This window comes from Apodemus sylvaticus, chromosome 5 (assembly GCF_947179515.1).
Source record: "Apodemus sylvaticus chromosome 5, mApoSyl1.1, whole genome shotgun sequence".
NCBI lineage: Eukaryota > Metazoa > Chordata > Mammalia > Rodentia > Muridae > Apodemus > Apodemus sylvaticus.
In genome coordinates, this window is record NC_067476.1 from 72404724 (window position 1) to 72461024 (window position 56301).

The following is a 56301-nucleotide window of genomic DNA, read 5'->3' on the forward strand; positions in this document are numbered from 1 at the left end:
TCTTGGAACTGAGTATAGGAAGTTCCTCCAGAGGAACCAGGAAGCTGCAGTATTCGCCCCCAGCTCCTGCCCCTCATCAGTCGAGGGTTGCTAGAGGGTACTAGCTCTCCATCATTCTGACTGGCCTTAGCTGCACAGCCAAGAATGCTCCAGGAGAGAGATGCAAATGGGAATTAGGGTCAAAAGCTGTAGCATCCTAGCCTGCAGGTGACATCCAGGCTAAGGCTGTAACACCCTAGCCTGCAGGTGACATCCAGGCTAAGGCTGTAACATCCTAGCCTGCAGGTGACATCCAGGCTAAGGCTGTAACATCCTAGCCTGCAGGTGACATCCAGGCTAAAGCTGTAACACCTAGCCTGCAGGTGACATCCAGGCTAAGGCTGTAACACCCTAGCCTGCAGGTGACATCCAGGCAAGGGACTCATTTGGATGAGAGCAGACAGCACTGCCAGCACCTGAACCAGATAGGAGCCTAGTCTGGGCCCTTTTCTCTGCATTCTATCGATCCCTACCTTCCTATCTGGTATCTCTGTGGATCTCCCACTCCTGACTGCCCATACCAGCTCCCCACCATGCCTTTCCTGGCCTCTCCCTTCCCAGGACCTTACTGCCATGTTGTCCACCCATTTCCACTCCACCCTGGTTTCTTTGTTGAGAGCTCTTCCATATTAAGCATCAAATGTCTTCCAGCCCCAGCTGGGGTTCAAATGTCCTGCCTCCCTCCTTCCCACACCTTCCTGCCCTGATTAAGGGGTCCAGTGCCTAAGGAGGGCTACAGGTGTCAGAGGATGGCTCCTGGTCTTTCCCATGCCTGTGTGACTCATCCCACCCTCAATGCCCTCCCCTTTGGAATGCCCCCTCCCCAACTTTCTAGGAGAAGGAGACATTTGTGATCTGACAAGGGCTAGGCAGGCACTTCGCTTTGTGTCACCTGGTACCCAACAGCCTGGAGCCCAAGCTCATCACTTCTCCATGGGTACTGGATTTACACTCCAGTAGCTGGGGCCAGGGATGGGGAGAATTCCAGAAGGAGGGCTCCCGTGGACCTGGGAGGGGGTTGGGGGTGGGGAGGGGGAGATGCTGATCTCTCCCTGAGGTGTTGTTGGACTCCTGCTACTCTGCATATAGCTCCCCAGAAAGTCCTTGTCCCACACAGGGACCTTCCATCGCCCTTCTCAACCCTTTCCAGAAAAAAAACAATTCACTCTGTCCCAAGGATGCTGCTCCTTCTTTGTTCTTCTCAGAGGGTCTCAAGCTGATGTGCTGATGTCTGCAGCTTTCTCCTTCCTCCAGCCTTGCTAGCACACGCATGCACACAGTGCAGGGGGAGGGGTATTTGCAGATTTAGAAGTGAGGAAGGAAAAGTGGGGCATTTTCACCTCTTACTTTACTAAGGACATTGACCCATTTATCTTTCTCTTCCCTCAGACCTTCCCCAAGGCCACTCAGCCTGGACATCTGTCCCATGCAAAACCTCACCTCCTACTGTCCTTGCGTGCAGCCCAGTCCGTGCCTTCCCTGAGTCTTCTCTCCCTACACAAGCTAGAAAGCTGGTCTGTAGGATGCCTTGGTCCACCCTAGGGTGGCCTCTCTAGCGGCCTCGGTTTCCCTACCTATTAACTTGGATCAATGACGCCTGCGCTCGGCACCCAGAGGATAAAGCTTAGGGTCCAGGAATGAGGAAGGGTCCCGCTGCACTCAGCGCAGGCTCGCTGCGGTGCCCCAGGCCCGGCTGCTCCGCGCCCCTCCCTCGTCCTCCGCTCTCCCCTCCGCCTCCCCTGCTCCCCGCCCTTGCGCTTCTCCGCTTCAGCTTCTGCTGTCCTTCCCACTCGCTCACGCCTCCCTTGCCCGGGTCCCCACTCGTCGCCGGCTAAGCCCCCCCCCCCCCGCACCCCCGGAGGCCCGGTCAAGCCGCAGCGCGGGCGACCAGTGCGCAGCCCGGCGTCCTCGCCTAGCCGGATCGCCGACTGGGACCGAAGCCGACCGCCCGCCGCCAGCCAGGTGAGGGCAGCCCGGAGGAGGCGGGGGCGCAGGCTTCTCTTCTGTGCGAGCGGGGGCGGCGGGAGGCACGAGGGACCCGGTCCCTTTTCCTGGAAAGGAGGACCTGGGCGCTTTTTCATGAAAGAGGCTCAGGGGCTTTTACTCCAAAGAGAGGGGTGGAGGGCAGGGCTCATGGAAAAAGGGCTTGCTGGGACTCCTTAGTGGGCATTTCCCCCCCCCCCCCACGAGAAGGGATTTATTGGCTGCTTCTGTGAAAGTGGGGTTCACATTCTTGGAAGGATGCTGACTTTCAAGGAAGATACAAGGGGGTTCTGGCATGGCTTGAAAGCAGTGTTAACTGGGGTATGGGAACAAGGCGCTGGGGGCTTGAAGACACCCTTAGTCTGACATCGCTGCACCTTCTCCATTGGTTCCGTGGCTCTGGGTCTACCCAGCACTGTCCCAGTTTTTCTCTTTGAAGATGACTATTTTTGAGCTTCACCTGGACAGAGCTTTGTGCAGCCATTTCCTTTCCTGGAGCTCTGAGACCCACCTGACGCTTACCATCCTCCTCTGACCTGCTGGGGAAAGGGATTGTTGGAGCAAAGGATGCAGGGTTCAGGGCCATGTGCAGTGCAGTACGGAAGGTGGGAAGGGTATTGGACACACAAGAACCTTTGGCACTAATGGTGCATCTGACTTGGTGGGCAGGAGCCTCGAGAGCAGACCTGGCAGGAAAGCGGCAGGGCAGAGGGAGAGCTCCCACCTCTCAGGAGACGACAGAGGCTTTGCTTGTCTTTGTTGCTAGCTTCCGCAGTCACTGTAGATTCCCACACTCATTCCCCTTGTCTCTTCTGTTTTTGCAAAAGGGGTCACTGAGGCGGGAAACACATTGACTTTTGTGTAAGAGGGAAAGCTGATAGAAAAGCACACTGAATTTGAAATGAAAAATAAAAAATCAAAAACCCCTCTGTTTAAGGCTTAGAGTTCAGTGGATGACCTTGAGCCAAAACGTGTACTCCTTGTTTAGACACTAGATTTCTCATCCATAAAATGGGAGAGGGCTTATCTATATGTCCAAAAGAGCTTTGTATGAAGAAACCGATGGACTGGACACTTGCCAGGTGTAGTTTTCACCACTACAAATGGACCCCTTCCCCCTCCCTACCTTCACCAGGTAAGCCATAGGACAGCTTTGTGAGAATCAGAAAAGTATCCTCTGGAAGGAGTCCGTGTTCAGCTGGACTTGAGGTCTTTCTTGTGAGAATTACAGGGCAGTGCGGTTTACTCTAACCGCTGGGCAGCGGACTGCATGGGAACATCCAGGAGTGGGCCATGGCTGCACAGCTGGACCTGGCAGCTCTTACAGCCCCTGGAATCGCTAAGAGACACAAGGCTACACACATTTTCAGGTACTTCCCAGAAAAGCTCACATCCTGACTTCTCTCTAGCTTCCTGCCCGCCTGCCGCCATTTTGGAGCCTTTGGGTGTTCAAACTTCAAAGGCTCTGCCCCACTTCAAAGCCTGATCAAATGCCACCATTAGAGACTCCAGGGACTGGACAGTGCTTCGCCAAGCTCTCCACTTACTGACGCTCTAACCTCTTTTTGTTAAGAACTTGGCCACATCTCTTTTCCCAGGGGGGAAGAACAGTACAAACCATGTTCACAACTGCTATCTGGGTGTGCTGGCCACCAGTTTGTGTGGCTATCCATCATGCCATTTACACTGATGAAGCCTTACTCAGAGAGTTTAAAAAACAAATCGCCTAAGGTGACTGGGGCATGACTCAGTGTCAGAATGCTGGCAGATCTGTGTCTGCCACTCCATTCTACCACCACCACCAAAGGAAGCTGGTGATTTCACCATCCCGCCAAAGCACTACCAGAGTTTTATTTTGTCCTCCGAGCCTCAGCAGCCATGGCTTTCTCCTTCCCACAGGAGCCAGCCTCCGAGCACAGACACAAAGCAAGTTATCCATATCTCCCTGAATAATTAAAACACGTTTTTAAAAAAAAGATTTCATGTATGTGGGTACACTGTGGCTGTCTTCAGACACACCAGAAGAGGGCGTCGGATCCCATCACAGATGGTTGTGAGCCACCATGTGGTTGTTGGGAATTGAACCCAGGACCTCTGGAAGAGCAGTCAGTGCTCTTAACCACTGAGCCATCTCTCCAGCCCTAGTTAAAAGAAATTTATGTGTATGGGTGTTTTGCTTGTATGTATGTCTGTGTACCACATGTGTGCCTACTGCCAATGGAGGTCAGAAGAGGGCGTCAATTCTAGAGTTATAGATGGTTGTGTACTTCCATGTGGTGCTGGGAAATCAAACTTGGGTCTTTTGGAATGGTAGCTAAACTCTTAACTGCTGAGCCATCTCTCCAGTCGCTTTTCCTCATTCTGTTTTCAGAGGGAAGGCGCTAACTTAAACCCCAGGGAATCCAAAGATCCTGTGGGACCCTTGAGTGGAGCAGAGTGCAGCTCTCTCCGTTCATCCCAAGAGAAGACTTAAAACACTGTCCTGGTGGAAACGGACACAAGAGCCAGTGTGTCTGTCGTGAAGGGCAGGCCAAGGAGTAGAGAAAAGCCCCAGCAAAGTGCAGAGGAAGGCCTGGCTGGCTGTTAGAAATTTAACGCCCAGAGGGAAGAGGGATGGGGAGAGAGGACAGGACTGTAGGCTCAGTAAACAGGACATTTCAACATGTCTGTGGCACATGCACCAGGTCTTATTTGCAAATAGATTCTCTCATACTTAAAAACACAAGTTTGGAGAATTACTGGTCTAATCCAGTGGTTCTGCTAAAAATCTCTGGACCAGCTAATCGGACCACTAAGAACCCAAATTCTCAGGCCCCATTCCAGACTCAACAAATTCGAGGGTGGGGGACAAATATGGGTGCTGTGATAAGCCCTCCTGGTGACACTGAGACCCTAAGTCCTGGCTTAGTCTAAGTGTGAAGGAAAACGGAGAGAAAGTCATGGGTCAAGAGCAAGGCTAGGAAGAGAAATTACAGGTGGAGGCTGCTACTGTCCAACCCTCTCCGCTGCCCGGGTCTTCTCTCCCCTCCTAGGTGCCATGTTGCTGCTCCTGCTGGGCTTTCTAGGCCCGGCGGCCTGCTGGGCACTGGGTCCGGCTGGCCCTGGCTCGTCGGAGCTGCGGTCAGCCTTCTCGGCAGCTCGCACCACCCCGCTGGAGGGCACGTCGGAGATGGCGGTGACCTTCGACAAGGTGTACGTGAACATCGGGGGTGACTTCGACGCAGCCACCGGGCGGTTCCGCTGTCGCGTGCCCGGCGCCTACTTCTTCTCCTTCACGGCCGGCAAGGCCCCGCATAAGAGCCTGTCGGTGATGCTGGTGCGCAACCGCGACGAGGTGCAGGCGCTTGCCTTCGACGAGCAGCGGCGGCCAGGCGCGCGGCGCGCCGCCAGCCAGAGCGCCATGCTGCAGCTCGACTACGGAGACACGGTGTGGCTGCGGCTGCACGGCGCCCCGCAGTACGCGCTCGGCGCGCCGGGCGCCACCTTCAGCGGCTACCTGGTGTACGCGGACGCCGATGCCGACGCCGACGCGCCTGCGCGCGGAGCCGCGCCCCCGGAGCCGCGCTCGGCCTTCTCCGCGGCGCGCACGCGCAGCCTGGTGGGCTCGGACGCGGGCCCCGGGCCGCGCCACCGGCCGCTGGCCTTCGATACCGAGCTGGTTAACATAGGTGGCGACTTCGACGCGGCGGCCGGCGTGTTCCGCTGCCGCCTCCCGGGAGCTTATTTCTTCTCCTTCACGTTGGGCAAGCTGCCGCGCAAGACGCTGTCGGTGAAGCTGATGAAGAACCGCGACGAGGTGCAGGCCATGATTTACGACGACGGGGCTTCGAGGCGCCGAGAGATGCAGAGTCAGAGCGTGATGCTGCCGCTGCGGCGTGGCGACGCCGTCTGGCTGCTTAGCCACGACCACGATGGCTACGGCGCCTACAGCAACCACGGCAAGTACATCACTTTCTCCGGCTTCCTGGTGTACCCTGACCTCGCCGCCGCCGCCGCCGCCGGCGTCCCGCCGGCCCTCAAACCCCCGGAGCTCTGAGCTGTGCTTGGAGGAGCCCGGGAGAGCCGTGGGGCATGCATGCCGAGCCGGGACCGCGGCCCGATCGCCCCACCGGTCCGAGCATGATTGCCTGCCCAGCAGGCCTGGACTCTGCCAATAAAGTGGGGCTGCCTGTCAGCCTTATGGCCCTGCCCTGTGTCATGACTGTGATGCATTTTCCTCCTCTCCTCCCTGGGACTGGACCTGCCCGCACTGCACTGAGTAGGACAGCCCATAGGACCTAAGTGGGGGTCAGGGCTTGTGAGAGTGAGAAGGTTGGAATTTGAAGCATAGTCTTCTATATTCACCTAGGCTTCTTCTTCTTCTTGTCTGTGTCCAGTGCGCCCGCCCCTCAGTCTGACTTCTCTTCAGTGGCCAATGGCATTCTTCTTTGGTCCCAAATGATGCCTTTCTGTGAGGGGGAATAGCATCCTACAACTCTAACACACTAGAAACATGTTCCCTCTTACAGTAGGGCATTGGACAGAGATGTAGGGCTGATACCTGGTTGTCCTGCCTCCTGCTCTCCCAAAACGAGGACATTCCTCAGAACACAAGCTAGAGTAATTGGTCTTCAACACAAAAATGAGATGGACTCTGGGAGGCCAAAACAGAGCTACACAGAGTGGGGGCAACACATATCCTACACTGTCTGAGCCAGTCTCTCTGGGAGGGTCTTCTACCAACTTTATTCCTAACTCTGAGATGTACGTGTGAGGCTTGTTTGAGATGAAACAAAGAATTTTTTTCTTTCCTCTCCATAAACAGGTAGTGTTTCTCCACCTTTCCCCTTTACTACTCCTGTAAGTAGAGCTATTGAAGACTAATCTATATTCCCAGTCTACAAGGGAACTTCGCAGTCTAATGAGAATGTTACGGCTGGGTGACAAGCACACAGGGCTCCTTTATTTCACAGCACTGCCAAGACAGGAGTTAGAGGACACAAATTTACTCTGGGGGTAGCTTTTCTTTTGGCATGTATTAAGCAGACTTTTCGTCCTTGATTTCTGGACATAACATGCATGTAACCACTGCACTGTGCCTAGACCCAGGCCTTAGCTAGGTGTAGGAAACAAGATCAGAGAGAAAGAAGCCTGGGGTGTCAGGAGCCAGGGGCCCAGCCAGGCCCAGAGATCTGAAGAGGAAGGACCAGGAGCCAGATAGAGCACTTGCCCAGGATGGGGAAAGGGAGAAGAACACGGCAAGTGAAAGGGAAGGGTCGGGCTAGGTCAGGGATGGAGGCCCAGGGCCCCAGAGAGGGGTGCTGGCCCTGGGGCAGAAATCCTTGCACAGAAGTCCAGAGTGTTTCCTGTGTCAGGAAGACAGAAGACCTAGGCCCAGCAACTGCTTTCCTCAGCTTTAGTAGCCCTGTGGAGTCAGGAGACAGGGCAAGGCCTGTAAGGAACAAATGCTTGGGAACCCAAGGGCTAAGGGGAGGCCCTTTCTGAGGGTCGAGTTGCCACAGCCATTGCTGAGCACACTTGTAATCCCTGGGCACATGGTCCTGCAGGAGGATCCTGAGTTGAGGCCTGCGAGTGTGGTCCAGTTCCAGCCCAGCCTAGAGCGGCTGCAGGGGAGCTATTCTAGGGTCCAGGTATGGGAGGAAGAGCAGGCACGGAGCTGAGGAGGCTCTAAGCCGGTAGTGGGGCACATATCGGCTATTCCCCACCCTCAACAGGCTATCCTTTTTTTTTTGTTGGTTTGTTTTGGTTTTTTTGAGACAGGTTTCTGGGTCTTGGAACTCACTCTGGAGACCAGGCTGGCCTCGAACTCAGAAATCCACCTGCCTCTGCCTCCCGAGTGCTGGGATTAAAGGCGTGCACCACCACTGTCCAGCCAGGCTATCCTTCTTAGCCCCCTTCCAAACCCTAAACTTGGGATGCCTGGACCTTCCAACCCCATGGTACAGGCTAGGAAAAATGACTTGAAGCGTCACTTCCAGGTCGGTCCTCCGCTTCTGCAGGGCACCTCCCTCAATGGGCAGTAGAGAGGAATCAGATCCCTGCTGTCCTCCACTCTGAGTACCCAGCCTCCCAGAAACGCCCTTCTGCTGCAGTCCAGCAGACACCTTCAGCAGAAAAGTGCATGGATGCCATGGATACTGCACAGGATCTCCCCTCTTCCAAATGCACACATATGCAAGCTGATATTCACCCTTCAGGCACGCTCTTTCCCCAGCGCATACCAAGCCTCAGTCCCCTCTTGGCAAATACCTAATATGACTCCTGTAACTTGCACACTGCCCTGGTAGAGTTCCAGGGCAACAGCAGGCACCAGACACCAACCTCCACAGGCTTCCCACACCCACCAGGCCCACAGTTCCTCCTTTGCCATGTGAGGCTCAAAGAGCCAACTGTACCTGCCTTCAGCCATCATTCAGCCTTTTCTTGGCTTCTAGCCACCCATCACAAAGGCCCTGTACCTCCATCATCCTGGCCAGAAGTCACTCAAGGGAAGAGACCAATGGCTACCACTAGACAAAGCAGGAACCACAGTGTTCCAGCCCTGTTATCTGACTCCCTCCCCCACCTCCAGCTCTGCTCCTTCTGCCTGCCACAGCTCCAGCTTTCCTGCTGCAGGCTATGCCTGCATTACTTTATGTGTCAGTCTCAGTGGCTGACTGAGGGGCTGACTACGGCCTCATTCTCCTCTTCGGGGCTATTCACCCCCAAGAGTTGGGGACTCTTTCGAGACAGGGTTTCTCTGTGTAGCCCTGGCTGTCCTGGAACTCATTCTGTAGACCAGGCTGGCCTCGAACTCAGAAATCCGCCTGCCTCTGCCTCCCAGAGTGCTGGGATTACAGGCGTGCGTCACCACCGCCCAGCTAGCATGTTTGTTCTTGCTCAATGTTTAATAAGAAAACATCTCAACTTGACCCTCCCAAGGCCTACATCTCAGGCAGCAATGCTGTCCAGGGCTCCTCTGCTGCCAAAAGCATCAGCTGCACGTCCCGTTCTCCAGCTGCATGGTGGGAGACTAGGAGTACCTGTGCGATGCATGCCATAAACAGGGAAGCGAGCATTGTCTAGAAGGCAGACATGGGCCTGGAGCTCCTGAGTGGTGTCCCACAGCTCTGGTAAATCTACTTGTTAACAACTTTTTAGATTTAGACCAGAAGCTGGGAAGATTCCTTTAGCCTAAGAGTAAGTGGCTCTTACACTTGGCTTATAGAACCCTATGGACGTTTAGGCGGGAGGACAATAAATTGGGGTTTTCCTGGCTCCACTCAGGCCCCTGGATCTATCAGCTGCCTCCACACAGTCTGCTGAGATAAGGGCTTTCTTCAGCAGTTTCAAGGCCCTCCAGTTGTCACTAGAGTCTGTGCCATACCCATTCTTAAGGATTATGAAAACCGAAGAGATCCAGAGCCTTCAAGAAACATATTCAGGCCCACAGATCCGCAACATCTCTAACTGTGACGTCTCATACAGTCCCATTAAGTAGACGGCTTTGGCAGGGACCATCACCGCCACCACCATCCCGCACCTGTCCTCTCCTGAGTCAGTATCATTATCTGCCCATGAGTGACTGCTGCAGGGAGTGGCCGGCAGATATGAGCACTAGCTGCCAAGCCTGACGGCCTGAGTTGGATTCTTAGAACTCAAATGGTAGGAGAGAAGCACTCCTGAATATCCTCCTCCTACCTCCACATGTGCTGCCACCCCCACTAAATAAGTAAATGTTTTAAAAACACACAAAGGCAGCCCAGTGGTGAGCCATGACTAATCCCAGCACTCAGGAGGCAGAGAGAGGCATATCTCTTTGAGGCCAGCCTGGTCTACAGATGGAGTTCCAGGACAGCCAGTGCTACAGAGAAGCCCTGTCTTGGAAAAAACCTAAAAAGGAAAACAAACCACCACAGAGGAAGGAGTGAATGTCCACTGGAGTTTATTTACAGACAGCCTTAGGTAAAGACATTCTCCTCTAGGATCTACACACTTTTAAGGTTACTTGGCTTCAGGCTTCTTCTCTCCAGCTTCAAGCCTGAGACTCTCAGGAGGCTGACGATAGGCAGGGAAAGCCTCCCAGGGGCTGTTGAGGTCAAACTTGCGGAATTCTTGTGCCAACTCCACTGGTTCAGCCACGACCCGCTTCACCTCATCGTCATACCGCAGCTGCAGAAGCATAGGGCTGCTGACTGAGCGCAGTGGCCCACTCTGTGCTCCCCGGTGACCCCTCCAGGCCCTCCCGCTCCCTGGCTGCTGTTTGTTTAGTACTCCTTATACTCTATATGCAGACATACTACCAATTTGGTCACACAGTAAACTAAAACGTACAGGATTCCACAATGGCCTTCACCTTTTACATGCTGCCAACCTTGTTGACGGCCCTGACACACCACACCTTGTGCTCCTAACATTGCTAGCAGACTTACTGCACACCCAATCACACACTTTTGAAGGTAACAGCAAAAACTGATCTCAATTACAGTCACTGGCTGTGGAAAGTAAATTTAGACCAAGTATGGGAGTGCTCGCCTTTAGTCCCAGCAATCAGGATGTGATCAGCCTAGTCTACAGAGTTCCAGGACAGCCATGGCTACATACAGAAGCCCTATCTCAAAAAACAAAACAAACATTAAAAGAAAAAAAAAAAAGACTAAACTGGCCATATGGTGGTGGCATACATATTTAATCCCAGCACTCTTGAGGCAGAGGCAGGCAGATCTCTGAGTTCCAGGATAGCCAGGACTACACAGAAAAATCCTGTCTGGAAAACCAACCAAGCAAGCAACCAACCAAGCAACCAAACAAAAACAAACCTAAGCTTCAGACCGTGGCCTTAGCATTATCACTGTAAAGAACTAAGGCTGCAGGAGCTGGAAACTTAACAGTTACTTGCTACTCTTGAGTTCCCAGTCCACATGCAACTGACAATTGCCTGTAACTCTAGCTCCAAGGGCATGAATCTTTTCTGCCTTAGAGATCCTGCGGGTGTTGGGGGGGGGGGTCTCCCCATGCACTGTTATTACTATAATGGAAGAACTTGAAAACCTTAGGCAGAATCTGTGACTGTGAGACCAGCCCAGGATAGACCTTGAGTCACAGATCCCCACCCCCAAAAAAGATCTAAAGCGAGAGGGCTGCTGCAGATGCAGCTTAGTTACAGACAGAGCGCAGCACTTGCCTTAGTATGCCCAAGGCCCTGGGTTCAGTGTCCAGCTATGCAAAAGAAAAAAGCCTAGAACGAGACACAGCATGGCTTTTCCTGATACTGCACAAGCAGCTGAATAAGGAAAGAAAATGATGAGGTAATGGGATGAAGAGGCACCATGTAGGGAGACAGTGGGGAAGCAAGACACAGAGGAAGGGAGGAGCCTCAGCAGAAGTAGCTCAGAGGGACAGGAGACACACAGCACTGAGGAAAAGTGTGAGCTCTGGAAAGAACCAGGGCTAGCTGGATGTGGATCCCAGCACTGGAGGCAGAGGTAGGCAGGGCTCTGGGTGTGCTAATAATGTGCCAGGCCACTGAAATTATGATCCCTCCTCGGTGGCCACCCTTTGTGTATGTGTGTGTGTGTGTGTGTAATATATGTACATGTTCATGTAACTGTGTGCACACAGGGAGACCAGAGGTCTTCTTGGCCATTTTCCACGTTATTTAATGTGTATGATTCATGTGCATAAAATGTGTATGTATGCCGTTGTTTGTTGCTATGTACAGGCTGGACAGCCCATGAACTTCCTGGGATTCTCCTGTGTCCACTGCCCATCTCGCTGCAGGAGCACTGGGATTACAGACATGAGGTGCTGTGCATCACTTTACACGGGTTCTGGGGATTCAAACTCGAGTCTTTCAGGTGTGTGACCCACTGAGCCATCTCTTTGGCCCTTGGTTTTTTTGTTTGTTTGTTTGTATTTGGTTTTTTTTTGAGACAGGGTTTCTCTGTATAGGATGGACTCAAACTCAGAAATCTGCCTGCCTCTGCCTCTGCCTCCCAGAGTGCTGGGATTATAGGTGTGCGCCGCCACCACCACCCGGCTCGGCTTTTTTTTTTTTTAAGAAAGGGCCTCCCACTAAGCTTAGAGCTCACTGACTAGACTAGGCTGGCTGACCAATGAGCTCCAGGGCCTACTTGGTTATAAATATACCCAGCTTCTTTATTTTAAGTCAGGGTTTCGCTGGGTAGGCCTGGAACTCACTCTGTAGATCAGGGTGGCCTTGAACTCACATCAGTCTCTCTGCCTCTACCTCTGAGTGCTGGGATTAAAGGTGTGAACCTCTGCATAGTTTTGTTTTTTTGACAAAGTCTCACTGTGTGGCCTTTGGAGCTCACTATGTACACTCGGGGGTCTGAACCCGAGAGAGCTGCCTGCCTTTGCTTCCTGAGCCCGATCACAGCGCTCTCCGCTGGGCTCGGTGTACAGCTGTCTTTTTACATGGATGCTCAGGATCCAAACTCAGGTGCTCATGCTTGTGCAGCAGGTGCTTTATGACTGAGCCAGCATCCAGGTCTCCACTTCCTAAAAGGCTCTTGCTATGCCCAGGATGGCCTTAAATAACATCCTCCTGCCTCAGCTTCCCTAATGTTGAGAGTATAAAAATGCTCCAAGGGATGGAGAGATGGCTGCTCTTCCAGAGGATCCCGCACCACATGGCAGCTCACAACAGTCTGTAACTCAGTTCCAGAGGCTAGGACACCCTCACACTGATATGCATACAGGCAAAATACCAATGCACACAAACCAATAAAACCCATTCTTTATGCTATTGTTGTTTTGTTTTGTTTTTCAAGACAAGGTTTCTCTGTGTAGCTTTTACTGTCCTAGAACTCGCTCTGCAGACCAGGTAGCCTCAAGTCACAGAGATCTGCCTGCCTCTGTCTCCTGAGTGCTGGGATTAAAGGCTTTTCTTTTCTAACTTTTTTTTTTTTTTTTTTTTTTTGGTTTTTCGAGACAGGATTTCTCTGTGTAGCCCTGGCTGTCCTGGAACTCACTCTGTACAAATCCGCCTGCCTCTGCCTCCCAAGTGTTGAGACTAAAGGCATACGCCACCACCGCCCGGCTTTGTTTTGTTTTTCAAGACAGGGTTTCTCTGTGTAGCTCTGGCTGACCTGGAACTCACTCTGTAGACCAGGCTGGCCTCGAACTCGGAAATCCACCTGCCTCTGCCTCCAAAGTACGGGATTAAATGCATGTTTTACCACTGCCCAGTTTTCAATAGCCATTTTGAGGGTTTCTTTTCTGTCCAATCCCTTCAGTGATAATTCTTTACTTTTCAAAAGAGATTGGGGTAAGCCAGGCGCTGGTGGCACATGCCTGTAATCCCAGCACTCTGGGAGACAGAGGCAGGCGGATTTCTGAGTTCGAGGCCAGCCTGGTCTACAGAGTGAGTTCCAGAGCATACTGCATCTTTAAGGGTGCCTTGATCATAAAATTATCATTACATGGCAACCCATTTTGAGGAACATCCCTCCCTGCGTCAGAAATTTATTCTAATCAATCAATAAAACCTTGTTTACAAGCCAGTGGTGGCACAGACCTTTAATTCCACCATTTAGGAGGCAGAGGCAGGCAGATCTCTATGAGTCTGAAGCCAGCCTGGTCTTCAGAGGAAGTTCCAGGACAGCCAAGCCTACACAGAGAAACCTTGTCTCTATGTGAAAAATATACATACATACATACATACATACATACATACATACATAGCTTTTTTTTACAGCCAGGCCAAAGGAAAAAAAATAAACTAAAAATAAGCTAAAAAAAAAAAAAGCAAAATAAAAATAAAATAATCTTGTTTGCTTTCTACAAGGGGCTAGAGAGATGCTCTAGTCATTAAGAGAACTGGCTATTCTCCTGAAGATCCAGGTTCAATTCCCAGCACCAACACAGTGCATTATAACTCCTGTAACTCTGGTTTCAGGGGATCTGGCATCCACAGGTACCAGACACACACATAACAGATATACAGGCAAAGCACTCAGACACATAAAAATAAATCTTAAGAAATAAGATACAGGAGCTGGTGAGATGGCTCTTCTGTGCTGGGCAATGGTGGCACACACCTTTAATCCCAGCACTTGGGAGGCAGAGGCAGGTGGATTTCTGAGTTCGAGGCCAGCCTGGTCTACAGAGTGAGTTCCAGGACAGCCAGGGCTACACAGAGAAACCCTGTCTGGGGTGGGGGGGGGGGGGGGGAGAGAGATGGCTCTTCTGAAGGTCCTGAGTTCAAATCCCAGCAACCACATGGTATCTCACAACCATCCATAATGAGATCTAATGCCCTCTTCTGGTGTGTCTGAAGACAGCTACAGTGTACTTACAGATAATAATAAATAAATCTTAAAAAAAAGATACAATAATTATTACAATATTGCTAATTTTAACTAACATTTACAACATGCCAGGCTTTACACATCACTTAATACCATAACATATTTGAGTGCTTATTGTTTCCATTATATAGATAAGAAAACTATCCTTAGCTAAATCAAACAACTTGCCCCATTACCAAAATGCAACTAGGATTACAGCTCAGGCTCTTAAACCACCATAATCTACAGATACATTCCCATCATGCTCATGCTCTCCTAGGCTCCATAACTGTACCCCAGTTTTAAGGTTTCTACCTCAACATAGCCAGTGAGGGGAAAGTCTTTCCGGAAAGGATGTCCCTCGAAGCCATAATCTGTCAGGATCCTTCTTAAATCAGGGTGGTTAAAAAAGAAAACTCCAAACATGTCCCAGACCTAGAAAAGAGTGGCTCTCAGAAAACGCATCCATCGGGCCAATAGCAGAGGAGCTGTACTGTGGCATACCCCATAGTTACAACGCTGTACTTCTGGCCCAGAAAGGCAGGGCCCGCCACATCCTGTGACTCACCTCCCTCTCATACCAATTGGCAGCGATGTGCACAGACACTATGGAGTCAATGGGTGTCAGCTCATCTGCATAGGTCTTCACACGAATCCTAGAGTTGAACCGCAGAGACAGCAGGTTGTAGACAATCTACGGAGAGAAGAAAGAGCAGGAAGAACAAGATGGCTATAGGTAATAGGTCTGAACGAGGGCATCAGTTACTACTGATACAGCAAGGCAGCCGTCCTGTCTTTGGCTGTGTCACCCGCTGTGGAGGATCTCCCTGCCCACCTGTCCTAATCCTCACTAGGTTAATTTCTGCTATTCCGTTCATCTCTTAAGATCCAACACAATAAAGTACTGAGAAGGCTGAGGCAGGAGGACTGTGGGGCTCAAGGTCTGCATGGCAAGCCATGGACTACATAGAGTGACCCTACCAAGACTTGGCACAACTGCTCTCTGTATCTAAGAAGCCTCTCGGGCTACAAGTCCTTCTGCGTATGCTTGACCTTCTTTATATGTGGTGATGTGAGTGTGTGCACAGCTTCTGGAAATCAGTTCTCTTCTTCTTTGGGTTCTGGGTTGAAATAAAGTTTGTCAGGCTTGCAAGCATGTCTACCTGCTGAACCATCTTGTTGGCTCCTGTTTAACTTTTTGCCAAGAGTTATTATAGTATAGCTTATTTCATCTAACAGGTACTTTTTAAAAAAAATAGTTTTTGTTTTTGAGATGGGTATAACTATATACACCCTTGTCTGTCCTGGAACTTGCTATATAGAACAGGCTAGCCTCAAAATGTGTATGTCACTATTCCTGGTTTTTTGTTGTTGTTGTTTTTTTGGTATTTTTTGTTTTTTGGAGACAGAGTTTCTCTGTATAGCCCTGGCTATCCTGGAACTCACTCTGTAGACCAGGCTGGTCTTGAACTCAGAAATCTGCCTGCCTCTGCCTCCCAGAGTGCTGGGATTACAGGCGTGTGCCACCACTGCCCAGCTTTAACTATTCCTATTTTAATAGGTATTTTATTTGGCTACTGTACCAATGCTCATGTTTTAAACAAAACTGTCACATGATTTGGGGGGAGGGTTGGATTAGTTTTTTTTTTTTTTAAGACAGGGTTTCTCTGTATAGCCCTGGCTGTCCTGGAACTCACTCTGTAGACCAGGCTGGCCTTGATCTCAGAAATCCGCCTGCCTCTGCCTCCTAGAGTGCTGGGATTTCAGGCATGCGCCATCACCTCCCCGCCAATTTTACCCCCCCCCCCCCCACCCCATAGGGTTTCTCTGTGTAGCCCTGGCTGTCTTAGAACTCTGTAGACCAGGCTGGCCTTGAACTCAGAAATCTGCCTGCCTCTGCTTCCCAAGTGCTGGGATTAAAGGCATGCGCCACCACCGCCCAGCCATAATTTTTAAAGTAAAACATACTTATTACCTTAAAATTAGACTATAATTTGTAGTTTACTGATGGCTTTTTTACATCAAAAGTTTCATGTGGTAGGTCTCACTCAGCCTTGTTCATGCTGACTGCAGAGATGTTCTGATTCCCCGAGGCCATGTGTGGTTAGTTGTTGCTGCTGCTATTGTGTTCTATACTAATACATATGTTACAAGGTACAGGACCACACCAGAAACCTGGAGATTGTGTTATTTACTGGAAAGACCTGTTTCTAGATATGGTGTGGCTCAACCTTAGCACACACCTTTAATTCAAGAATTTTCTGCTTGAATATTTTAGACAGGATTAAAGTCAACCATAGGTTATGAGGCAGAACAAGCAACCAATTGATAGAAATGGATTATTAAGGAAAAAAATCATAGAGAGTAAAGGGAGTCGGGAGGATAGAGAGACACACAGGAAATAGGAAGGAGGGATATTAAATCGGAGGGTTTTGAGGTGTGGGAGAAGGCATTCCTTCTGGGACACTGGCTGAGGAGGAAGGCCAGCTGGGTGCTTTCTCTGCCTCTCTAAGGTAGCAGGCTTCCACCACAGCATCTGGCTCCCGAGTCTTTATTGGTAAAGTTAAATGATTGAGATTTTGTTAAAAACAAAGATAACAACAGTGTCTTCTTGTTGTTGGTAGTGGGGGGGGGGGGGTAGTGCTGAGATTTAACCCAAGCCTTTGTACATGTTTTTGCTTGTACATGTTTCTACCACTGAGCCATACTGCCAGCCTCCCAAAGTTATTTTCAATTGTTTCTCTAACAATTCTTTCCTGGGTTCTTTGCTTTGAGCAATTATACCTGCAATGATATAAGCATTCTAAAGTCACCAAGCTAAATTCTATATTTTAATATTATATGATCTTCTAACTGTGCTAGTTAGCAGAAAAAAAATACAAGGCCGACCACAAATATCCTCTTGAGCCACATAATATCAAATCTCCAACTGTGGATATAGCTCAGTGGGGGCGTGGAGCGCTTGACTAGCAAGTGTAGGGCTCCAGGGTCAAGGCCCAGTGTACGCACATACACACGTGTATAACATTATTCATTTATTTTTTTGAGACCAGGTCTGGCTGTCCTGGAACTTGCTGTGTACACTAGACTGGCTTCAGACTCACAGGGATCTGCCTACCTCTACCTCCCAAGTGCTGTGTGCATGTGCCAATTACACCCAGCATAAATTTACTTTCAGGAAAATCAAGCAGATCAAACCATTGTGACATGGACCTATAGTTCCAACTATTCAGTAAGCTAAGTAGTTCCAGGCCAACACAGTGGGATCCTGTCTCAAAACAAGAGAAAAAGAAGGAAAAAAAGAAAAGAAGGAAGCCAACAAACAAAACTAGGCAAAAATTCTGCTTGTTCTGTGTGACCTGGGCTGAAGCTACACCTTGGAAGGCTCTGGTCCATAGCTGTCACTCAGGAAGTCATCTATGCCCTTTCTCACCTTAGTCCTCAAATGCCACCTATCTTTTTTTTTTAAGTTAGCATCTCCTCTCATATTGCCATAGTTACATACTCTCTATGTAGCAGTAGGTGACCTTGAACTCATGATCCCCCCCTACCCACACTCCAAAGAACTAGACTTGGGTGTACCAAGGACTAGAAGTATACCAGTACACCTAGTTTTATGTAGTGCTCAGATCAACCTAGGGCACTGTGTGGGGTAGACAAATACTCTACCAAATCTCACATTTAACTGACCTCAAAACGGTTCTGCCGAGTGGGGACATCCACTGCTGTCAAGTCAGCCAAGGATTTGAATTGGGCATTGGTGTGATCCCTGAGAAAAGTCAGCGTTGGGATGACTCCATCGGGATGGATACAGATTTCTAACTCATTACAGCTGGTCACCTGCAGACACAGAAAGATGGTGTGGAGAGAAGAATAGCTACTGAGGGAGTAGCGTACTTCAGGAAGAGTCACTTGGTTTAAGTCAGTGGTTTACAACATTCCTAATGCTGTGACCCTGTAATAACGGTTCCTCATGTGGTGGTGACACCCAATCACAGTATTTTCATTGCTACTTCACGATTGTAACTTTGCTAGTTATGAATCATAACATAAACATACATCTGTGTTTTCTGATGGTTGTAGTCAACCCCAGAGGGGTCACGGCCCACAGGTTGAGAACCACTGACGTAAGGTGACATGGTGGATTCCTGGCCCAGCCCCAAGGACAATGAATATTACCTGAACGTGCTGGACATACTTGGGTAAGATTTCAGCCACATACTCTCCAAATGCCGAGAGCTGTTTGTGGGTCACCTCATTCCGGGGTCTGACAGTGGCTGGAAAGAAAAAAGCATGAAGGGGAGGCGGCAACCAGCCCCGCCTCTAGTTCTCCCACTGCAGGGAGAACCCTCTCAGGACTGCCTGAAGAACTCTCATTTTAAAAACGTTTACTCTTATTATTTATTTTGGTGTTGTGCCTCCATACATGTTTTATGCACACATGACTGCCTGATGCTCACAGAAGCCAGAAGACTGGAATTACAGATGGTTGTGAACTGACATGTCAGTGTTGGGAATTGAATCTGGGTCCTCTAGATCAATGTCCAGTGCTCTTAAACACAAGGCCACCTCTCCAAACCCTCCCTGAAGAATCTTAAGAGGCATAGGCGTAAAGTACCTTCCAGGAATTAGGAAGTGATTAAAACTCAGGGAGAGGGGGCTGGAGAGATGGCTCAGTGGCTAAGAGTACTAACTGCTCTTCCAGAGGTCCTGAGTTCAATTCCCAGCAACCACATGGTGGCTCACAACCATCTGAAATGGGATTTGACGCTCTTCTTCTGGTGTGTCTGAATACAGCTACAGTGTACTCACATACTTAAAAATAAAAATATCTTTAAAAAAAAGAAAGAAAGAAAGAAAAACTATGAGGAAACACCACTTCTCAGTCCACACTCTCTTGTTACTGCATGGCGATCTCTGCTTCTTTTCTCCACTGTGTCCTCCACAGCCCTTCCTCACTTCCTGTACTCACGAAAACAATGCAAGTGTCAGCTCTCCTATCAGACTCAGAGCTCTTTAAGGATGGAAACCAGAGTTCTGTTTCTATTTCTCTTTCTTGGTATTTGTAAGTTGTTAATCAGAGAACTTCAGGGCTGAAGAACCCAGAAAGATTATCTCATTGCCCACACTCCATTCCCAGTCACTTTGTGTAATAGATGTCCAGAAATGATAAAAAGTCAGGCTTTCCATTTCCCAGTGTGATTCCGCTGACTGAACATAAAATCACCACATGGTCATTCAAGTACGTTAGCACCCACACATCATAGAATCAAGGATTAAGTATTTTCTGCACTTAGAAACAGGCAGACCTGTTTTGTCATTCACTGGAACTGTGATTGAATAATTATCGGAATGGTTTCATGATCTATAAATCTATACGGACAGTAAAATACTATGCTCTCATTAGCTCTTATGAAGTCCAATGGAGACCATTCACTATACAGCCTAAAGCTTTAAGGTTCCTAGTAAATACTAAATTAATATGAGCTACAATTATTCTGGACTTTTCGTCTCAAACGTTTTTATTAACTGCTCTCAAAGACAATTTAATCGGAGGACAAAAAAAAAACAAAACAAACAAAAAACAAAGGGCGAACAAGATCAGAAGGGAACAAATATCTAGGGCACAGGAAGTACTCAATTCTAACAGCAAGGTGGAGACCTTAGTAATCTCCAAGGACAAGCAGAGATTTGCCAGGAGGGAAGGACTTTCCAAGGCAAGGACAAACATCTGACAGAAACAATGAAAGGCCCCTGCTAACGTTGGAGAGAAGACCGCTATCCGCACATACTCACGGCGCTTGTCAGCCGCCGCGCTCTCCCTTCTCACACGCTGCAACAGCACTGAGGGTCGCCCAGCCCCTGCACAGGGAGATAAGAGGCACAAAGGCGCGGGTGAGACCCAAGGAGGTCTCCGTGCTAGACGTGCCTCTGCCGCTGCCCGTGGTCTCAGCCTGCTGTTCCTTGCTCACCCCTGGCTACGGAAGCGGCCCCCAAGAGCCCACGCCACCAGACCCTGGCTGCAGCAGCCGCCATATTCTTTAGGGTGCCGACTAAGTAGCCGGAGAACACACAGGCCACGGAGCCCCAAGGGCACGGACCGGAAGTGGAAATGTGCAATGAATCTTCTTCCGGGCGGACGCGGGGCGGGAAGCAGAGGTTCCGGATCTGAGCCCTGGCATGAAAGGAGGTAACGCAGGTAAGAAAGACCCGCAGGTGGGGAAACCGTGAGGTGTACGTAGCCCTATCTCGGTACAGCGGAGGCCGAAGAGAAGACGACGCAAGGACTCGGACGGGTGAGAGAAAGGGGAAGGGTGGGCGTTCTGGGTTCTAAGTTCTACACCGCTCTCCAGCTCCTGAGCTAAGCTTTTAATGGGGGGCGGGGGTGGGGGAGACGATGGACGGTTTCCTTGGAGACCGTTTCCTAGGCGACTCTAGGTGGCGCGGTCCGATTGCACAGGGTTATGGACTTCCTTGTGCCCCCGGCCGGGGACTGCTGGGCTCTCTCGGGCTTCTTTAAGAACTCATTGGGGCGAGCAGGTAAGTATGAAACAGCAGCTTAGAAAAGAGTAAAAGTGGAAGTAATGGATGTCCAGGCCCAGGCCTCAATATCGGAGGGTCTGCACTTTTTGTTGTTGTTGTTTTGTTTGTTTGTTTTTTCGAGACAGGGTTTCTCTGTGTAGCCCTGGCTCTCCTGAAACTCACTCTATAGACCAGGCTGGCCTTGAACTCAGAAATCCGCCTGCTTCTGCTTCCCAAGTGCTGGGATTAAAGGTGTGCACCACCACCACCCAGCGGGTCTGCACTCTTATGTCCAGGCAAAGAGGGGATGGAACCACAATACCTGGATGTCTTATTTTATTTACTTTCTCCTTTTTTTCCCTCGGTCTAATTATGCTTCTCCTGAATCTCCTTAGTTGTATATCCAAATTATTGGTTTTAAGATCATAGGCTTCCTCCTTCCAAGTCTTTTGTTACATCATCATCAGGAATATCCGAGTTTACCTCAAGGAAAAACAACAATGTTGGAACTTTAATTGAATTCATTGGAGGAGAGGACCCACTGCAGGAAAACTGCAGGAATGTCATAGGCCATATTGGCAGGGCCAGGAATAGGGCCAGTCTGGACCCACGTTGCTCCAGTGTCTCCCTTCCCCCTTTCTTGAGTTGGACAGTTGGATTCATGGACTGTGTCTGAATTACCCAAATACTTAGGGTGGTATTGCTTTGCAGATAGTTGGCCCAGAGAGAAGTTGACTACCATGGAATCACCAGAGGAGCCTGGAGCATCCATGGATGAAAACTACTTTGTGAACTATACTTTCAAAGACCGGTCTCACTCAGGCCGAGTGGCACAGGGAATTATGAAACTGTGCTTAGAGGAGGAGCTCTTTGCTGATGTCACCATTTCAGTGGAAGGCCGAGAGTTTCAGCTCCACCGGCTGGTCCTGTCAGCTCAGAGCTGCTTCTTCCGATCCATGTTCACATCTAATCTGAAGGAGGCTCACAACCGGGTGATTGTGCTGCAAGATGTCAGTGAGTCTGTTTTCCAGCTCCTGGTTGATTATATATACCACGGGACTGTGAAACTTCGAGCTGATGAGCTGCAGGAAATTTATGAGGTGTCAGACATGTATCAGCTGACATCTCTCTTTGAGGAATGTTCTCGGTTTTTGGCACGCACAGTACAAGTGGGAAACTGTCTTCAGGTGATGTGGCTTGCAGATAGACACAGTGATCCCGAGCTCTACACGGCTGCCAAGCACTGTGCCAAGACCCACCTGGCCCAGCTGCAGAGCACAGAGGAGTTCCTCCACTTGCCCCACCATCTCCTCACTGATATCATCTCAGGTGAGTTCACTGGGGCTTATCACACCCAGCTAGGCAAGAGTGATGTTCAGCAGACCTTCTGGCTCAGGAGAGCCCCAACTTTATGTAACTGACAGTTGTTAGTTTATATTATCCCCTTCCTGCTAGAGATTTTAGATTGAGGTTGAGGCTCAGTGTTGAGAATCGGTGTAGCTACTGCCAGAGACAGGTGCTGTTCAGTACAAAGAGCTCCAGTGAAGAATAAAGAGCAGCACCGCTTTCCCACAGAAGGAAGCAGTGCCTGATGTCTCATCTGCCCTGTGCCTTGAAGGCCTATAGGACTTCAATAAACGGATGAAGAGGTGATGAAACAATATATCTAAAATAGCCAGGTGTGGTGGCCCATGCCTTTAATCTCAGCATGCGGAAGGCAGAGGCAAACAGAGCTCTGTGAGTTCCAGTATAGCCTGGTCTCTGTGATCTCTGTGAGTTCAGTATAGCCTGGTCTACAGAGGGAGTTCTAGGACAGCTGGAGCTACAAAGAAAATCCTGTCTCTGAAAAAAACAAAAAACAAAAAAACCTCAGATAGGAAACTTTTGGGTGCTAACCTTAGGTAACAAGTGAGGTGAAACTGTACTTCAAATGTGCACTCTATCATCTGATTGTGACTACGGTGGCTTATTGTGTGACCTACTCTTTTTTTTTTTTTTTTTTTTTGGTTTTTTTTGGATTTGGTTTTTTTGAGACAGGGTTTCTCTGTGTAGCCCTGGCTGTCCTGGAACTCACTCTGTAGACCAGGCTGGCCTTGAACTCAGAAATCTGCCTGCCTCTGCCTCCCAGAGTGCTGGGATTACAGGTGTGCGCCACCACCGCCCGGCTCACTCTTCTTCTTCTTCTTTTTTTTTTAAAGATTTATTTATTTATTATATGTAAGTACACTGTAGCTGTCTACAGACACACTAGAAGAGGGCATCAGATCTTATTAAGGATGGTTGTGAGCCACCATGTGGTTGCTGGGATTTGAACTCAGGACCTTTGAAAGAACAGTTGGTACTCTTAACCACTGAGCCATCTCTCCAGCCCCCACTCTTCTTTTAAAAAGCAAGGCAGGACTAGTGTGCCTCAGTGACATAGTGTTTCACTGGTGTATGTGAAACTCTTGGTTGGGTCCCAGTGCTGCAAAATGTCAGTGCTGGAGCAGTTTCAAGTTAACGTCATCTTTATGTATGTATGAACAGATATGTATAATGGCGATCTAATAAAATGGCTCAACTCTTTTTTTTTTGTTTTTTTTTTTTTGTTTGGTTTTTTGTTTGAAGCAGTGTCTCTTTATATGTAACTCATGTAACTCACTATGTAGACCAGGGTGGCCTTAAGCTCACAGAGATATACTTGCCTCTGCCTCTGCCCTTCTCTCCCTTTGCCTCCCTGCCTTCCTTCCCCTCTGCCTCTGCCCTTCTCTCCCCCTCTGCCTCCCTGCCCTCCTTCTCCTCTGCCTCTGCCTCTACTTTCCAAATGCTAGGATTAAAGGCATGCTCTACTACAGACAGCTGTGGGTCAAGTCTTAAGAGCCCCTTTAGGATTGCCATTGGTGAGACTGGATAGATGGCTTAGTGGTTAAACCACTCGTCTCTCTTATATTTACAGAGGACCGTGGTTCAATTCCCATTAGGAACGCCAATTCCAGGGCATCTGATACCATGGCATACATGTGGTACACAGATATATGCAAACAAAACACAGCACACACACACACACACGCACACAATTTAAAAAAAAAAAAATCAATGAAACAAAACCCAGTACTATGCCATTGACTGTGTTCCTCCTTTGGCTCTCATAGATGGGGTTCCATGTTCCCAGAACCCGACAGAGGCAATAGAGGCTTGGATCAGTTTCAATAAAGAAGAAAGAGAGGCGTTTGCAGAGTCACTCAGGACTAGCTTGAAGGTGGGCACTTTTTATTCTTAAGGATTGGGTGGCACAATCTCTCTGCATTCCAGCCCTCAGTGGCCTTCTCTCTGTCTTGGCAGGGGGAAATGTGTATCTTTTGGTATATGTGTGGAGGTCAGAAGACAGCATGCAGGAGTCAGTTCTCCTTCCACTATGTGGGTCCCAAGGATCAACTCAGGTCCTCAGGCTTGGGGCAAGGAGCTTTACTACTGAACCATCTCATTGGCCTGGCCTGGCCTGACTGGTGTGTGTGTGTGTGTGTGTGTGTGTGTGTGTGTGTGTGTGTGTGTGTGTGTAAGTGTGAATATGCAGACAGTAAGCTATCAGAGGTCTTCCTCTGCCACTCTTTTCCTTAATGCCTTGAGTGTCTCCAACTGAAGGCTGGCTCTTCAGACAGCAAATTCCCAGGACCCATTTGTCTCTGCTCCCTCAAAGCTGGGGTCACAGGCATGTCCAGCCATGTCCAACCTATTACATAGATATTAGAGATTTTGTGGGGATGCTCATGTCATCACGCTTGTATAGCAAATCCTTCAGCCCCCCTGAGCCACCTCCCAAGCCTCTGGCCTGCCTCTTTTGATAGCCACTGATTACTAGCTTGAAGTTACTAAGAATTGGGGAGTTGGATGTGTTTTCTGGTCCCACAAGCCATCTCTCTATGACCTTCAAAGTTCATAGTTTTTGCTCTCTTCTTTGACGCTATCTTTTGAAAGAACTGCTTTCATTATGGAGTTTACCACTTCTAGCCAGATGAGGTGACTCAACACTTGGAGAGATGTACATGAAAGTGGGAGGACCGACTCAGCTACCTAGGTCAAGGCCAGCATAGGCTGTATAAGATCCTGTCTCAAAATAAAAACAAAGCAGAGACGACTTGGGACGTAGTTCGTTGCTAGGAAGCTTGCTTTGGGTCATGAAGTTCTGGGTTTAATTTCTAACACTGCAAAACAAAAGCAGTAAGAAGCAGATGTGCATCCCATCATCCCCCTTGGTAACTGATGCAGGGCAATCTAAGTATGAACAGTTTGTGCTACACAGCAAGATCTTGTTTGAATAAATATGTAAATAAATTAAATTGCAAGGATGAACAAAACAGTTCTCTGCCCCTGCATATCAAGGGAAAGTCAGAACCTGAAGCCTGGACCTTTAAGGGTACCTGTCTTAGTAGAGTCTTCACATGAGCTGATGTCAGAATTTCAATTTTGCCAACAGGAAATTGGGGAGAATGTGCACATTTACCTGATCGGGAAAGAGTCATCTCGCACCCACTCATTGGCTGTGTCCTTGCACTGTGCAGAAGATGACTCCATCAGTGTAAGTGGCCAAAACAGCTTATGCCACCAAATCACTGCAGCCTGCAAGCATGGTGGTGACCTGTATGTAGTAGGAGGGTCCATCCCTCGACGCATGTGGAAATGTAACAATGCCACTGTTGACTGGGAGTGGTGTGCTCCTTTGCCCCGGGACCGCCTCCAGCACACCCTAGTATCTGTGCCTGGGAAAGATGCCATATATTCACTGGGTGGCAAGACACTACAGGATACCCTCTCGAATGCAGTCATCTACTATCGGGTAGGTGATAATGTGTGGACAGAGACAACTCAGTTAGAGGTGGCTGTATCTGGGGCTGCTGGGGCCAACCTCAATGGAATCATCTACTTACTAGGGGGTGAGGAGAATGATCTAGACTTCTTTACCAAACCTTCCCGACTTATCCAGTGCTTTGACACAGAAACTGACAAGTGCCATGTGAAGCCCTATGTGCTGCCCTTTGCAGGCCGCATGCACGCAGCGGTGCATAAGGATCTGGTGTTTATTGTGGCTGAGGGGGACTCTCTAGTATGCTATAACCCCCTTCTAGACAGCTTCACCCGGCTATGTCTTCCTGAGGCCTGGAGCTCTGCCCCATCCCTCTGGAAGATTGCCAGCTGTAACGGAAGCATCTACGTCTTCAGGGATCGATATAAGAAGGGAGATGCCAACACCTATAAGCTCGACCCTGCCACTTCAGCTGTAACTGTCACAAGAGGCATTAAGGTGCTGCTTACCAACTTGCAGTTTGTGCTGGCCTGAAACAGTGATGAGAAGAACAGCTGACTCCTTTGCCCTCCCCTTGTCGTGTATCCTCGGTCAAATCTGAAATCCCCCAGTTCAGAGAAATGTGTTAGTTTGGGCATACATGAGGAAGGCAGCACCCCAAGGCTCATGGGGTGCTCTGTGTAGGGCTCTTCATATTACTGCTGCTTCAACTCTGCCGTTATCCCCTGTGATCCTGTGCCTCACTGCAGACTGCTTAGAGCCAGCCTCTTCTCAGACTTAGGCACAGCCTCCCTTACCAGATCAGTGTTAAAAAGAAGCTCCTTGACTCCCATGCAGAAGACAGAGGCCATTCCTTTTGTCTATAGCCAGCAAAGTGGCTAGTTGTCACTTTTCCACAAAGAATTAAGTATTAGAGTTTTCCTTCAGGATTTGGATGGGACAGTGGACTAAGCTAAAAATGTATTCACCAGCAAGAATCAACTGTAGAATTCAGGCTATTCCTTCAAATGTTTTCTCATCTATCTGTCAGGAAAAGAAACTTTGGTTGGGTTTTTGGCTTATACAAACAGATAAGCCAGAAAGTAGAAACAATTGTTTCTGATTCATAGCAGAAACTGTTTTCCAGACTCACATACAACAGTCTCTGGTCTTTTAAAGGCTCTAAGCTACATAAAGAGTTAGGAACTGTTCATACAAATAAATGTTTTTGAAATGATTATGTGTGTTGACTCCTGAATGGGTGATTACTGAAGGGAAACTAATTGTAGACTTCTTCCTTTCTGACTCAGCAATCCTGCCTGCACCCCATACACTCTTTAACATTTGATCACTTCCCCAGAAGTGTGAGGCGAGCCCCACAGGGCCAGGGGAAAAGTTTATTTTTATTTTTATTTTTGGAAGTGCTAGGGACCAGATTCGGGCTTTCTACATGCTGGGCAAGCATTTTTGCCAAGTCATACAATTAAAGTTTGATTCTGACACTAACAAAGAACAGACCTACATACTTCTCTCCTCTTCTAGCATTAAATGTCTTTGATTTACAGTGCAATTACACATATCAGAAACACAATAGATTCCTGTTAAAATTAATATTTCCTTATCCCTGTCGAAGAAAATAAGATTTAGCCAGACAATCTTGTTCTCTGTAGCCATCCAAGTGTTATTTCAGGAAGGAAGGGAGAGGAGCACATTATCTACCACTCCGCACATCTGCAGTGTGGCCGGCTTAAGCTGCTCTGTCCTGTAAACTTGTTACTGTATCTCAGGGACATCCAAGTTCTTTGTCATCCACAGACTTCATACTCTTGAGTCAGCATGAGACAATCAGGAGTTAATTCTTTGCCGCCCTTGCAGCAATCTCCTTGTGGAACTCTTTGAGAACTTCCAACTGGCTGGGCCTGATGGAGATGTGTGACCGGATTTTGGCGATGGCTTCTATAGCCTCCTCTGGGCTCCAGTTGTGCACCTGAAGCACAAGGTTAGAAAATCAGGCAAGAAAAGAAGGAGCAGGTGTAACAATGCCCTTGGCCTATGTTAATTGTAAAACGATTGGGGCTGGCAAGGCAGCTCCATGGGTACGGGTACTTGCTGACAAGTCTGAACCAGAACTGAGAGTTTGGTTCCAGGAATTCCCGTGGTAATATGAGAACTAACGCCTGCAAGTTGTCTTCTGATCTCCACATGAGTGCAGAGGTATCAACATGCTCACTCTATCTACCTGGTTGACTCATGGAATGCAGAGCGGTTGGCTTTAAACTCAAAGAGATCCTTTGTTTCCACGTCCAAAATGCCAGGGGTTACAGATGCACACCACTACACCTAGCTCCCAGCTGAATCTATTATAATAGCATTGGCATAGCTCAGTCACACACAGTCCATATTAACAGGGCTAGGCTGGTTCTTCTAGTTTCTTAAATTACCTACTTAACTGAAAATACTATGCAAGAACCACACTAAAGCCAGGCAATGGTGGCACACGCCTGTAATCCCAGCACTCTGGGAAGCAGTAGCAGGCAGATTTCTGAGTTCGAGGCCAGCCTGGTTTACAGAGTGAGTTCCAGGACAGCCAGGGCTATATAGAGAAACCTTGTCTCGAAAAAAACAAATCCAAAAAAAACCAAAAAAAAAAAAAAAACCAGACTAATGGCCAAAACTGAGTCACCTGGAAAGGGGAAGCCAGCAGGTAATGATAATGGGCTATAAGACATTTGCTTCTAAATACTTTTAAAGCATCCAGCTTGTCAATAATTCTTTTTCCCCCAATCAGGGAATAAGGTTGGGGCTTCATACATTCGAGGCAGGCACTCTACCACTGAGCAAAGTTCCCAGCTGTGTACACATAAAATAAGAAAATATGGTAAAACAACAAAAACTCCTGTCGGAGCTTTATCCTGATCCTGAAATGCCACAAAGCCAGAAGTGACCAGCACTCTATCTACAACACTGAGTGTTCTGACCTGGTATTCTGGGCTGTGGGCTCGATAGCCCGGGATCTGAGGATACCTTCCTTCCCCCTCCCTCCCGTGTACATGTCCTCACACTCAGCTTGTGTCTCGTGCACTCTAGCCAAACACTCTACACTGAATTAGCCCCTGCCATGCTATTTAAACCGGGCCAGGTGTGGTGGTGTACTCTGTGATCCCAGCACTCAGGAGACAGAAGCAGGACGATTGCTGCAAAACTCACTTACATAGCCCAGCCTCCATAATGAATTCCTGGCCAGTCAGGGCTCTATAACAATAGACTATCTCAAGCAAACGGTCAGGCTCTTCCAGTCTTCTGCTGGGCTGAACACTCTTGAAAACTTTTGGTTTGGTTTGGTTTTTTGGAATTTGTTTTTTTCGAGTCAGGGTTTCTCTGTGTAGCCCTGGCTGTCCTGGAACTCACTCTGTAGACCAGGCTGGCCTCAAACTCAGAAATCCGCCTGCCTCTGCTTCCCAGAGTACTGGGATTACAGGCGTGCGCCACCACCGCCCGACTTATTTAAAACTTTTTTTAAAGGCCTGTGTAGGCAAGCACTTTGACATACCTTCTCATTTAAGTTTCCTGTCACATTTAAGCTAAGGAAACAACATCAGAGAGGAGAATTTCATTCATTCATCCTGACTAGTGAAGGCAGGGCCAGACAAGCTGGCTGGCCTGTGCACAAAGCACAGCTGCTTGGCATGACGCCATACTACCTCTGACAGCCTAGAGTGAGTCCCGGCTTTCTCCAGCCAGGCCTGCCAGTAAACAATGCTACTGAATATCTGCAAAGCTATACCAAGACCGCTCAAGTGGTGCTCTTCCTACCTGAATCAGATAGGCTGCCACCATTGTGGCACTTCTGGATCGACCAGCCTTGCAATGCACGTAGACACACTGGCCCAGTGACTGGTACTTGAGAGCAAACTGGACTCCTTTGTGGAGGTTGGCCAAGGTGGGGACCCCAGTCATGTCGACTGTGCTGAGCCGTAGCTGCTCAACTCCTGCTTTCTTCCATTCCTAGAAACAGAACAAAAAGGAAAGGAAAATCAAAGAAGCTTGAGGTGATGCTTGCAGCAAAGCAGCAAGCAAGTTCCAGGGCATACTACAAGGTGACTCTTTCCGAAAACAGAAAGCTGTTGAAGCAGCTCACCGTCCACTAAGCAGACATGCTGTTATTCCAACTACGGTCAAATAGTCTTTAGCTGCTTGGATCTTTAGTTCTTTTATTAGCTCCATAAAATCTGCTGTGGGTCTGGAGAGATAGTTAGTAGCTAAGAGCACTTGCTGCTCATGGAAGAATTCAGCTTCTAGCACCCCCATTGGGAGGCTTAGAACCATCTCTAAGCATCTACCCACATAGTCAGGTGTAATGGCGGAACACTAACCCCAGCATTTGGGAGGCAAAGGTACAGGATCTCTATGAATTTGAGTCCACATAAGTTCCAGACCAGCCAGAGCTACATAGTGAGACTCTGTCTCAACAAACCAAAACACAACAACAAAATAAGTTTTAAAAAATTCAGCTGCAGAAGTTATGGGGCCTGAGGATGTAGGTCAGTGGTGTAGTCCTGCCAAGTGAACCTGAGATCCCGCCACTTAAAACAATGCTGGGAAGCTGTGTTTCTGTCTTTGTTAGGACCTGTACTGTGACCCAGCTGTACACAAGGATCGCTGGGAAAAATAGGTTTTACCATTAGTGCATAAATATTTTTGCCACTTTTTGAGGGGTACATACTAAAAGAAATAGGGTTATTTTTAAGTTAAAACAACATACTTTAGACAAGAGTGGGGGCTCATGCGAAAATCCCAAGGCTAGGATACTGTGAGTGGAATTCAAGGATAGTCTAAGCTATAGAATAAGACTTCCTTCACCCCTTAAAAAACAAAACAAAACAAAACGAAAAACCTGTTTTTGTGTAACTTTACGAAACTAGAGAAACGAAATAGAGCCTTTTGCTATATTAGACAACAGTCTTTTTGCTTTAAGACTTCCAATACATTCTTGCTCCTTTTACTCTCTTCTTTGTGGTTGTTGGTTTTTAAATACGGTTTCATATAAGCCAGGATGACCTCAGTTTTCACTGTGTACCTAAGGGTGCCTGTGAGCTTATGCTCCTGCCTCCACTTCCCAAGTGCAGAAATTACAGGTGTGAGCCTCGCGTTCCCTGCTATTTTTAGCAAGTCCCTGCAACTTAATGACTGCATGAAAGCCAGGTTAATCCCACCAATCAAATTAACAGAACCTGAAGGCACATTTTTGCTTGTATATCGATTGAACCAGAACCACTTTCAGAGTAGTTAAGTATGCAGATAAATCCTGGGTCAGAATATCAGGGTTGAGGGAGTAGAATTGGGGATGGCTGGAGGTAAGGAGTGTGCTACGTTAGCAAGGCGGCCGGAAGCTCCTTAGGCAGCTCTGGATGAAAAAGCTCCATCTTACAAAGGCATGCCTCACATGCCAAGCATCGTCTGTGTGGCGTTAGCGACCTCAGTTTATACAGTTGATCACATTAGTGAATATTAACTCTGACAGCTAATGATCCCTTGAGACCTGTGACAATATTTTGGGAAATCCCAGGAACAGTTATGTTCTTTTTTTCTTTTTCTATAAGCGTTATACACGATGCCCCAGGTTAGCCTCAAAGTCCTACGTGGCCCAGGATGAGCTTGACTATCTGATCCTCTTGCTTCCTGGGTGTTGGGAGATAGCCTGAGCCACCATCACACTTTAGCACTGTGCTTCATGGATACCAGGCAAGCAGTTTGTCAACTGAAATCCATCCTCGGCCCACACTGCGGTTGTTCAATGATAACTATTAACAGCATATACAATAAGGTGTGTTGTTCTTTTCCACTTTCCCTTGAGGCAGGGGTTTCAAGATAGGATTTCATTATGTAGCGCTGGCTAACCTTGAACTCACTATGTAGATCAAGCTGGCCTCAAGCTCACAGAGATCTGCCTGCCTGTCTCCAGAGTGCTGGGTTAAAAGTGTGCACCACTATGCCTGGCAGGAAGGGGGTACACTTTTCTTATCTGTGATTTTGTTTTTAGACACAGGCTCATGTAGCCCAGGCTGGCCTCCACCTCACTACACACTGTGGCTGGTCTCAAGTTCTTGATCTTCCCACCTTCCCTCACGAAGTGCTAACATTACAGGTCTGAGCCACATTCTCTCTTCAATGCTTTTCTCACAATTGGCCTTCATCTCCAAAGCTAACAAACACATTGCCCAATTCAAACTTGACGCTAACACGTGTTGAATGAAATCAGCAAGGCACATTGTATTAGTAAGGGTTCTCTAGGTGCACTCCCTGAGCCAAGCACATTCAAACCACCACACACATAAATCACGATTTTAGTTACTGAGGTTAGTGACCAAAATCACAAATACAAAATGGGTGTATTAGCACATGCCTGTAATCTCAGTACTTGGAAAGTGGAGGCAGGAGAATCAGATCAGGACTTAAGACCCCTGTCTCGAAATAAAGGAAAAGTAGGATATACAAGTACAGTTTTGTGCACGAAGAACTGTACCCCCGTCCCGATTTTGAAGCAGGACTTCATTGTGTCCTGACTGACACAGAGCTCACTACATACATCAAGCTGGCCTGGAGCTTACCCTTCTTCTCGCCTAAGGGTGCTAAAATTACAGGAGTGAGCCACCCACAGCGGGCGAGCTCGCTCTTTTCAGACAGTGGCCAGGACACATCGAACTCCTGGGCTCAAACGATCCTGCCTCTGCCCCCTGAGTCGCCCGCCCGGGCTCCTGACTCGCAGGACTTCTTTCTGGCTAATGAGCGTCAGCGTCTTTCCACCTGCAGCCATTTGAGCTCGACGCGGATACACAGTGCTCGGAAGCAAGGTCACCCACAGCGGCCCTCCTCCCCCTAGCTTTTCCAGCTTTCCCAGGCCCGAGGACTAAGCTAGGCCAGAGGGCCCGGGTCCTTACCTTCGAGTTGTTGCACAGGAATCTGGTCTCGTACTCCTCGTTCATAGTGATCACTCCGCGCACGTTCTCGTCCAGTACCAGCTGCCGAGGCAAAGAGGGGGCTCAGCGAGGGCCGCGGGGCGCCCGCCGAGGCCCGGGGCCCGCTCCCGGCCCGGCCCGGCGGCCTCTCTCACCCGGCGCGTCATGCTCCTCAGCGGCAGCGCGCCCAGCAGCACCGTGTGGTCGATGCGGTGGTACCAGTCGCGGTGCGCCGGGCCGCGCACCCTGCCCCGGAACACTGTGTAGAGCAGCGTCGGGTAGAAGAGCACCCGGGCCAGGCCGGCCTCCAGCCACGCGGACGCCGCCATCCCGCCCCACCCCGCCAGGCGCAGAGGCGAGCCGCCCCACCCCGCCAGGCGCAGCGGCCAGCCACCGGCCTCGGGGCTCGCGGCCAGCCACCGCGAGAAGGACGCGGAGGACGAGAGCTGAGAGCCACCAGATGCCTCCCGACTCTCCGAAGCTGAGTCCCCGCAGTCCGGCCCGGGCCCGGGGGATCCCGGGACAGGAACCATGGCTCCAAAGGACAGGCGCCGCGAGGGGTGGGGTAGGGGGAGTGGAACGGCTACGATAGGGCGAAACTGTGACCCTGCCTAGGGAGCAGGGCCCGCTCTCCAACCCCTGACCTCAGGGAGGGGCCGTGACCCCCGAGTGCACCCATCACCAAGGGGGAGGCTGAGCGGAGAGGCGCCTCCAAACAGGGGAGGCTCTGGAGGACCGAGTCTGGGTGTAAGAAGAGTGGTAGCTGCTGCTCTTGAAGGAGCAGGGAACCTGAACCTAAGTGGTGATGGCCTACTGCCCTGTCTGTCTGTCTGTGTCTCTGTCTCTCTCTTTCTCCTCTCTCCTTTCTCTCTTTCCGTTTTTGAAACCAGCTCACACTATATAGCCCTAAATGCCTTTTACTGGCTATCCAGGACAGCCAAAGCACACAAAGAAACCCTGTCTCAAAAAACAAAAAACAAAAACAAAACAACAACAACAACAAAACCCACCAATATGTGTATGGGGGGTTTGGGGGTGTGTGGGGTGTGATGTGTGATTTGCCTGTCTGTATAATGTCTGGGCATCCATCATCTAGGTGCAAAGTCCAAGGAGGCCAACGAGGATGTTGGAACCCATGGCCTGGGATGTGACTGGAGGGACAGGAGTTCCCGCCAAGAGAATGCTGGAACTCAAACCCAGGGCCCCCTGGAAGAGTAGCCAGTGCTCTTAACTGCTTAACCATTTCTCCAGCCACAAGAGAATATTCTTCACGTGTGTCTACTGCTATTTTCCTCATTTTTGGTTTTGGTTTTGAGTTTTGTTTTTTTTTTCAAGTCAGGGTTTCTATGTGTGGCCTCTATGTGGAACCCTCTCTGTAAACCAGGCTGGGCCTCGAACTCAGAACTCTGCCTCCTGAGTTCTGGGATTAAAGACATGTGCTACCACTGTCTGACTTTTGTTTCCTTCTTTTAAAAAATAAACATATTTTATCCTTATCAAAGAGATACTCCGGGATCAAAGTACCCATGGTTCGCAGCCAACCTCTGGACACAGGGACACAGGGAGGAGGACACAACCACAGGGTCCCCAATGGAGGAACTAGAGAAAGGACCCAAGGAGCTGAAGGGGTTTGCAGCCCCATAGGAGGAACAACAATATGTACCAACCAGTACCCTCAGAGCTCCCAGGGACTAAACCACCAACCAAAGAGTCCACATGCCTCCATGGGTACACACGGGTCCAACCAAAGAGAACCGCATATGTAGCAGAGGATGGCCTTGTCGGACATCAATGAGAGCAGAGGCCCTTGGTCCTGAGAAGGCTCGATGCCCCAGTGCAGGGGAATACCAGGTCAGGAAAGGGGGAGGGGAGGGAGGTTGGTGAGCAGGGGAGGGGGATGGGATAAGATGTTTTTGGAGGAGAAGGGTACAACCTTTGAAATGTACATAAAGCAAATATCTGCCAGCAGTGGTGGCCACACCTTTAATCCCAGCACTCTGGGAGGCAGAGGCAGGCGGATTTCTGAGTTTGAGGCCAGCCTGGTCTACAGAGTGAGTTCCAGGACAGGCAGGGCTACACAGAGAAACCCTGTCTCAGAAAAAAACAAAAAACAAAAAATAAAGCAAATATCTAATAAAAAAAAATTTAAAAACCAGACCCTTAAAAAAAAGAGAGATACTCAGTAGACAAGAAGGAAAGAGTCAGTCGGACAGAGTGAGGGGGAGGGGGAGGGGATGGGCATTAGTACATGTATAAGATTCTCAAAGAATCAATAAGTATTAAATTAAAATGGAAAGTATAGTAAGGATTGAGTCTGCACCATGATGGCACGCCATTTTGTCCCAGCACTCAGGAGGCAAAGGCAGGCTGATCTCTGAGTTAAAGACTAGCCTGGTCTACATAGAGAGTTCCAGGCCAGATGTCTGTCTCAAAAAAATAAACGATCCGCTAGCATTATTATATCTTTTTTAAGAAGGAGAGAAAGAAAACAAAACAAAAAAAAATGCCGGGCGGTGGTGGTGCACGCCTGTAATCCCAGCACTCTGGGAGGCAGAGGCAGGCGGATTTCTGAGTTCGAGGCCAGCCTGGTCTACAGAGTGAGTTCCAGGACAGCCAGAGCTACACAGAGAAACCCTGTCTCGAAAAAACTAAATCCAAAAAAAAAAAAGAAAAAGAAAAAGAAAAAAGAAGAAGAAGGAGGAGGAGGAGGAGGAGGAGGAGGAGGAGGAGGAGGAGAGAAAAAATGTGGACCAAGGAGGCCAAAAGAGGGCATTGGGCGCCCTAGGACAGCGGTTGCTGACACTGTAGCCTTCCTTGGGGGTGCTGGGACCAAAACCCCACTTTTCCCCAAGAGCAGCAAGTGCTCTCAGGTGCTGATCCATCTCTCTAGTCAGTTGGACTGACACTCAAGACACTTGTTCTTTGTCAGCCCTCAGAGAGCTGCCGCCACCTGCACACCACCATGTCTGACTTCTCTTTGTGGTAACTTTTTAGTGCCATCTTGAGATACGGTTCATAAGCCACATGATCTACCTGCACCTGCTTTTACATTTATTTTTGTGTGTTGGATCAGGGAGAGTGCTTAACAGAACATAATTTGTGGGAATCTGTTGTCTTCTACCATGTGGGTTCCAAGGATGGGACTCAGGCTGTCAGTGTTGGTAGATGTTCCCAGCTCCGATTTGCCCTTTAATTTGTACAATTCAGTGAGTATTAATATACTCTTGGGGTTGTATCATCAGTACTATGCAATTTTAGGACTTTTTCACCTTTCATGGGAGCTTTCACATCAGCGTATCTAGTTCCTTCATCAGCTGGAAACCACTAACCTACTTTCTGTGGACCTATCTATTCTGGGCATATACATGGATCCAAGTAACATGTAGTCTATACATATTCAGATGTAAGGAAAGGGTATTGTAATAATCCTTGTTATTGTTTTCTATTTATTATTATTATTTTACTTATTCACTTTACATCCCGATCACTGCCCCCTCCCAGTCACCCCCTCCCACAATTCTTCCTCCACCCACTCCTTTTTTCTTTTTTTGTTAAAGATTTATTTATTGGGGCTGGAGAGATGGCTCAGTTGGGTAAGCGCACCGACTTCTCTTCCAGAGGTCCTTGAGTTCAATTCCCAGCAACCACATGGTGGCTCACAACCATCTGTGATGGACTCTGGTGCCCTCTTCTGGTGTGTCTGAAGAGAGCAATAGTGTACTCATATATGTAAAATAAAAAATTAAAAAGATTTTTTTATTTTATGTATATGAGTACACTGTAGCTGTCTCCAGACACACCAGAAGAGGGCATTGGATCTTATTACAGATGTCTGTGAGCCACCATGTGGTTGCTGGGAATTGAACTCAGGACTTCTGGAAGAGCAGTCAACGCTATTAACTGTTGAGCCATCTTTTTTTTTTTCTTCTTTTTCTTCTTCTTTTCTTTCTTTCTTTCTTTCTTTCTTTCTTTCTTTCTTTCTTTCTTTCTTTCTTTCTTTTTTTCTTTTTTGAGACAGGGTTTCTCTGTGTAGCCCTGGCTGGCCTAGAACTCAGTCTGTAGATCATGCTAGCCTTGAACTCACAGAGATTCATGTACCTCTGCGTCCTGAGTGCTGGAATTAATGGTACATGGAGTGTGCTACCACTCCCACCTGAGGTTCTTACATTTTTTGCTTTGATACAAGTCTATTGTCTGATGTAGTTGGTCTCTGCTACTTTGTGAGTTCTTCTTCTTTTCCCACCCTTTTCTCCCCCTACCTGTTCCACCCCTTAGCACTTAGGAGAGAAAGAAGGCTGGGGGGGGTTCCTGAATATTTTCTTTTCTTTCTTCTTTGACCCTGACTACTAATAAACTAACCAACCTCCTTAAATGACCAACAATTGCCCACCCTGTTTCTAGGGGCTCTTGAACTTATATACCCTCTGAAAAGTTCCCAGAGTTCCAAATATCACACAATCACAGAATTTACCTGTAGCTGGCAAAACCATACTTGGTAGATCATGGAGAAAACCATAGTCAGCTGCTGCAGATGACAGTCTGAAACAGTCCCATATCCCCACACCAGGGATTAAAATGAAAACTTTCTTATCATATTTCTACGTTTTTTAAATAAACCAAAATTCCAATATCCTCTCTACAGTCTGAAATCTTCCCTCCTCACACCAAGCCTACTCAGATTTTTGTACCACAGAACTTTCCAACATTTTCTTATAAGCATTTTCATAATATGCTGAAACATGGGGTAAACTTGCTACTCAAATAGTACAGGGCAGTGCTGACACATGCCTTTAATCCCAGCGCTTGGAAGGCATTAGTGGTTCTCTGAGTTCAGGGCCTGCGTGGTTATGGAGTTCTTGGACATCCGTGCTACACAGAGAAAGCCTGCTTTGAAAAGAAAAACCAACCAACTATCCCAACAAAAACAAACAAACCCTCCTAAAGCAACCATTTAAGTTGTACTAATGCATTGTAGCATATTAGCCCTTGCTGTCCTGGAACTCCCTGTATAGATCACACTCACAGAGATCTGCCTGCTTCCGCCTCCCCAGTGCTGTGACTAAAGGTGTTTGCCACCACGCTCTGCTAGCAGCATATTATTCTTTTAAATTTTATCTATTTATTTTATTCATATGTGTGTTTTATCTGAATGTGTGTCTGTATACCAAATACATGTCTGGTTTCCAAAGAGACCAAAAGGTAGCATTGTATGCCTGGAACTGAAGGCATACAATGGTATGAGTGGTTGAGAATTGTCATGTGAGTGCGGGAAACTAGCCCTGAGTCTTCTCCTAGAGCTACAAGAGCTCTTAACTGTTGAGCCCTCTCTCCAGTCCCCCCATTCTGTTTTTTTTTTTTTTTTTTTTTTTTTTGGTTTTTCGAGACAGGGTTTCTCTGTGTAGCACTGGCTGTCTTGGAACTCACACTGTAGACCAGGCTGGCCTCGAACTCAGAAATCCGCCTGCCTCTGCCTCCCAGAGTGCTGGGATTACAGGCGTGCGCCACCACTGCCCAGGTTTTTTTTATTTAATTTAATTTTATTTTATTTTTTTATTTAGTTCAGCAAAGAGCTAGAAAGAGATTCTCATCCTCTCTTTACCACCTTCAGGAATTTTTGCAGACCACCAACTTTCAGAGACACGGTGTCTTCTCTAATTCCTTGGTTTTATTTATTTATTTTTAATTAGCTAATTATTGTTCCCATTCTGTTTTTAATGTACTTAAAATACATATGTTTTTATAAAAATTGATATTCTATTTACCATTTGGTAACCTGCTCTTTTATTAAAAATCAAGAATACTCATGAGTTGTGTGCCATTTCAGTGCAGATATATAGTTCTCAGTCGGGCGGTGGTGGCGCACGCCTGTAATCCCAGTACTCTGGGAGGCAGAGGCAGGCAGAGATTTCTGAGTTTGAGGCCAGCCTGGTCTACAGAGTGAGTTCCAGGACAGCCAGGGCTATACAGAGAAACCCTGTCTCCAAAAAAAAAAAAAAAAAAAAAAAAGACCAAATCCAAAAAACCAAATAAATAAATAAATAAATAAATAAATAAATAAATAAAAGTATAGTTCTCAAAAGGCTGATCTGACCGTGGTGGCTCATGTCTGTAATACAAATCCTTGGGAGGCAGAGGCAGGAAAAAAATAGGAATCAAGATTATACTCAGCAGTATAAAGAGTCTGAGGATAGGTTTGGACTATATAAAACCCAAGAAGAAAGAGGGGTGGAGAAGGAGAGAAGAGAAAAAGAAATGTGGTGTCGGTGGAGCTGGCCCTGATGGCAAAGGAAGGGCGGGTAAGCAGGTCCCACAGGTGCAAAAGTGGATACTGGTGTTGACTGGGCAGCACAGTGGAGCTGGCTTTGGCTTTGGCAGCTTGAGTGTGTGAGTGCTGGTAGCCACCCTGAGGGTATGAGTGTGTGTGTGTGTGTGTGTGTACTGACCATGCCCCTGCCAGTTGCTGCATTGGGTGATCTAGCTCCCGGCAGGGCTGGAGAACTAGCCCTGGTGGTGTGAATGGGGGAGAACTGGCAGACTTTCCAGCTCATCCAGGGCTTTGAGTTGGCCCACAGCAAAATCCACCTCCTCTACGAACTGTTGGAGCATGTGAAAAGACTGGTCCTGCTGATCCAAAGCTGCAGGACCTGCAGGACACAGAGAGGATGCATATTGTTGGTGTAGCAGAAACCAGAGGCCTCAAATCAGACCAATGACTCAGTGCAGTGAACATTTGCACATAAAGATGTGTGGACAAAAGGGTGTACATTGTGGCACACTGCAGCTTCCATGGTGAGATATTTTCTGTGCTTTATTTTCTTTTGTTTTATTTGTTGTCTTTTTTAAAAAAAATTCTTTAAAGAGGAAGGTTGCAAGGGGAGAGGGTGGATACGAAGGAACAGGAAGATAAATGGGACTGAGGTGAATGATTCGAAACTCACAAAGAATCAATAAATACTTTAAATTAAAAATGTGTAGCATAGTCTGAATGTTTCAGATACTCTTTCTTTGGATTTATCAGTGAACAAAATGGACAAAGATTCCTGCACTCTTTTCCTCTTCGAATTGCATTTCAGGATAATTAAATATCTTTTTTTGTGACAGAAATTTTTCTTTGTGAGGATGAGAAATTAGAAGTTGTTTTTGATTTTTGAGTTTTTGTTTGTTTGTTTGTTTGTTTGTTTTGAGGCAGGGTTTCTCTGTGTAGCTTTGGCTGTCCTGGAACTTACTCTGTAGACTTTAGCGATCTGTCTGTCCCTACCTTCCAAGTGGGTTGGAGATTGGTTCTAATGCTTTGATTCAATTGGGAATCTGCATGTCCAAACGCTAAAGGTCCTTGTCCCCAATTGGTTTTTTATTGATCAATATAAGATGCTAGTGGCCAATGACTGGACAACGGGAGACTGGGTGAGACCCTTAGAGTTTGGTGGGCTAGGCAGGACTCAGGGGGGAGGAGAAAGAAAGGCCATGATGTGGTAGGAGGAGACAGATCAGATTTAGAGCTGCAGGGGGAGAGAGGGAGAGAGAGGGAGAGAAAGAGAGGAAGAGAGAGAGAGAGAGAGAGAGAGAGAGAGAGAGAGAAGCCATGTAAGAGTTCAGGTAAGTGACCACTGCCCACTTCCCTGATTGGGCCTAGCATAGCAGGCAGAGGACTAAAAATGCCCAGCCACTGAGCTAAACAACATATTAAAAATAGACTAATGTGTGTGTGTCTTTGTCTTTCATATGAGGATCCTGAGATTCCCTGGGCTGGTGGCTGGAAGTGCCACCCACTGGGAACATAAAGCAGAGCAGCTCAAACTCCACTGCACCAGTGCAGGGATGAAGGCACGCCCTGCCACTGCCCCGCTGAAAGTTCCTTATAGTAGATGTCCTGTTAATAAATGAAGAAGGAATGGAAGGAACGAGGCAGTTAATAAACTCATCTCTCAGGGAGCGATGGCTCAGTAGTGAAGAGCACTGGCTGCTCATTCAGAGGACCCAGGTTTGACTCTGAGCACTTGCGTGGGATCTCAGGACAATCATAATTCCAGTTCCGAGGGATACACACGGTTCACATATATACATACATGCAGGAAACACACCCATACACACAAAATAAAACAAATCTTCAAATTCAGTGTTTGGAGCTGGAGAGTTGTTAAGGAGCACTTGTTGCATGTGTGGAGGTCCTGGGTTCAGACCCTGGAGCCTAAGTGGCAGATCACAACCTTCTGTTATTTCAGTTTGGGGTGGGGTTGTGGGGATCCAACATCCTTCTGATCTGTGTGGGTACTGGGTACACGCTAGCAAAACATCCGTCCATATAAAATAAAAACACATACATCTTTTAAAACTCAGTATTTTGTATCCTTTAGTAAAATAATTGATGTAGTCAGTAATCTTCAATGGATTAGAGTAGAAGAAACATCTGAGTCTGAGGCTAGCCTTGATCTACATACCAAAGTTCCAAGATTATGTAGAAATACCCTGTTTCCAAAAAAACAAAACAAGATAAAACAAACAAACAAACAAAAACTATCTGGACATGATTGAACTTGGGAGGTAGAGGAATAGAGGAAGCTAATTCTAGGACCGTCTAAACTATGGAGGGTTTGGAAGACAGCTGGAGCTACATGAAATTCTGTCTCAAAACAAAAGTTGGGAGTTGTTAGTGGCTCAGTCTGGGAGAAGACTTACCTCATTTGAATAAAGACCTAAGTTTAGATCCCCAGAACACCTAAGTTTAGATCCCCAGAACCCTTATGGAAAAAAATACTGGGCACAGTAAGGGCATTTACATAAAAATGGGAGGCCAAGGCAGGCAGGTCCAGGGAGCTCCTGGCCAGGAGCTTTACTTCGCTAAGTTACAGGCCAATGCAAGCCCGTCTCAAACAGAAAGTGGAAGACTCTTGAAGAACGATACTCAAATACTGAAGAACGACACAGTGCATGCACAAACACACACCTACAAGTGTGCACATACACACATGAAATGAACAGGTATACACACATGCGTGTATACACACATGCATGTATACACACATACATACATACACACACCTATACATGCATATACATATAGGAAAATATTCAAATTAAGCGAATGTGATTTTTTTTAACCACAATGGGAAATAAGTAAATCTATTTTTAATTTTTTTAAAGATTTATTTATTATATGTAAGTACACTGTAGCTGTCTTCAGACACACCAGAAGAGGGCGTTAGATCTCATTAAGAATGGTTGTGAGCCACCATGTGGGTGCTAGGATTTGAACTCAGGACCTTCGGAAGAGCAGTCGGTGCTCTTACCCGCTGAGCCATCTCTCCAGTCCCCTATTTTTAATTTTTATTAGCTTATTATACAGGATATTACAAAAGATACCGATGAACACACAATGAAAAGATGGCTAGAGTAAGATTTGTTGGAAGAGCCGTGAAACGACCATCTTTTTCTAGCATGCAATACTCCATGGACCTCCACATATTCAGGCCTCTGAAAGCTTTTAAATAATTAAACTTAAAAGGCTGATCAAGTTATGAGAAGCAGACATTCCCAATGCATACAAATATAGCCATATTGAGAGAATAACCATTAATATTAAAAATATTCATCTGGCCAGGCAGTGGTGGCGCATGCCTGTAATCCTTGCACTCTGGGAGACAGAGGCAGGTGGATTTCTGAGTTCGAGGCCAGCCTGGTCTACAGAGTGAGTTCCAGGACAGCCAAGACCACACGGAGAAACCCTGTCTCAGAAAAAGAAAGAAAGAAAGAAAGAAAGAAAGAAAGAAAGAAAGAAAGAAAGAAAGAAAGAAAGAAAGAAAGAAAGAAAGATCTCTTTCTCCGTTTGAGGCCAGCCTGGTCTATAGTGTGAGTTCCAGGACAGCCAGAGCAACACAGGGAAACCTTGTATCAAAAACCAACCAACCAACCAAACAAACAAACAAACAAACATCACCTTGAGCCAGTAAGATGGCTCAGAAGGTGAAAGCCTTTGCCTCCAACCTGATGTCACTTCAGGCTATGCATTTACATGGGTTGTGCACTGTTCCCACATATCTGTATAGACAACACACATGTAACACACATAAAAATTCATGTCTAGTTATATGGAGTTATACAAAATACTCATTAATCAATAGTATAATTGTGATTAGGAGAGATTCAAGAAGAAGTTACTGAGACAGGGAATAAAGGAAACTTTGGGGAGGGAAGACTATTTCATTAGGCTGGAGGTTTCACAGGTGTGTATACTAATTAGAATTAAAGCACACACACACACACACACACACATCTATAATTTTTTGAGACAAGAGTCTCACTTCGTAGAGACGCTTAGGTGTTCTGGAACTTGCTCTGTAGACCAGGTTGGCCTCTAACTCAGAGATCTGCCTGTCTCTGCCTCCCGAGTGCTAGAATTAGAGTTATGCACTTATGCCGTAAAGCATATGTTTTAATTATATGCAGATGTTTATCCATTCACTTGAGAGATAGAACCTCATATAGGCCTCTGTATATATAGCCTCTGCTCCCTGAATGCTGGGATTAAGGATGTGCACCATTACACCTGGCCAGCTGTTTGTTTGGTTTTTTATTACACTTATCTGTCTGTATACGTGTGTGTGGTGTGCGCAGGTGTATGCCTGATGGTGTGGTTACCGTGGAGGTCAGAGGACACTTTACAGGAGTCAGTTCTCTCCTTCAGCCACATGTTCTGGAGATTGACCTTGAGTCATCCGGCTTGGCCCGCTTACCCACTGAGCCATCTGATAGCCCTAATTTTTTTAAAAATAGAATCTCTCCATGTAGCTCTAGACGACTGGCTGTGTAGACTCTGCAGGCCTTGCACTTGTACAGTCTTCCTGCCTCTGTCTCCTTAGGATGCAATCCTTGGGATTATAGTCAAGGCCCAGCAGGCCTCAGTACTCAGTGCTGAGGACTAAGCTGGCCTATGGTCTGTGCATGCTAGCTAAGCACTCTAACACCTGAGTTACATCCCCAGCACCCTCTGCATCTGACAATCTTAATTATTATGGAGTTAAGACTGAACATCTTATTTTGTGTTGTTTTGTGACAGTGTCTCACATAGCCCAGGCTAGCTTGAATTTCTGATTCTCCTGCCTCCACCTCTCAAATGCTCTACCTCCCGAAGCACCTGTGTGCATGTATGGAGAGCTCTGGCCAGCCTCTGGTTTCAGTCTTTGGGATAGGGTCTCTTTCTGGGACCTAGAGGTCACTGATTAGTTACACTGGTTGTCCAGCAAACTGCAGGGACTGACTGGCTGTGTTTTTGCCTTCCTAGTGTTGGGATCACTGGGCCTTTGAAGCAGATTCTGGGGATTGCATTCTGGTGGTCGTGGCCTGGAAGCTGGCACTTTACCCACTGAAACTATTTAAGCCCCTAACTCTTTTGTTTTTTGTTTTTTGTTTTTTTGACAGTCTTACTATGTAGCCTAGGTTAGCCTGGAACTCACTATGTAGCCCAGACTGGCTTAGAACTCACAGAGATTCATTAGTCTGCCTTTGTCTCCCAAAGACTGGAACTAAAATTTCATGCCCCCTTGCCTGGCTCAGCCCCTTATTCTTTATAGTGATGCTGTTGGGGCCTCCATAGCTACAGAGATTCCATCTTGTATTTAGTCTCCATTTTGTACTAAGCTAAATTCCCAGGAACAGCATCCAGCTCAAATGTTCTGGATGAGTCCAAGCCACCTGTATCCTGTGTCCTGTGCTATACTTCACTGGTTGGCTCCCAGCCAGGACCAAGACCACAGTTGCCATGGCCTCTGATAGGCTGGCCTCAATCCAGGCCAAGCTATCAAGTAAACCACCTGAGACACTTGATATGCAGGAGACTGCCTAAAATAACAGGTGTGAAATACCCAATGTGTGCGTGGACCTGATTAGACACCCCCTAGCCTGTGGTTTTTGTCTTAAAAAGTTGTTCTGTTCTGCCCCTGACTGACACAGTTTGGATCCTGAGCCCAGAAGTCTCCCTGATATATCACTCTTTGAATAAAGAAAGTTTTTGCTGGCTCAAACTTGGTTTTCGTAGTGGATTTTTCCCAAATTCTCAGACCCTAACATTTGGGATCCACTATTTCAAGCCCTAGGACAGGCAATTTGAACTCAGAGTAGCCTCCGGAGGTGAGTACTGGGAATTGCTGAACTGTTAGCACCTGTTCAGTGAACGAAGAACGAAAAATCAGACGCGGTTTGGCTCCTAGGGTCTGCGTGGGGAGACAGGAGGAGAGCGGCTGAGACTCTGACCCTGCAGGCTCTGCTTGGGCTTCTCTGGGAGGGCGTGACTGAGAAAGCTGGTAGCCTGTGGACTCCCTCAGAGGGCATAGCTGAGGCTCAGGCCACAGGCTCCTCTTGGGAGAGCAACGGAGACATTCTGCTCTGGCGACAGACTTGTCTTACTAATAGCTACCCTGTCTGTACCCTTTCATCGACTTCTCCTGTGTCTTTGTTTATGGCAGGCTGAACGTTCGTTGTTGTCAAATCTGTTTGGTTATATACTTTGTTGTTTGTTCTTTGGTCTTATACTGTATTTTGACATCATAATAACAGTCACCATCTATTGATCCTGGCTTATCCCTCGACCTTGCTCTTCAGTCAGCATTTCAAGGATTTCCAAAAGAAAGCCCGGGAATCCCGACACTCTGTCTTCTCTGGGAAACTTCGTATCCTCTGCCAACCCTTGGCGTGGATTGGCCCGGAAGGGCACCTTTACTTACCTGTTTCCTTTGCGGTCAGAACCGCAGGACACCCAGGACACCCAGACTATATATGCTACCTATATTGTGGCCTGGGTCCCCCTCCCTGAGGGATCTCCGAAATGGTTCCTCCTTTACTTCCAGGTGAGGCTAACAAGAACCGCCCCCTACCCTCTGCCCTGCCTAGCCTCAGGCACCAGTCCCACTCTCCTTTGAGAAAGAAACCCTGCTGGTCCTTTGGTGGCCGCGAGAGACTCCTTCCCCTCTCCCAGTGGGCCTCTTTATCCCAAAATTCCTCCGGATGCTGCTATAACAATTCTCCTGCAATGGGTTCCTCTCTTCCCCTCACATCCGATGCAGGCCCCTCAGAGTTTGCAGTTCTTCTCCAGGCTCCTCAGGTGCAGGGAGGAAGATAGGATGAGGGACTGAGGGGCGAGGGTGGTGGTAGAATGGAGACGTCCAATTGGTTTACATCCCTTTTAGGACTAATGACAAATATAACTTGAAAAAAATCAGACTTGCTGGGCGGTGGTAGCGCACGCCTGTAATCCCAGCACTTGGGACGCAGAGGCAGGCAGATTTCTGAGTTTGAGCCTGGTCTAGTTCCAGGACAGTCAGGGCTATACAGAGAAACCCTGTCTTGAAAAAAAACCAGAATCCAAAAAAACAAAAACAAAAAACAAAAACAAAACAAAACAAAAAACAAAAAGAAAAAACAAGAAAAGAAAAATCAGACTCCCCCTTCTCTGAATCATGGTTTCTCTTTGGGAAACGATTTTTTCACACTCACCAGCCCACCTAGGACAATTGTCAACAATTACTACAGACTCTCTTTACATATGAAGAGAGAAAGGGTCCTGAGAGGCCAGGAAACGTGCTGGGACAGAGACGGATGTCCATCACCCTTCCTGTGGTCATCAAGGCAGTCTTCCATGTCTTCTGGCCAAGTGGAACTCCAATTCTGAGGAAGGTAAGGAGTCCCTAAAGGTCTATTGCCAGGGTCTATTGGGTGGTCTCCAGACTGCTGCAAAGTGCACCACAAATTTATCTAAGATTAGCTAGGAAATGCAGGAACTTTGCATTGATGGATGCCCTGGCACTTGCCCATTGATCCAGACGCAGAAGAAAACAGGAGAGCTATTAATATTGCTTTTACAATTCAATCAGCTCCAGATATTAGAAAGAAATTCCAGAGTATGGAGGGTTTTGAATGCTAGTTGAGATCCCTATCAAAGTGTCTAACGACAGGGAGGATCAGGGGAACAGACAGGAGAGAAAGACTGCCAAAGTCATGGTGACAGCCATTAATGAGGATGCCAGCCCGAGACCTTGGTTGAGGAAGGCCCAAGGAGAAATGGTCTATGTGCCCCCAAGGACAAAGAAGGGAGGGGCCACCTCTCCAACAAGACCAATGTGCCTATTGCAATGAATTTGGTCATTGGCATAAATACTGCCCCAAATGGGGAGGGGAGAGCCCCAAACCTAGGGTTCTCCACCTTGTGGGGACTGAGGGTGTCAGGGCTGGATTTCCCTCCCCAAGCTCAGGGTAACCTTACAGTGGAGGGAAAGCCAGTTAGCCTCTTGGTTGATAGCAACTATCAGACTTGTAAAAATCAGGTGGGCTGCTGACCTTCCAACAGAGTTTAATACAAGGCACAGGTACTAAACCCTACCCATGGAATACTGACAGAGAGGAGGACCCTAGGAAAGTCATTTATAGTGATCCCCAAACACTCTTCCTCCCTTCTGGGTCCAGACCTGTTACTAAAGGCCCAAATAATCTAGGAAAGAGAGATTACGGCCGGGCGGTGGTGGCGCACGCCTGTAATCCTAGCACTTGGGAGGTAGAGGCAGGCAGATTTCTGAGTTCAGGGCCAGCCTGGTCTACAGAGTGAGTTCCAGGACAGCCAGGGCTACACAGAGAATCTCTGTCTCAAAAAAACCAAATCCAAAAAACCAGAGAGAGAGAGAGAGAGAGATTACTATAGCCTTTCCTCATGAGGGGAACAACAATCCAAGACCAGGCATAACCTCACCTCTGGAGGAGGAGTACCTCAGGAAATCCTGAGGCCAGAACAAAGAACAACAAAGAAAACTCACTGTTAACAGAATTAAGTCCAAATTCCTACACGTCCAGGCTGAAAACAACCCGCTGGGTCTAGCACATCTACCCCAGTGGTGTACAAATGATACTAGGGGCTGAACACATTTGGGTCAGACAGTATCAAATGTCTCTGGAAGGTCCAGAAGGCCAAAAAAAAAAAAAAATCATATCAACTATTTCAGAAATGCAGGAAAAAAATTTTTTTTTGATATTTGGATTTGGTTTTTTATCGAGACAGGGTTTCTCTGTATAGCTCTGGCTGTCCTGGAACTCATTCTGTAGACCAGGCTGGTCTTGAACTCAGAAATCTGCCTGCCTCTGCCTCCCAAGAGCTGGGATTACAGGCGTGTGCCACCACGCCCGGCTATTTATTTATTTATTTATTTATGCATATGAATATACTGTAAGCTGTATAGATGGTTGTGAGCCATCATGTGGTTGCTGGGAATTGAACTCAGGACCTCTGCTAGCTCCAGCCCAAAGATTTATTTATTGTTATATCTAAGTACACTGTACCTGTCTTCAGACACACCAGAAGAGGGCATCATTATGGATGGTTGTAAGCCATCATGTGTTTGCTGGGATTTGAACTCAGGACCTTCAGAAGAGCAGTCAGTGCTCTTAATTGCTGAGCCATCTCTCCAATCCCCCAAAATGAAGGAATTTTAATCCCCTCCCAATCTCCTTGGAATACCCTCCCCACTTCTGCCAGTGTGAAAGGCTGGAACCAATGACTTCAGAACAATCTAGGACATAAGGGAGGTAAATAGACAAGTTGAAGACATCCATTTAATTGTGCCTAACCCTTACACCCCGTTTAGCCCTGAGAAACAGGTCTATAGTGTCTTGGACCTAAAAGATGCTTTCTTCAGCATCCCATTGGCCGAATAAAAAGCCAGCCCTTGTTTGCTGGAATGGACTAACCTGGACACTGGATTTCATGGCCATTTGACATGGACAGGCCTACCATAAGGGTTTAAGAATTCCTCAACCCATTTCCATGTTGCCTTGCACACAAACCTGAGCGAGTAAGATCTTTGTCTCTCAAAAGCAAGCTATCCTTGGGATCACTACACCCCTCTCCAAGAGGCAGATGTGCAAATTTTTGGGAACTGCAGGTTACTGCCAGTGGTGGATCCCTGGGTTTGTAGAGATGCCAAGCCACTTTATGAGGCTACCAAGGGGCCTTAAGGTGGGCCCCCATGGACGGAGACAGAGGAAAAAAAATTAAGATATTAAACCAGCCCTACTCTCAGTGCCCTCATTGGCACTGACAGATATTTCTAAACCCTTTCATTTATTTGTTCATGGATGAAAAGAAAGGGACTGCAATGGAGGTGTTGACTCAGGAGACATAGACCCTGACATCGTCCAGTGGCATTCTTCCCCCACCCCCACCCCTACCTCCACCCTCACCCCACCCCCACCCCCAGACAGGCTTTCTCTGTGTAGCCCTGACTGACTTGGAACTCACTTTGTAGACCAGGCTGGCCTTAGAAATCTGCCTGCCTCTGCCTCCCAAGTGCTGGGATTAAAAGCATGCGCCACCACCGCCTGGCTGTCCAGTAGCATTCTTGTCAGAGAAGTTGGACCCTGTGTGGCTGCTGGATGGCCAGCATGCCTGAGAGTCATAGCTCTTCTAACAAAAGACTCTGATAAATTGATTTTGGATCAAAATATGATTATTAGTGCCCTTCGTACAGTGGTGAGCCTATTAAAAAGCCCACCTGATAGATGGCTGACTAATGCCCGGTTAACTCATGACCTGGCTCTTCTACTAAACCAGCCTAAAATAACTTTTGCCCGGTCTGCAGCTCTCAACCTAGCTTCCTTGCTGTCTGAAAATATGGGAGAGCCTTCTCTGACTGCTTTGAGGTGATGTCTTATTTCCAAAGTTTATGACCAGATTTTACAGACAACGCACTGATCTCCCTGGACTTGGAGATGTGCACTGAAAACAGCAGTTTCATGGAAAAGGCTGACTGGGGCGGCCGCAGTCACCCCCTTTGGGCCAAGGCCCTTTCCCAGGAACATCTGCCCAGAGGGCCGAGCTGATCGCTCTCACCATGACCCTTGAACTGGACAGGGAAAAGAGAGTAAACATCTACACTGGTAGCCACTAAGTTTTTGCCAGCCTCCATGTACACAGGACAATTTACAAGGAAAGGAGGCTCCTTACCACAAAACAAACAGGAGGTCCTCAACCTAGTAAAAGCTGTCTGGGATCCCAAACAAGTCTCCTTGATACATTGCTCTGGACACCAAAAGGGAGACTCTTCAGAGGCCATAATCAAAGATTGGACCAAGTTGCCAAGGAGACAGCCCAAAAGTCATCTGACACCACAATGGTTCTGCTGCCAGCTCTCACCCTGCCAGGGGTATCACCTACTCACCTGAGGATGATGACTGTGCCACATTTCCACCAAGAAAGGATGGTGGTTCATGACTGACAACTACATAATCCTGCCCCAATCCCCAGGGAGGACTTTGGTCAAACAAGTACATGAGGGTACATATCTCAGTAAAACTACGCTAGCCGCTTTCCTGTCTAACTTACAACCATGCCTCGCTTGAATCCCATTCTCCAAGACGTTGTTTCCAGATAGTCAGCCTGTCAGGCCACCAATACAGCATCTAGACCATGACAAGGACTTGGAAGAAGGGAGAGAGGTAGAGCACCAGGGATTTTTATTTTGTTTTTGTTTTTGTTTTTGTTTGTTTTTTGTTTTTTTAAATAGACTTCACTGAGGTAAGATGTTCTGGCTACAATATTTGCTAGTACTAGTAGACACTTTCTCCAGATTGTTGGAGACATTTCTTTGTTTTTGTTTGTTGTTGTTGTTGTTGGTTTTTTTTTTTTTTTTTTGAGACAGGGTTTCTCTGTACAGCCCTGGCTGCCCTGGAACTCACTCTGTAGACCAGGCTGGCCTTAAACTCAGAAATCAGTCAGGCTCAGGCAATGGGACATTCTTTGTGTGATTCAGGGTCTGTCAAAAATACTGGAGACCAATTAGAAACTTCATTGTGCATATCAACCTCAGAGTTTAGGACAGGTAGAAAGGATGAATCAGATCTTAAAGGAGACCTTAACCAAATTAGTCCTAGAGACTGACAAGGCCTGGATGGTGTTCCTCCCCTTTTCTTTTCTTAGGATTGGGAGCACCCAGTATGCTCAGGGACTGACCCCTTATGAGAGTATGTTTGGTAGACCATTCCCTCTCTGTCCTAAGTTCAAATTAGTGATGTTGACTGAGTTGTCTTGTGTGAACTATCTCCTTTAAAGTCACACAACCACAAACTGGGGACCTTGTCTGGGTCACATGCCACCAAAAAGAGATGCTGAATCCACACTAGAAAGGATCACACACCGTCATCTTGACCATTCCTTTAGCAGTGAATGTTGACAGAATCAAGTCTTAGAAAAAACCACTCGCTTCTGAAGCCAGCTTCTGATGGACAACCCAAGATATGGACTGTTTGGCCACATCCACAAGAACCTGTAAAGCCAAGACTTGAACCATAGGGTTCTCTTTCCTCCTTCTCTAACCACATACCCAGCCCTGATGCTCTGGACCTTAACTAGAATCACAGATGATGCCAACATCACTTCCTATGTGCCCTCCTCTTTTTCAGACAAATCTTTATTTCATCTTTGAGTCTGGGTCTGGATATAATACCTTGGAAGCTAACCCTCGTATGCGTGGAGAATCCTGGTGTTGTGAGACAACTGTCAGCTCATGGAGAGTAGACTTACCAAAGAGCTACATCTTTTTGTTTTTTCCCAGAGACAGAGGTAGTTAGCTAAAACTCAGTTAGGAGAGGGGAACCCAATCTAGATCTTCATCTTTTTTATTTATTTTAAAAGTTTTTTGAGACAGGGTTTTTCTGTATAGCCCTGGCTGTCCTGAAACTCACTCTGTAGAGCAGGTTGGCCTTGAACTCAGAAATACACCTGCCTCTGCCTCCCAAGTGCTGGGATTAAAGGCACGCATCACCACTACCTGGCAAGATCTCCATCTTTTCTTTCCTTTCCTTTTCTTTCCTTTCCTTTTCTTTTTCCTTTCCTTTCCTTTTCTCTTCTCTTCTCTTCCCTTCCCTTCCCTTCCCTTCCCTTTCCTTTCCTTTTCTTTTCTTTCTTTCTTTTTCTTTCTTTTTTTTTTTTTTTTTGGATTTGGTTTTTTCGAGACAGGATTTCTCTGTATAGCCCTGGCTGTCCTGGAACTCACTCTGTAGACCAGGCTGGCCTCGAACTCAGAAATCCGCCTGCCTCTGCCTCCCAGAGTGCTGGGATTACAGGCGTGCGACACCACCGCCCGGCTCTTTCTTTTTTTTTCTTTTTTTCTTTTCTTTTCTTTTTCTTTTTTTTTTTTTCTTTTTTTTTTGAGGCAGGGTTTCTCTGTATAGTCCTGGCTAACCTGGAACTCACTCTGTAGATCAGGCTGTCTCTGCCTCCCAAGTGCTGGGATTACAGGCGTGCACCACCACTGCCCGGCAAGATCTCCATCTTAAATGATCAGTCTGACTCTAGGTGGGAGGATGAACCTAGGGCCTCAGATTATATATACAGGGCAGGGATCAGGGCACACTGGTCACTTTCTAAAAGTTCCCAGTCCAGATGGAAAAGTAGTAATTCCCATTGTGCCTAATAAAATTCTGAACCCAGGCTGGAACAAGGAACAGGAAAATAATCCAGTGGGAACAATGTCTTCATCTCCTACATCAGGAGGGAGGCCTGGTATGGGGGAATGATCCCCGACCCACCAGATCAGGATATAGCTGGCTTATCCTTGTTTTTGAGATACATTTTTGGACTCCTGAGCTCATTTTCCCTTAAGTTGACAGAGGACTGTTGGTTATGTCTGAACCCTAGATCTCCTTGCTATACCAGAGTTGACCTCCTGGCAAATTTTGGGACAGGGCCAGAGATATCAAAAATCTACCCCTCAGGATTGTTCAAAAGAGGCACAAATTACTTTCAGAAATAGCTAGGGACAGGGACCATGATTTTACTCTAGTATCTACAACATTGTAACAAAACCCATGAGTTGATGGGCCAGGAGCCAGGGGACTCTCCCTACTTCTTGGTCCCACCCTGAGGGTCCCAGCTTGCCTGCTTCTCTGGCCTCACCTCTTGCCTTCAACCTGGAAACTTCTTCTGAATCATGTGGCATCTGTCTTCTGGGTAAGCTCCTTCCCCAGGTTTACTATTATTTAGGTGAGGGTGGGTGAGAGCATCTCACCTTTCCTTCCCATCACTGGGGAGCCCAGGCAATCCTCATCCTGATTCCCATGCTCCTAGATCTTGGGCTAGCTGGCAGTCCTGGAGTTGGGACAGCTTTCCTTATCACAGGTGACCAAAACTACAAGACCCCGGGAAATCAGATAGACAGGGACTTAGCCACATTGGAAAAAAAATCTCTCAACCACCTGACCTCCTCCCTAGACTCACTGGCATAAGTGGTCTTACACATCAGGAGGAGCTTCAAACTACTCTTTAGTAACAAGGAGGCCCTGGTGTAGCTCTAGGGGGTAATGTTTCTATGCCAATCATAATGGAATAGTTAAGGAGAGCCTAAGATTGGTGAGACAGGTTGAAAGAGAGGGAACAGGCTAGATTGGCTAAACAAGGCTGATTGGAGTCCCTCTTCAACTGGCCACCCTGGGTCTTTAATAACTGGGCTGATAGGCCTTCTGGTAGTTATTCTGTAGATAATGCTTTGCACCCTGTTAAGGCCTAGGTAAAATATTAAGGCCTAGGTAACTGTTACCTGGCTAGCCTGCTATTATAAGGAAACTTTGTCATAAGTTTCTGCTGTTACTAGGAAACTTTCTCATACCCAAGTTGATTACATAGTCTGTTATGTTCTGGGCCCTTAGAAACCAATCATGATAGAAGTCACAACTCCTTTGTATAGTTACCCACAATAAGCTTGGACCCAAACAATCACCTAGCAGCACTTCCTGCACCTATGTATTAACTTTTATGGTATTTGCCCTTATAAGTTGCCCCTGGAATGGATTCTATCATAAGAGAAACACCTGTACTAAGAAACTATTTGGAATAAGACTTCCATTTTGAGTAGGGATTGAGTAAAGTTTCAGTTCCCAAGACCTCCCTGGGAACTGACATCTTATCTTCCAAAAAGAGATATGCATGTTGGTAACAACAAGTTAAGACATGAATGTTAGTGAAGTCCTATCCTGGTGGACAAGTTAAGACATGAATATTAGACAAGGTAAGTCCCTTGCTACTGTTGAATATTCCAACCAATAGGAACAGGATAAGAGTAACAAAGACATGTTCCTAAGAAAACCCTTATTCCAAAATCCTGATTGGTGGAATAACTTGGCACAGATGTTTGCATATCTCAGGCTTAAGAAGCTTTGTAGGACTTTAACTTGGAGTCATGGTTCAGCTCCTGGGCCTGAATTGTGTTTCTGGTCAATCAGTCACAGGGTGTGGCATAAACTATCCCTAGTAGACTGAGATTGGTGTCTAAGTGATTTGTGCAGTGATTCCCAGACCCCAACACACCCTTTGCCTATCAAATTTCATTTCCCACTTTGTGCAAGATAGGCTAAAAGTTGTTAAGCTTATGGTCCCGAGGACCCAACGTAACGCCTTATATACTGACTAAGAGTTATGACATCAAAGGTTTGATGTGTTACAAGAAAGAGGAGGGATGTTGGGAGTCTCCATAGCTACAGAGATTCCATCTTGTATTTAGTCTCCATGTTGTTCTAAGCTAAATTCCCAGGAATAGCATCCAGCTCAAATGTTCTGGATGAGTCCAAGCCACCATATCCTGTATCTTGCGCTATACTTCATTGGTTGGCTCCCAGCCAGGACCAAGACCACAGCTGCCATGAGCTCTGATAGGCTGGCCTCAATCCAGGCCAAGCTATCAAGTAAGCCACCTGAGACACTTGATAGGCAGGAGACTGCCTAAAATAACAGGTGTGAAATACCCAATGTATGCGTGGATGGGTATTTCATCATGCATTGGATGAAATTGATTGGATGCCCCCTACCCCACCTAGTCTGTGGTTTTTGTCTTAAAAAGTTGTTCTGGGGCTGGAGAGATGGCTCAGCGGTTAAAAGCACTGACTGCTCTTCCAGAGGTCCTGAGTTCAATTCCCAGCAACTACATGGTGGCTCACAACCATCTGTAATGGGATCTGATGCCCTTTTCTGGTGTGTCAGCTACAGTGCACTCATATACATAAAATAAATAAATCTTTAAAAAAAATACAGGAGCAAAAAGTTGTTCTGTTCTGCCCCTGACTGACACAGTTTGGATCCTGAGCCCTGCAGTCTCCCTGATGTATCAGCCTTTGAATAAAGAAACCTTTTGCTGGGCAGTGGTGGTGCACGCCTTTAATCCCAGCACTTGGGAGGCAGAGGCAGGTGGATTTCTGAGTTCAAGGCCAGCCTGGTCTACCGAGTAAGTTCCAGGACAGCCAGGGCTGCACAGAGAAACCCTGACTCAAAAAACAAAAAAAAAAAAAAAAAAAAGAAAAAGAAAAGAAAAAAGAAAAGAAACCTTTTGCTGGCTCAGACTTGGTCTTTGTTGTGGATTATTCCCAAATTCACAGACTGTAACAATGCAAACATCATTTTCATCATTATCCCTCCTATGAAATAAATTCTCTATAATAACCCTCTTAGAAATCTTCCATTGCCAGCAGGACTAACTTTTTTTCCTAACAGATTTTTTTTTTTTTTTTTTTTTTTTTTGCCAAGAGTCTTATTCAAGAACTAGTTAAAAGTATCAATTTTCTATTTTTCATAACCGCTCTGGTTTTCCCTCACTTATCCATCTATATGCAACAAATTCACGTTACATCTCTAACTCCATTCCCATCAATCAACAACTTGAAGGTAGAAAACAAATTTGGAAATTGGAAAGAACAAGCTCGCTTTGGCAATACAAGCCTTTAATCCCAGCCTTCAGGGGAGGCAGAGGCAGGTAGATCTCTGAGTGTGTTTGAGGCCAATCTCAGTAACAAGAGCGAGTTCTAAGACAGCCAGGTCAACACGGAGAAATTCTGTCTCAAAAAACCCCAAAGCTTTACAGTACTATTAGGTAATTTGATAATGGACAAGCTAGGGGCTAGTTGTTTTGATCTACGTGATTGATTGTGCCTCCAGCACATGAGAAAATCCTTGGCTGCTGCTTGGGGCAGGGGTGGGGGCTGCCTTTATGAGTGTGGTAAGGTAGGGTATAATCGGCATTTGTGGGTATATAGATTTTTTTGTTTTTTTTGTTTTTTTTTTTTGCTTTAGGAAGCTAAGTGATAAAGAAAAATAATTGCCAACCCATGAGTAATTTGTAAATTAATGGAGCCCAGACCTCCCAGAACTAAGTTTTGTTTCTCAATCTGCAAATCTGCATTTCATTGTCTCACATTTCACTGTCTAGACTTTGTGGAATAAACAACACACTTAATGTGTGAATCCATCTAGACCCAGGGTAGGAATACTGAATCCTAAAAGGGGTGTGGAATCTTAAAAATGTTTTTATTGTTCATTTTTTTTCTAAGAGTAGGTTTGGACTCTTAATAGAATACTTAAGAGCTTCCTGGTGCCGCAGGGATTTTTGCCAGATTGCGTAGGCATGCAGTAGATCATTTCTGTACAAGGCACTTCCCTAACTCTGAAAGCTTGTAACAAACATTCCACAAGAAGGAAGACCTGGTTGTAGTTGTCTGTATGCTGGTGTGCAAAGAGAAGGGTGTGCCCTGTGTCCAGTGTTAGCCAGGCACCCATCATTCACTCACTCATTCATTCATTCATTAGATATGTATTATGTGTACTTTCATTGCCAGGTTGCGTTGCTTGCCCACCAGAGGTACAGCATGTGCGGTGCGCAGAGGCAAGAACTTCATATTCCCAGGCCGGGGGTCTGTCTTCCCTCCTGTACAGCTCTGAGACAAAGAGATGCACCCCCGC

The 56301-nt window shown here is 47.2% G+C and overlaps 5 protein-coding genes across 6 annotated transcripts; 2 read left to right on the top strand and 3 right to left on the bottom strand.

The window, feature by feature from the left end:
- Window positions 1-5037: 5037 nt before the first annotated feature.
- C1qtnf4 (C1q and TNF related 4) lies at window positions 5038-6210 on the top strand. The gene has a single exon (XM_052182902.1). The coding sequence runs from the start codon at window positions 5060-5062 to the stop codon at window positions 6056-6058; it is 999 nt and encodes a 332-aa protein (XP_052038862.1). The 5' UTR covers window positions 5038-5059; the 3' UTR covers window positions 6059-6210.
- A 950-nt stretch (window positions 6211-7160) lies between these two features.
- Fam180b (family with sequence similarity 180 member B) lies at window positions 7161-9537 on the bottom strand. The gene is given in 4 exon segments (XM_052181661.1): window positions 7161-7376; window positions 7378-7445; window positions 7448-7587; window positions 9488-9537. Coding segments are annotated over 4 exon segments (474 nt in total).
- Window positions 9538-9929: 392 nt separating this feature from the next.
- On the bottom strand, window positions 9930-20419 carry Ndufs3 (NADH:ubiquinone oxidoreductase core subunit S3). The gene is made up of 7 exons (XM_052182905.1): window positions 20285-20419; window positions 20109-20174; window positions 18492-18589; window positions 18003-18152; window positions 14881-15006; window positions 14628-14747; window positions 9930-10173 (listed from the first exon to the last, which is right to left on the bottom strand). Exons 1-7 carry the CDS (start codon window positions 20346-20348, stop codon window positions 10006-10008), a joined length of 792 nt encoding a protein of 263 aa, XP_052038865.1. The 5' UTR covers window positions 20349-20419; the 3' UTR covers window positions 9930-10005.
- Kbtbd4 (kelch repeat and BTB domain containing 4) lies at window positions 20419-26831 on the top strand. Of its 2 annotated transcripts, none has more exons than XM_052182903.1 (4): window positions 20419-20511; window positions 21546-22163; window positions 23966-24072; window positions 25288-26831. In XM_052182903.1, the coding sequence occupies exons 1-4, from the start codon at window positions 20493-20495 to the stop codon at window positions 26146-26148; spliced, it is 1605 nt and encodes a 534-aa protein (XP_052038863.1). In that variant the 5' UTR covers window positions 20419-20492; the 3' UTR covers window positions 26149-26831. The 2 variants fall into 2 exon arrangements, with proteins under 2 accessions (XP_052038863.1, XP_052038864.1); XM_052182904.1 differs by having other exon boundaries at window positions 20455-20608.
- Window positions 26832-26984: 153 nt separating this feature from the next.
- Ptpmt1 (protein tyrosine phosphatase mitochondrial 1) lies at window positions 26985-33138 on the bottom strand. The gene is made up of 4 exons (XM_052182906.1): window positions 32705-33138; window positions 32532-32612; window positions 29407-29598; window positions 26985-27580 (listed from the first exon to the last, which is right to left on the bottom strand). The coding sequence occupies exons 1-4, from the start codon at window positions 33080-33082 to the stop codon at window positions 27446-27448; spliced, it is 786 nt and encodes a 261-aa protein (XP_052038866.1). The 5' UTR covers window positions 33083-33138; the 3' UTR covers window positions 26985-27445.
- Between the last annotated feature and the right edge of the window lie 23163 nt (window positions 33139-56301).

Excerpts from the sequence above, each read along its gene's own strand:
- Ndufs3 (XM_052182905.1), bottom strand. The coding sequence starts at position 20,348 with ATGGCGGCTGCTGCAGCCAGGGTCTGGTGGCGTGGGCTCTTGGGGGCC. Across the intron at positions 18,153-18,491 it reads AGTATGTCCAGCACGTTCAG|GTGACCAGCTGTAATGAGTT; the intron begins GTAATATTCATT and ends CTGTGTCTGCAG. Across the intron at positions 15,007-18,002 it reads CTCGGCAGAACCGTTTTGAG|ATTGTCTACAACCTGCTGTC; the intron begins GTCAGTTAAATG and ends TTCTCTCCGTAG.
- C1qtnf4 (XM_052182902.1), top strand. The coding sequence starts at position 5,060 with ATGTTGCTGCTCCTGCTGGGCTTTCTAGGCCCGGCGGCCTGCTGGGCA.
- Ptpmt1 (XM_052182906.1), bottom strand. The coding sequence starts at position 33,082 with ATGGTTCCTGTCCCGGGATCCCCCGGGCCCGGGCCGGACTGCGGGGAC. Across the intron at positions 32,613-32,704 it reads TGAGGAGCATGACGCGCCGG|CTGGTACTGGACGAGAACGT; the intron begins GTGAGAGAGGCC and ends TTGCCTCGGCAG. Across the intron at positions 29,599-32,531 it reads TCCTGTGCAACAACTCGAAG|GAATGGAAGAAAGCAGGAGT; the intron begins GTAAGGACCCGG and ends TTCTGTTTCTAG.
- Kbtbd4 (XM_052182903.1), top strand. Across the intron at positions 22,164-23,965 it reads CCTCACTGATATCATCTCAG|ATGGGGTTCCATGTTCCCAG; the intron begins GTGAGTTCACTG and ends TGGCTCTCATAG. Across the intron at positions 24,073-25,287 it reads CACTCAGGACTAGCTTGAAG|GAAATTGGGGAGAATGTGCA; the intron begins GTGGGCACTTTT and ends TTTTGCCAACAG.